Source organism: Littorina saxatilis, linkage group LG8, assembly GCF_037325665.1.
Source record: "Littorina saxatilis isolate snail1 linkage group LG8, US_GU_Lsax_2.0, whole genome shotgun sequence".
NCBI classification, from domain to species: domain Eukaryota; kingdom Metazoa; phylum Mollusca; class Gastropoda; order Littorinimorpha; family Littorinidae; genus Littorina; species Littorina saxatilis.
In genome coordinates, this window is record NC_090252.1 from 13,349,368 (window position 1) to 13,408,109 (window position 58,742).

Here is a 58,742-nt window from a genome sequence, read left to right on the forward strand (position 1 = left end):
GTCAAGGACAAACATAAATGTAACATGATACTGGTGGACTATCTAGTCCATCAGAAAAAGTAATTGTGATATTATATAATATGTACATTACAATGACGGCCATAGCCGGTTAAATAGTGTAGTTAAGTTGTCGCCTTTTCTGCTATTGTTCAGGATTTGCAATCAGCTCTCGTCTAAGTTTTAAACAATCAAAAATAAATGATGCCAGCATTTCCTGATTTTCAATATTCATTAAGTTGACAAAATTTCTAGCTCTCAAACAATTATTGAATAGAATGTTTAAAGAAAACTGTTGTCTTATATTTGAATAGGCTTGGCAGGCGAAGATGAAATGAATTTCATCCTCCTCCGCCAGACCACACAAGGGACATAATTCCAATCGTCTATTTACATTGTATCTGTGCCTGTTGCAATATAAGTCGTTTATGCCAACTCTAAATCGGACCAGAACGTCTCTATAACGTCTAATATGCAAACTTGATAAGTAATGTTCATACTGTAAAATAGTTTTGAAGCTTCGATAGGTCACAAATCGTTCACTATCAAATAACTTTGCATGCCAGTCTTGTTGATAGCAATCGAGCAAACGCTGCTTAAGCATCTTCAAAAAGCCAGTTTTATTACCGACCTGCTGCTCAATCCAAGAATAGCCAAAACCCAGGCGAAACACATGGTTTTTAATGTCACTAGCCCAAGTCTTAATCCCTCTTTCCTCTAAACGTTTAAGATGATCGTAAATTGCTCTTGGAATTCTATGGGAAGGCATTTCTAATAGTTTTAGCCAGTATTTAATTGCTTTCATAAGGGAATTAATAAAAAGTGGGTGTCTGCCCAATTCACCATATATCATGGTATTAGGCGTTTTCTGACTCACTGATAAGAGTTTCTTGCATGCATACATTTGGACCCGTTCAATTTCGGCAATTTCTTTTACACCCCATATTTCGGACGCATACAAAAGAGCAGGCTGAACTTGGAGGTCGAACAAACGCAAAAATACTTTTATATCATTACATTCTATTCTCCATAATGCCCGTAAAATATCCATCACTTTTTTCTTTGCTCGTGCAGCGATTTGCTCCATTGCTGTACATATTGAAAGTTTAGTTGTCAGTGTAAAGCCTAAGTAAGTGTAAGAGTTAACCACTTCTAGTAGATCACCGTTTAAATACCATTTCTCACGCGCTGCTAGGTAGCCTCCCTTGCGGAATACCATCACTTTAGTCTTACTAAGGTTGACTGACAGTCCCAGTCTACCGGAGGCCCTAGCAAGCACATTTAACTGGTTCTGCAGGCCAACAATCGTGTGTGAAACAAGGGCTAAATCATCTGCAAATAGTAAAGCGAAAATTTCTTCTATTAGGTTAGATAAAGTGATGCCATGTCTTCCGTCTCTTTTTAATTCTTCAGCAACCTCGTTAATAAATAGGGCAAAAAGTTTCGGTGACAATAAACAGCCTTGTTTCAGACCGATTGGTGATCCAAAGAACTCTGTATAGTCCTGACCAGCTCTGACGCAGCAGAGAACATTTTCATACATGCTCTTTAAAATTTTAAGCATTTTTCTAGACAATCCTTTCCGGCATAAGCATGCCCATAGCTTGTTTCTATTAATAGAATCGAATGCCCGACGGTAATCTATGAAAGCAACAAAAACCTTTTTATTTTGCGCTAAACTTTTCTGGATTATAGTGTAAAGTGAGAAAATGTGATCAACAGTCGAGTATCCGGCTCTAAAGCCTGCTTGTTCTTCTACAATTTGTTCAGTTTCTTCCATCCACTGCGTCAGCCGCTTGTTCAAAATGTGCGTGAATATTTTACTGACAACACTAACAAGAGAAACACCTCTATAATTTCCCGGATCGTCTGTGTCCCCTTTTTTGAAAATAGGCACAATGATGGACTTGGACCAGAATTCCGGGAAATACCCCGTTTCAAGAAGAGCATTGAGGTAGTCATGTAAAAAAGGCATTACATTAATAGTCTTTATTACTTCAGCAGGTATTCCGTCCCAACCACTAGCTTTGTTTCGTTTGAGGTGTCCTATAGCATCCTTAATTTCTTCAGAAACAATAGGTCTGTCTGTTATGTGACAATAGTCTGTCGGCTCTGCATTTATAATGATATCTTCTTGGTCGCTTTGGTTTTCATCATTCGCGTTTAACAGAGTTTCAAAATGTTCCTGCCATTGGTCTAAACTAATGTTAGCTTTAGGTTGGGATTTTCTCAACATTGTGCGTACAGTACTCCAGAATTGGAGACCATCACCAGAAGAATCGACTAAAGCATTAACTTGTCTTTTTTTGAAGCACTCCTTTTTTTCCTTCAGTAATTCTTTATATTCTTTCCTATAATGACAATATACTAACCTATTCAAATCCGTTTTCGCTTTTCTATACTCTCTCAAAGCTCCTCTTGCTCCAGTTTTTTTCAACCTACAATCATTATCAAACCAAGATGGGTCTTTATAAGAATCAAATGGCCTAATGACCCTTGTCATACACTGGGACACGCGAGACAAATAGCAGGTAAACGCTTCAATTGCATTATTCAAATTAGCAGAATTAAGTGATGTCCTCGCTTGGTTAAGTAGGGATACAGCCTCGTCAGATTCCGCTGCCTTCATCAGCAAGGTTCTCTTGTCTTCCTGCCAGACGATTTTCGTTGTCTGCTTTTGTCGCGCCTGCCCCGGTGTCTGCACTGGCCCCGGCTTGCTCGATATGTTGAGTTCCACCGGTAAGTGCTGTGACAAGATTTCTTGGCCAACGGTCAGGTGGAGACTCAACTGTAACAATTCATGAGAACACAGAAAATAATCAATTACACTGCTTCCAGTAGGGGAAATGTATGTAAATTCACGGGGCGGACGCCTTACCACTAGAGAGAGAGAGAGAGAGAGAGAGAGAGAGAGAGAGAGAGAGAGAGAGAGAGAGAGAGAGAGAGAGAGAGAGAGAGAGAGAGAGAGAGAGAGAGAGAGAGAGAGAGAGAGAGAGAGAGAGAGAGAGAGAGAGAGAGAGAGAGAGAGAGAGAGAGAGAGAGAGAGAGAGAGAGAGAGAGAGAGAGAGAGAGAGAGAGAGAGAGAGAGAGAGAGAGAGAGAGGTTTGTCTTTCGCTGGGGTATGCAGTTCCTTGGCGTTGCACATCTACCTAATTGGTAGACTTTATTGGATGTCGTTATTCAAATGCAATCCGTCTGAGACAGACAGCTTAGAAAGGAATTACGTAATTGGTAGACTTTATTGGATGTCGTTGTTCAAATACAATCCGTCAGAGACAGAGAGCTTAGAAAAGAATTACGTAAGTAGTATACTTTATTGGATGTCGTTATTCAAATGCAATCCGTCAGAGACAGAGAGCTTGGAAAGGAATTACATAATTGGCATGGTAGACTTTATTGGATGTCGTTATTCAAATTCAAACCACCAAAGACAGAAAGCTTAGAATTTTTGTATTTATTTATTTATTTTTATTTTTTTTTTGCGCATGAACAGACTTTAGGCCAGACTGTCGTTACAAAACCGGGGAGGTAGGGTAGGGGAAGAATATATTTTAATTTTTTTTGAGCATGAAAAGACTTTACGCCAGATTGTTGTGAAGCTACTCTTACACTGTGCCGAATAGAATTTTCCAATAATTCACAATGGTCGGGACATGGTCGCAAGCCATTCGTAAATGTTCTTAACCATTCGCCACCATTCCTCTTTTGTTTTGAACATAGCAACATGTTCCTAATATTCGCAAAAAAAATCATATTCTTAACTTTTTTGCAACGTACTTGTAAGATTTCGCAAGACATTCGTAATCATCGCAATGTATTCGTAACGCTCGCAAGGCAATCCCAACCATTCGTTATGCCTGTCTCACACTGTGCCGAATATCCTTGCGAACATTCGTAATCATCGCAATGCAGTCACTTTAGTGTATACGTGTAAAGAAAGAGGAGAGGGCAAGTCACAATGTCACTTTAGTGTATACGTGTAAAGAAAGAGGAGAGGGCAAGTCACAATGTCACTTTAGTGTATACGTGTAAAGAAAGAGGAAAGGAGAAGTCACAATGTCACTTTAGTGTATACGTGTAAAGAAAGAGGAGAGGGCAATTCAAGTCACAATGTCACTTTAGTGTATACGTGTAAAGAAAGAGGAGAGGACAAGTCACAATGTCACTTTAGTGTATACGTGTAAAGAAAGAGGAGAGGGCAAGTCACAATGTCACTTTAGTGTATACGTGTAAAGAAAGAGGAGAGGGCAAGTCACAATGTCACTTTAGTGTATACGTGTAAAGAAAGAGGAGAGGGCAAGTCACAATGTCACTTTAGTGTATACGTGTAAAGGAGTAGGAGCGGGACAGTCAAAATGTCACTTTAGTGTATATGTGTAAAGAAAGAGGGGAGGACAAGTCACAATGTCACTTTAGTGTATACGTGTAAAGATAGAGGAGAGGACAAGTCACAATGTCACTTTAGTGTATACGTGTAAAGATAGAGGAGAGGACAAGTCACAATGTCACTTTAGTGTATAAGTGTAAAGATAGAGGAGAGGACAAGTCACAATGTCACTTTAGTGTATACATGTAAAGATAGAGGAGAGGACAAGTCACAATGTCACTTTAGTGTATACGTGTAAAGATAGAGGAGAGGACAAGTCACAATGTCACTTTAGTGTATACGTGTAAAGAGATAGGAGAGGGCAAGTCACAATGTCACTTTAGTGTATACGTGTAAAGAAGTAGGAGAGGGCAAGTCACAATGTCACTTTAGTGTATACGTGTAAAGAAAGAGGAGAGGGCAAGTCACAATGTCACTTTAGTGTATACGTGTAAAGAAAGAGGAGAGGACATGTCACAATGTCACTTTAGTGTATACGTGTAAAGAAAGAGGAGAGGGCAAGTCACAATGTCACTTTAGTGTATACGTGTAAAGAAGTAGGAGAGGGCAAGTCACAATGTCACTTTAGTGTATACGTGTAAAGAAAGAGAAGAGGACAAGTCACAATGTCACTTTAGTGTATACGTGTAAAGAAAGAGGAGAGGGCAAGTCACAATGTCACTTTAGTGTATATGTGTAAAGAAAGAGGAAAGGAAAAGTCACAATGTCACTTTAGTGTATACGTGTAAAGAAAGAGAAGAGGACAAGTCGCAATGTCACTTTAGTGTATACGTGTAAAGAAAGAGAAGAGGACAAGTCACAATGTCACTTTAGTGTATACGTGTAAAGAAAGAGGAAAGGAAAAGTCACAATGTCACTTTTGTGTATACGTGTAAAGAAGTAGGAGAGGGCAAGTCACAATGTCACTTTAGTGTATACGTGTAAAGAAAGAGAAGAGGGCAAGTCACAATGTCACTTTAGTGTATACGTGTAAAGAAAGAGGAGAGGACATGTCACAATGTCACTTTAGTGTATACGTGTAAAGAAGTAGGAGAGGACAAGGCACAATGTCACTTTAGTGTATACGTGTAAAGAAGTAGGAGAGGGCAAGTCACAATGTCACTTTTGTGTATACGTGTAAAGAAGTAGGAGAGGGCAAGTCACAATGTCACTTTAGTGTATACGTGTAAAGAAAGAGAAGAGGGCAAGTCGCAATGTCACTTTAGTGTATACGTGTAAAGAAAGAGGAGAGGACAAGTCACAATGTCACTTTAGTGTATACGTGTAAAGAAAGATGAGAGGGCAAGTCACAATGTCACTTTAGTGTATACGTGTAAAGAAAGAGGAGAGGGCAAGTCACAATGTCACTTTAGTGTATACGTGTAAAGAAGTAGGAGAGGGCAAGTCACAATGTCACTTTAGTGTATACGTGTGAAGAAAGAGGAGTGGGAAAGTCACAATGTCACTTTAGTGTATACGTGTAAAGAAAGAGATGAGGGCAAGTCACAATGTCACTTTAGTGTATACGTGTAAAGAAGTAGGAGAGGGCAAGTCACAAGGTCACTTTAGTGTATACGTGTAAAGAAAGAGGAGAGGGCAAGTCACAATGTCACTTTAGTGTATACGTGTAAAGAAAGAGGAGAGGACAAGGCACACTGTCACTTTAGTGTATACGTGTAAAGGAGTAGGAGAGGGCAAGTCACAAGGTCACTTTAGTGTATACGTGTAAAGAAGTAGGAGAGGGCAAGTCACAATGTCGCTTTAGTGTATACGTGTAAAGAAAGAGGAGAGGGCAAGTCACAATGTCACTTTAGTGTATACGTGTAAAGAAAGAGGAGAGGACAAGTCAAAATGTAACTTTAGTGTATACGTGTAAAGAAAGATGAGAGGGCAAGTCACAATGTCACTTTAGTGTATACGTGTAAAGAAAGAGGACAGGGCAAGTCACAATGTTACTTCAGTGTATACGTGTAAAGAGATAGGAGAGGACAAGTCACATTGTCACTTTAGTGTATACGTGTAAAGAAAGAGGAGAGGGCAAGTCACAATGTCACTTTAGTGTATACTTGTAAAGAAAGAGGAGAGGGCAAGTCACAATGTCACTTTAGTGTATACGTGTAAAGAAAGAGGAGTGGGCAAGTCAAAATGTCACTTTAGTGTATACGTGTAAAGAAGTAGGAGAGGACAAGGCACAATGTCACTTTAGTGTATACGTGTAAAGAAGTAAGAGAGGGCAAGTCACAATGTCACTTTAGTGTATACGTGTAAAGAAGTAGGAGAGGGCAAGTCACAATGTCACTTTAGTGTATACGTGTAAAGAAAGAGGAGTGGGAAAGTCACAATGTCACGTTAGTGTATACGTGTAAAGAAGTAGGAGAGGGCAAGTCACAATGTCACTTTAGTGTATACGTGTAAAGAAAGAGGAGAGGGCAAGTCACAATGTCACTTTAGTGTATACGTGTAAAGAAAGAGAAGAGGACAAGTCACAATGTCACTTTAGTGTGTACGTGTAAAGAAGTAGGAGAGGGCAAGTCACAATGTCACTTTAGTGTATACGTGTAAAAAAAGAGGAGTGGGAAAGTCACAATGTCACTTTAGTGTATACGTGTAAAGAGAGAGATGAGGGCAAGTCACAATGTCACTTTAGTGTATACGTGTAAAGAAGTAGGAGAGGGCAAGTCACAATGTCACTTTAGTGTATACGTGTAAAGAAAGAGAAGAGGGCAAGTCACAATGTCACTTTAGTGTATACGTGTAAAGAAGTAGGAGAGGGCAAGTCACAATGTCACTTTAGTGTATACGTGTAAAGAAAGATGAGAGGACAAGTCACAATGTCACTTCAGTGTATACGTGTAAAGGAGTAGGAGAGGGCAAGTTACAATGCCACTTTCGTCTATACGTGTTATGAAGTAGGAGAGGGCAAGTCACAATGTCACTTTAGTGTATACGTGTAAAGAAAGAGGAGAGGGCAAGTCACAATGTCACTTTAGTGTATACGTGTAAAGAAAGAGGAGAGGACAATGCACAATGTCACTTTAGTGTATACGTGTAAAGAAAGAGGAGAGGGCAAGTCACAATGTCACTTTAGTGTATACGTGTAAAGAAAGAGGAGAGGACAAGTCACAATGTCACTTTAGTGTATACGTGTAAAGAAAGATGAGAGGGCAAGTCACAATTTCACTTTAGTGTATACGTGTAAAAAAAGAGGACAGGGCAAGTCACAATGTTACTTCAGTGTATACGTGTAAAGAGGTAGGAGAGGACAAGTCACATTGTCACTTTAGTGTATACGTGTAAAGAAAGAGGAGAGGGCAAGTCGCAATGTCACTTTAGTGTTTACGTGTAAAGAAAGAAAAGAGGGCAAGTCACAATGTCACTTTAGTGTTTACGTGTAAAGAAAGAGGAGAGGGCAAGTCACAATAATAATAATAATAATAATAATAATAATAATTGTCAGTAAGTACTGGTGTCACATGACTGATGTGAACCAGTTGATTGGCTAATGGCGATGCGCTTAAATCTGTTAGCGCACTCTTGGAGTGCGCTAACTTTTCCACAGAGCGTATTCTTACGCCCTTTGCCAAAGCGAGACTGTACTCTCATCCTCAGAATTAATTAATGACATGTAGCTTATATTCTCCACAATACCAAATGACCATAAATTCCCTGCTTCTCAATTAAAGCAGAAGTGGGTTTTTTTCTGACAGATTGCATGTGCCTGTGCCAGTGCCAGTGATCTAAAACTAGAAGCCGCTGTGTTTCATCTCATTTTCGCCGACTTGCATAGATTCTTCTCATAATATGCCGTGTTAGTGGCATGTAGCTTATCATCCACATTTCCAAATGATGAGTTAGTATACAATTCCCAGCGGCTAACAGAAAACACAAGTGTTATTCCGATAACGTACACAGCATTTGGAAGACTGATTCGATCGACTCTAGCAGACTACACTGAAATACGACTGCATCAGTTCAGTAAATGAATGGTTTCCGAATTATTATTTCAAGGCAAGAACAATCGTAATCGAAAACGTGTAGGGTTCAGAACGTTCTTACCATATAGACTAATTATAAGACTTATTACCAGGCTGCCTTATTCGTGCAGACTCAGTGACAGTGCAGACTGCAGTGGTTCGATTGTTCTAGCCTAGCAGTAGCAGACGACATAAACCCCGCTCAGCAAATTAACATGTTGGGCAAATGTGAACGAAAAAACGATGGGGATATAATACGTGTAGGGTTCAGAGCATTCTTACCGTTCATATTTAGTATCAGACTCCCCGATGAGTGAAGATACAACACGAGATATATGCCACATTTATTTTGAAAATGTGCGAACAGTCGAGTCCTTCGTGTCGTGGGGTAGTCAATTCAAGGGGAGTCACTCCGCACAGTCAATCCATCGACGCTCGACTGAAGGTTTCGAATCGCAAATAATGAAGAGCAGAGTCCTTTCTCAGAGTTCAAATGAGGTCTCTCTGAAAGATCATCACTGTTCAGCTTTAACACTACACTGGAATTTACCAACAGAAATTAAAATGCGTGTGACGAAAGCACGACACACTTGAGACACCGGCCCACACAAAAGTAGATCTTACTGTACACGACCTGACCACACAGTTATACCTATTCAAATGCGCGTAGCAAAGTGTGCGTTTGGAATCTTCTTTTTTCTATGGCGGTACTGACAATATCGTTATTGAAACAATCCCAGTGCACTAAGGGATTTATAGAGCAAATCTCGAAAATAATTATTGAACTCAGCGCTATGCGCTTCGTTCAATAATGAATTTTCTCGATTTGCTCTATAAATCCCTTAGTGCACTGGGATGTCTCAATAACTTAAATAATAATAATAATAATAATAATAATAATAATAATAATAATAATAATAATAATAATAATGGACAAGTATTAATCGCCCTTTCTCACAAGAGCTCACGGCGATTTACATATTAATTTCTGCCGTGTGAGATGGAATTTTTTTACACAATACATCACGCATTCACATCGGCCAGTAAATCTCAAGCCATTACGGCGAATATTTACTTTTTACGGCCTGTTATTCCAAGTCACACGGGTATTTGGTGGACAATTTTTATCTGTGCCTATACAATTTTGCCAGGAAAGACCCTTTTGTCAATCGTGGGATCTTTAACGTGCACACCCCAATGTAGTGTACACGAAGGGACCTCGGTTTTTCGTCTCATCCGAAAGACTAGCACTTGAACCCACCACCTAGGTTAGGAAAGGAGGGAGAAAATAGCGGCCTGACCCAGGGTCGAACACGCAACCTCTCGATTCCGAGCGCAAGTGCGTTACCACACGGCCACCCAGTCCCGATGTTACTTCAGTGTATACGTGTAAAGAAAGAGGAAAGGACATGTCACAATGTCACTTTAGTGTATACGTGTAAAGAAAGAGGAAAGGACAAGTCACAATGTCACTTTAGTGTATACGTGTAAAGAAAGAGGAGAGGGCAAGTCACAATGTCACTTTAGTGTATACGTGTAAAGAAAGAGGAAAGGACAAGTCACAATGTCACTTTAGTGTATACGTGTAAAGAAAGATGAGAGGGCAAGTCACAATGTCACTTTAGTGTATACGTGTAAAGAAAGATGAGAGGGCAAGTCACAATGTCACTTTAGTGTATACGTGTAAAGAAAGAGAAGAGGGCAAGTCACAATGTCACTTCAGTGTATACGTGTAAAGAAAGAGAAGAGGGCAAGTCACACTATCACTTCAGTGTATACGTGTAAAGAAAGAGAAGAGGGCAAGTCACAATGCCACTTTAGTGTATACTTGTAAAGAAGTAGGAGAGGACATGTCACAATGTCACTTTAGTGTATACGTGTAAAGAAAGAGGAGAGGACAAGTCACAATGTCACTTCAGTGTATACGTGTAAAGAAAGAGGAGAGGACAAGTCACAATGTCACTTTAGTGTATACGTGTAAAGAAAGAGGAGAGGGCAATTCAAGTCACAATGTCACTTTAGTGTATACGTGTAAAGAAAGAGGAGAGGACAAGTCACAATGTCACTTTAGTGTATACGTGTAAAGAGGTAGCAGAGGGCAAGTCACACTATCACTTTAGTGTATACGTGTAAAGAAAGATGAGAGGGCAAGTCACAATGTCACTGCAAAGCCTGTCTTTTTAGTGTATACGTGTAAAGAAAGATGAGAGGGCAAGTCGTAATGTCACTTTAGTGTATACGTGTAAAGAAAGAGGAGAGGACAATGCACAATGTCACTTTAGTGTATACGTGTAAAGAAAGAGGAGAGGGCAAGTCACAATGTCACTTTAGTGTATACGTGTAAAGAGGTAGCAGAGGGCAAGTCACACTATCACTTTAGTGTATACGTGTAAAGAAAGATGAGAGGGCAAGTCACAATGTCACTGCAAAGCCTGTCTTTTTAGTGTATACGTGTAAAGAAAGATGAGAGGGCAAGTCGTAATGTCACTTTAGTGTATACGTGTAAAGAAAGAGGAGAGGGCAAGTCACAATGTCACTTTAGTGTTTACGTGTAAAGAAAGAGGAGAGGATAAGTCACAATGCCACTTTAGTGTATACGTGTAAAGAAGTAGCAGAGGGCAAGTCACAATGTCGTTATAGTGTACATGTACTCAGTCCAGGGACGAAATGGAATTAACAAATATTCACCTGACGCGCCTCATTGCATACAACTCCGCCCATGTCACACTGTGCTGTTGAATCGCTCAGCTAAGGGACACATTCCAATCGATAGATATTCGTTGCCGTAGTGTGATACATCCACGTCGCAATATACATGTCTCATTTCATCAAGCCCCGCCCATACTCTGTTCATGCAAGCCCCGCCCATACTCTGTTCATGCAAGGCACGCCCATACTCTGTTCATGCAAGGCACGCCCATACTCTGTTCATGCAAGCCCCGCCCATACTCTGTTCATGCAAGGCACGCCCATACTCTGTTCATGCAAGGCACGCCCATACTCTGTTCATGCAAGCCCCGCCCATACTCTGTTCATGCAAGCCCCGCCCATACTCTGTTCATGCAAGGCACGCCCATACTCTGTTCATGCAAGCCCCGCCCATACTCTGTTCATGCAAGGCACGCCCATACTCTGTTCATGCAAGGCACGCCCATACTCTGTTCATGCAAGCCCCGCCCATACTCTGTTCATGCAAGCCCCGCCCATACTCTGTTCATGCAAGGCACGCCCATACTCTGTTCATGCAAGCCCCGCCCATACTCTGTTCATGCAAGGCACGCCCATACTCTGTTCATGCAAGCCCCGCCCATACTCTGTTCATGCAAGGCACGCCCATACTCTGTTCATGCAAGCCCCGCCCATACTCTGTTCATGCAAGGCACGCCCATACTCTGTTCATGCAAGCCCCGCCCATACTTTGTTCATGCAAGGCACGCCCAGGCTCGACAAACGTTATATAACGACTACTGCCTGAGCCGGGACGGACAAGCCAGGCCATCGGAACAAGGCTGAAGTTTGAATCTCATCAGACAAGCCAGGCCATCGGAACAAGGCTGAAGTTTGAATCTCATCAGACAAGCCAGGCCATCGGAACAAGGCTGAAGTTTGAATCTCATCAGACAAGCCAGGCCATCGGAACAAGGCTGAAGTTTGAATCCAATCAGACAAGCCAGGCCATCGGAACAAGGCTGAAGTTTGAATCCAATCAGACAAGCCAGGCCATCGGAACAAGGCTGAAGTTTGAATCTCATCAGACAAGCCAGGCCATCGGAACAAGGCTGAAGTTTGAATCTCATCAGACAAGCCAGGCCATCGGAACAAGGCTGAAGTTTGAATCCAATCAGACAAGCCAGGCCATCGGAACAAGGCTGAAGTTTGAATCTCATCAGACAAGCCAGGCCATCGGAACAAGGCTGAAGTTTGAATCTCATCAGACAAGCCAGGCCATCGGAACAAGGCTGAAGTTTGAATCCAATCAGACAAGCCAGGCCATCGGAACAAGGCTGAAGTTTGAATCCAATCAGACAAGCCAGGCCATCGGAACAAGGCTGAAGTTTGAATCTCATCAGACAAGCCAGGCCATCGGAACAAGGCTGAAGTTTGAATCTCATCAGACAAGCCAGGCCATCGGAACAAGGCTGAAGTTTGAATCCAATCAGACAAGCCAGGCCATCGGAACAAGGCTGAAGTTTGAATCTCATCAGACAAGCCAGGCCATCGGAACAAGGCTGAAGTTTGAATCTCATCAGACAAGCCAGGCCATCGGAACAAGGCTGAAGTTTGAATCTCATCAGACAAGCCAGGCCATCGGAACAAGGCTGAAGTTTGAATCTCATCAGACAAGCCAGGCCATCGGAACAAGGCTGAAGTTTGAATCTCATCAGACAAGCCAAGCCATCGGAACAAGACGGAAGTTTCAACCTATTCGGACAAATCAAATCATCGGCCGTACAGGTGAGTATCAACTCTAACTGGTACCTTGGTCATATGACTGTATTAACACATTTTCGGTAGACATGTAAAGTCATGAATGCTTGTTTAACACAAGTGACGAATCAATCATTTGTCTGGAGAAATGTGAAGTCAATAATGCATTTGTTAACACAAGTGACGAATCAATCGTTTTTCTGTAGACATGTGAAGTCATTTATGCTTGTTTAACACAAGTGACGAATTCTATGACGAGTTTAAACAGGTTTTTTCAGAATCATTGCACAACATCGGAACAAAATACTATCTGTAACATTCTACAAACTTACTCGCAGTACGTCTTGAAAGTAAGGAAAATATTGTGAAAGCTATAAAGCAGTCCGCCAAATCATTGCTAAAATATTGTGAAAGTTATAAAGCAGTCCAGGGACCACAAAGTCATTGCACAAAATAGTGTGAAAGGTATAAAGCAGTCCAGGGACCACCAAGTCATTTCACAAAGCATTGTGAAAGTATAAAGCAGTCCAGGGACCACCAAGTCATTGCTAAAATATTGTGAAAGTTATAAAGCAGTCCACTTAGTCATTGCTAAAATATTGTGAAAGTTATAAAGCCGTCTGCCAAGTCATTTCTAAAATATTGTGAAAGTTATAAAGCAGTCTGCCAAGTAATTGCTAAATTATTGTGAAAGTTATAAAGCAGTCCACCAGGTCATTGCTAAATTATTGTGAAAGTTATAAAGCAGTCTGCCAAGTCATTGCTAAAATATTGTGAAAGTTATAAAGCAGTCTGCCAAGTAATTGCTAAACTATTGTGAAAGTTATAAAGCAGTCCACCAGGTCATTCCTAAAATATTGTGAACGTTATAAAGCAGTCTGCCAAGTCATTGCTAAAATACTGAGACAGTTATAAAACAGTCCACCAGGTCATTCCTAAAATAGTGTGAAAGTTATAAAGCAGTCTGCCAAGTCATTGCTAAAATATTGTGAAAGCTATAAAGCAGTCCACCAGGTCATTCCTAAAATATTGCGAACGTTATAAAGCAGTCTGCCAAGTCATTGCTAAAATATTGTGAAAGTTATAACGCAGTCCACCAGGTCATTCCTAAAATATTGTGAAAGTTATAAAGCAGTCTGCCAAGTCATTGCTAAAATATTGTGAAAGTTATAAAGCAGTCCACCAGGTGATGTCTAAAATATTGTGAAAGTTATAAAGCAGTCTGCCAAGTAATTGCTAAACTATTGTGAACGTTATAAAGCAGTCTGCCAAGTCATTGCTAAAATATTGCGAAAGTTATAAAGCAGTCCACCAGGTCATTCCTAAAATATTGTGAAAGTTATAAAGCAGTCTACCAGGTCATTCCTAAAATATTGTGAAAGTTATAAAGCAGTCTGCCAAGTAATTGCTAAACTATTGTGAAAGTTATAAATCCGGCCTAAAGTCTTTTCATGCGCAAACAAACATACATAAATACATACATAAATAAATAAATACCTTTCCCCTACCCTACCTACCCGGTTTTGTATAAGTAATGCTAACAATTGGTTTAGGTAAAAAAAAACTAAAAAACTTTAAAGGCATATGTACTCGATGACTATACACGCTAATTGCTTTACCAACAGCTGGAGACATGCTAAATTAAGTTCCCTGCAAAATATTGTGGTCTAGGACCCCTTCAATGTTGAGATATGTTAATTTTCATTTTGATCTGGATCGTCCTATTTATAGATTTGGCAACACATGTAACGTTGATGCAAGGGAACTAACACCGCGGCTTTGTTGACATCCTCACTTTTTCAGAGGCTAGAACAAGCTGTAATGCATGTATTATGGTCCGCGCATGGTGACATATCGTCATTATATGGTCTTATGGTGCGTTTGACATCGATTATGGGCAACCTACACTTTGTAAACACGGGAGCGCGTACATATGCCTTTAAATTAAATTTATTTATTTTCTAAAAACTAAGCTTTGGTTTTGTAAGGCCTGTCTTACACTGTGCCGAATATCCTTGCGAATATGAACATGTTGTAGTCCGCAAAAAAAGAGACGAATGGACAGGAACAAATATTGAAAATTCGAAGCCTTACCGATCATTGTGAATGCATACACATCCATATACGAATGTCTTGCGGATGTATTACGAACGTTGCGAGTGACCTTGCGAGTGTTGCGAGTATTTTACGAATAAAGCGATTATGCAATTCGCATTGTTCGTAATACTGCTCTTACACTGTGCTGACTTTCCGTTGCGAATAGAATTCACCAATAATTCGTAATGATCGGGACATGGTCGCAAGACATTCGTAAATGTTCTTAGCCATTCGCCACCATTCGTCTCTTGTTGCGAATATTAGCAACATGCTCCTAATATTCGCAAGGAATGCATATTCTTCAGTATTCGCAAGCCATTCGTAATCATTCGTAGAGCTCGCAAAACGTTCGCAATGATCGGTACACATTCGCAAGCACTCGCAACTATTCGTAAGACATTCGCAAGAAATGAATATGTGAACATGTTGTATTTGGCAAAAAAATAGACTAATGGACAGGAAAAATACTGACCATTCGAAGCCTTACGAATCCTTGCGAATGTCTTACGAATGGCTGCGAGTGCTTGCGAATGTCTACTGATCATTGCGAATGCATACTAATCTATATTCGCAAGGATATTTGGCACAGTGAAAGACAGGCATAACGAATGTTTGCGAATGCCTTGCGAGCCTGACGAATATATTGCGATGATTACGAATGTCTTGCAAAATCTTACAAGTACGTTGCAAGAAAGTTAAGAATATGGCTTCTTTGCGAATATTAGGAACATGTTGCTATGTTCAAAACAAGAGACGAGTGGTGGCGAATGGTTAAGAACATTTACGAATGTCTTGCGACCATGTCCCGATCATTGTGATTTATTGGAAAATTATATTCGCAAGGACAATTCGGCACAGTGTAAGAGTAGCTTTACGAACATCTGGCCTTAAGTTTTTTCATGCTCAAAAAAAACAACAACGATTCCAAAAACATATACATATGTTATATTCGGATTAAGAACAAGCTTTCAAAATTAAAAATATAAAAATTGTGATCAAAATCAAATTTTCGAAATCGATTTAAAAACAATTTCATTGTATTCCTTGTCGGTTCATGATTCCAAAAACATATACAGTCAATTCCGGTTAATCGGCCATCCGGATAATCGACCAATTCCGGATAATCGGCCAATTTTCCCTGGGACCGAATCTTTTCTTCATAGGTATGTGTTAAAATGTTCGGTTAATCGGCCACCACGAAAACTTTGCACATCGGCTAAACGGCCACCTCACACTTTTCATGTTTTTTTGTGAGTGGTTCCATGATCATTACTCACATGACAGCACAAAGGTCTGCCAGTGAGTTTACTGAGTTTACACACTGTGATCGAAACAACTGACAGTCAAACACTGACTTGCTTGTGCCGAAAACCTCTTTGCACAAACCATGGCGACGAAAAGGAAAGACTACAGCGTCTTGGAAAAACTTTAATTCTTGGACAAAGTGAAAGGATATCCGCCTAACACATCAACATTGCAGCTTGCAAATCAGTTAGGGGTCCCAAGAAAAACCCTTTGTCGATGGATTAACGACGAGGATCATCTCAGGAGTGAAGCTGTAGGTGGACGCTTGTCTGTCTCAAAGAAAAGGAAAAGAGGAGGAAAAGACGATGAAGTGGACGAGGCATTGGTTGATTGGTTCAATATGCCCTGGAAAATGCCTTTGGGGAAGAAGAACTGCATTGCGTGGACGTTGTCTGTGCTGCAGTGAGGAAACGTGTCAGTGCCAAACAGAAGCTGACGACACTGGACACATTTGGAGACATGTAGAGCACGTATGCCAATGCACGAAATTTCCGCTTTCCGCTACCATTAGTAACTTCCAAGATCGAACATTTTTGTTCTGAGGAACTTCCCGATGCGATGTTCGGATAATCGGCCACTTCGGATAATCGGCCATAATTCAGTCAGTCCCAAAAGTGGCCGATTAACCGGAGTCGACTGTAGATATGATATGTTTGGATTAAAAACACGCTCAGAAAGTTAAAACGAAGAGAGGTACAGAAAAGCGTGATATGCAGCACAGCGAAACCACTACCGCGCTAAACAGTCTCGCCAGTTTCACTGCGTTTGGCACGAGCGGCGGACTACGGTCATTGTGAAAAAATGCAGTGCAGTTTATTCTGTGAGTTCCACAGCTTGACTAAATGTAGTAATGTCGCCTTACGCGACTTGTTCTTACTACATGAATTCGTGAGAAAGAAAGAAATGCAAATTAACCCTGTCATGAACATTTGCGGTTTATCAAATTATTCAATTTTTTTTTCTGAACTTGACAAAACCAAATTGGGTGTTATCTTTGCTCAATGCTATACAGGTATCTACAACATGGTTAGTCTGAAAACAACTCAAAACGACCAAGTCGTGAATAGAATCACTATTCATAATAGATGTACAACAGTAAGTCGCGATATAACCTTCGTGTTTGAAAACGACGTTAAACACCAAATAAAGTAAGAAAGAACAGTAAGTGGTGTTCCTTGTCACTTGTTTCTAATCACTATGAAGACGTAATAACTCCGTGATTGGGTTTAACCCCCCCACACCCCACCCCCCACACACACACACACACACACACACACACACACACACACGCACGCACGCACACACACACACACACATACACACACACACACACACACACACACACACACACACACACACACACACACACACACACACACACCACACGATTGTAACGTTGTACTTTCCACAGAAACATGTACAGGTGTTTGTGTACAGTGTGTGATCTTGGATTGTTTTACTGTGTTTCAGTTGACCAGAAGGCATACACTTCAGCAATGACAATGAACCGACCCTTGGTACTTTTGGCGGGGTTCTGTTTGGTACTTCTAATGGCACTTTATGGTAAGGTCATCTGCAAGAACAAACAAGTCGTGTATGGCGAAATGACTACATTTAGTCAAGCCGTCGAATTAACAGAATGAAACTGAACGCACAGCATTGTTTTACTAATGCAATACAGCTTCGTCAATTCCCGCGAGAAGGAAATTGCTGTTTTCACGTGTAAAACGAAGTATTGCGCTAAGCAAGAAAGAGCACTTTTCTCTATTCTTTTTAACCTGTTAAGCTTTGTTTTTGAAAACCACATTATCATATCTATCTGTTTTTGAAATCAGTAAATGATAAAGAATAAAATAAAGTAATATTTAAATCGATTTCTTAAATTTTAATTGTGGTACTATTCTATGTTCGTTAATTGTGATCACATTATGAGATTGAACATGACATATGTATATGTGTGATTGTGGTGACTGTTGCTGGTTTGTAAACAGGAGCACACGCTAGACCCGAGTCTGACCTGTCAAAGCGTGGTTCAGCCTTAAAAGCAAGACTTCAGACCAATCCCTTGAGCAGGTAAGATGTCTGTCTGTCTGTCTGTCTGTCTGTCTGTCTGTCTGTCTGTCTGTCTGTCTGTCTGTCTGTCTGTCTGTCTGATTTGTCTGTCTGTCTCTCTGTCTGTCTGTTTGTCTGATTTGTCTGTCTGTCTGCCTGTCTGTCTGTCTGTCTGTCTGTCTGTATCTCTCTCTCTCTGTCTCTCTCACTCTCTGTCTGTCTGTCTGTCTGTCTGTCTGTCTCTCTCTCTCTCTCTATCTATCTCTCTCTCTCTCTCTCTCTGTCTGTCTCTCTCCCTCTCACTCTCTCTCTCTCTCTCTCTCTCTCTCTAATTAATGATTTACCATTACACCTCAAACAAGAACATGCTGTACTTGATCTTTTTTGCGGATGACTCAACACTTCACAGCAGTAATACAGATATAAATCTCATAAGAAAAGTACTCCAAGAAAGTATAGCAAATATTAATGATTGGTGTAATTGTAACAGAATGGCACTGCATCCTAAGAAAACAAAAAGCATGTTAATAAGCACAAGACAAAAACACCAGCGACAGCCTCTGAGCCTTGATCTTATGCATGGTACAGTTAGCATTGCTCAAGTCTATCAACACCGTGTGTTTGGAGTTGTAATTGATGATGAACTTAACTGGCGCTCTCACATTGATACAGTTTATAAACGAGTTTCTAGGAACCTTTTCTTACTTAACAAGCTCTGGTGCGTTGTTTCTGTGGATGCCCTCAAAATGTTTTTTCCACGCACACTGTATCTCTCACATTTGCTATGCATCTACTGTCTGGTGCAATGCCAGTGGTGTTCATATAACGAAAATAAACACACTTCACAAGAGAGGTGTACAGTTATTAAACCGAGATCCTAATATGACTACTCAAGAAAAATACACTCAACTGAACATTCTTCCGCTACACCAGCAGTTATTTTTAAATGCTAGTGTCTTCATGTTCAAAATGTACAACCATGAAACACTTTCATACATCCAAGACCTGTTTGAGCGTCCTCCTGGTAGAGCGAGGCTTTTGAATTATACGCTACCGCTCCCACGCATTGATTTGTATAAATCTAGTTTATCCCCGAGTACGCAGTAGGAGGGTCCAGCAGACTTTAATTGTGTGTCTGTCTGTCTGTCTGTCTGTCTGTCTGTGTGTCTGTCTCGACTTAACAGCTTATTGCTGGGAAACTACTGGGCGCAGTTCGTTCAAAAGTTGATACACTAACTTGATAATAGGTCCAATTTATCGTATACAAACTTCATAATGTTACCTGGGACCTAAATGCCAAATAATCCACAAAAACGACTCTTAACGGCGGGCGCAATTCGCGGTGGGAGTAGAACTGCCGTGCAGCTAATGGAACAGCCAGCTAGCTGGTGCAAATCAAGTCCGCCTATGACCAAAGTGATCCGGGTTCGATTCCCGGCGTGGGCGGTCTTTTTTTTTTTTAATTCTTGTTTATTATTGTTTATTATGAACGTTTTAATGTTTTTATTTTACTCTAATATTTTTTTTAATTGTGTAAAATAAATAAATAATCATTGTTATTTTTTTTTTTTTAAATCCAAGTGATCCAAGTGATTCCCGGCATGGGCGGTCTATTTTTTTTTTTAAAATTCTTGTTTACTATTGTTTATTATGAACGTTTTAATGTTTTATTTTACTCTAATAATTTTTTAATTGTGTAAAATAAATAAATAATTTTTTTTTTAATCCACGTGCACAAGACAAACACTTTCATACTGTGCCAAAGTGATCCGGGTTCGATTCTCGGCATGGGCGGTCTATTTTTTTTAATTTTTTTTTTTAATTCTTGTTGACTATTGTTTATTATGAAAGTTTCAATGTTTTATTTTACTCTAATATTTTTTTTAATTGTGTAAAATAAATAAATATATATATTTTTTTTTAAATCCAAGTGATCCGGGTTCGATTCCCGGCATGGGCGGTCTATTTTTTTTTTTTTTTAATTCTTGTTTATTATGAACGTTTTAATGTTTTATTTTACTCCAATAATTGTTTTCATTGTGTAAAATAAATAAATATTTTTTTTTTAATCCACGTGCACAAGACAAACACTTTCATACTGTGCCAAAGTGATCCGGGTTCGATTCTCGGCATGGGCGGTCTATTTTATTTTTTTTTTTTTTTAATTCTTGTTGACTATTTTTTTTTTTTTTTTTTTTTTTACACTCAAAAATTGCTTTAATCACCCCTTGCATTTTTCAAAACTTAATAAAAGCCAATTGAAGGTTTAGCAATAGTCTAGGAGACGTAAACTGGCCTTCAAATTTGCAGTTTTCCTGAGAAAAAAATTAACATTTCGCAATCCACACATATAAACAAATTTGAACAAAATAAGGTCGTAAAATATGCCTATTTGCATTTGTGTCAGTCTTCAAACCACTCTGGTTGAAAACCGTGAACATCTATTTGAAATAAAGAAAATGTTTCTCTATTCCAAGGCCTCCAAACGAGTCTGAATAAAAAATATAGGTCAACGTTGTGTGTTCACCTGTGCCGTACTGCCTGTGTCGTGCAGTGATTCCCGGCATGGGCGGTCTAATTTTTTTTTTAATTCTTGTTTACTATTGTTTATTATGAACGTTTTAATGTTTTATTTTACTCTAATAATTTTTTAATTGTGTAAAATAAATAAAAAAATGTTTTTTTTTAATCCACGTGCACAAGACAAACACTTTCATACTGTGCCAAAGTGATCCGGGTTCGATTCTCGGCATGGGCGGTCTATTTTTTTTTTTTTTTTTTTTTAATTCTTGTTGACTATTGTTTATTATGAAAGTTTCAATGTTTTATTTTACTCTAATATTTTTTTTAATTGTGTAAAATAAATAAATATATATATATTTTTTTTTTAAATCCAAGTGATCCGGGTTCGATTCCCGGCATGGGCGGTCTATTTTTTTTTTTTTTTTTTTAATTCTTGTTTATTATGAACGTTTTAATGTTTTATTTTACTCTAATAATTTTTTTAATTGTGTAAAATAAATATATTTTTTTTTAATCCACGTGCACAAGACAAACACTTTCATACTGTGCCAAAGTGATCCGGGTTCGATTCTCGGCATGGGCGGTCTATTTTTTTTTAATTTTTTTTTTAAATTCTTGTTTACTATTGTTTATTATGAAAGTTTCAATGTTTTATTTTACTCTAATATTTTTTTAATTGTGTAAAATAAATAAATATATATATATTTTTTTTTAAATCCAAGTGATCCGGGTTCGATTCCCGGCATGGGCGGTCTATTTTCTTTTTTTTTAATTCTTGTTTATTATGAACGTTTTAATGTTTTATTTTACTCTAATAATTTTTTTAATTATGTAAAATAAATATATATATTTTTTTTTAAATCCACGTGCACAAGACACAAACTTTCATACTGGGGGAGCAAGCCAGTCTGAAGAGTACTCGGGTCCAGCGCCAGCGGTTTTTTTATCCTACTGGGGATCGCTTGTGTGGAATTTACTTCCAATGTACTGTAAAACATGTCAAACCCTTTCGTCTTTTAAAAAAAATGTTCGAAAATATCTTTGTCAAAAATAATTATCTCCCTACACTTTAAAATCATAACTGTTACTGCATCACATCTTAATCATCATTTTATTAATCTATGAACCACGTTATTATAACTGGTGCTTGTTAGATTTAACCTGATTACAAATTCTTAGTTAATTCGTTATTCGTTTGGCTGTTCAATACATGTTATATAAATATATAATTGAAATGTATAATGTCATGTATGTCTAAGGGACAGGTTGGAAGATTAGGCATTGCCTAAAACCTTTATCCCTTTGTATTAAAGTTTTGAATCTGAATCTGAATCTCTCTCTCTCTCTCTCTCTCTCTGTCTCTCTCTCTCTCTCTCTCTCTCTCTCTCTCTCTCTCTCTCTCTCTCTCTCTCTCTCTCTCTCTCTCTCTCTCTCTCTCTCTCTCTAGTTTACCCCATCTTCTCTATCAGTCTATTACACGTACACACACACGTACACAAACAAATACACACACACACACACACACACACACACACACAGGAACGCACTCACACATGCACACACACACACACACACACCCACACACACACACATATGGACACACACACATACACACACACACACACACGTACACACACACACACTTGCACACACACACACACACACACACACACACACACACACACACACACACACACATAATGACACACACATAAACGGTATGTCTTAATGCTGCATACTTTCAAACAACAGAATCACCGAAAGTACCAGTGAGCAATTTTGTATTGACATCTGCCAAAAAAACGAACTCCAGAAATAACTCTGTCGGGTCTGTGAACGAGTGATAACTCTTGCTTTCGTTGAGGCAAACTTTCCACACGTGCTCCTCGTCCATGAGTTTCAGAAACAACCCTTGCTAGTCATTTGCCATTGATGTCACGTGGCAAAGCTTGTCTCGATATAAGCAAGAGTATTCACTCTGTCACAACACACACAAACTCGACAGAGTTGTTTCCTAACATCGTCAATTCCTTCTCTTCCAGGACGCCCGACAGCGAGTCTATCCATATCGATAGGCGATCATGTCTTTCATATGGGTATAAATGCGAACAAGACGATGACTGCTGCTACAGAGCGTGCAGTCACAGATGCATACACTAATTCTTCTTTCGTCACAGCTGGGAACCCGCTTAATTGTAACCATAAAATTAGGTTCCTAAATTGTGTTGACTTATTTACGCTAGATGAGCAAAAGTTAACTACAATTGCAGCCAAGAAGCATTCACTAAAAAGGTTCTTTTATTTAGTTTGTGTTTGTAATTTAAACTCGCGTGTCACGTAAATATGTCGACCCCCAAAACGGGTGGTCATACCCGTGCTCATTGTACTGGAGGCTACTTTACAACATAAGTTTGTCTCCAACTGAAACTGGTTATTAAAAGCATTCAGATATTCAACCGCACCAGACAACATGTTAAAATCAGCTGAGGCAAACAACGGGAAGTGACCATAACACACGTTTCATGCGGTGTCACATTGTGAAACGTGCGTTTATTTTGTTCTTAATCAAATCAAATTTGTCAGATGGGGTACACGACTACTGCTATCAAGAGCTAATTACTGTATATATCGAAATCTCAACACCAAAGGAATCATTCAAATCTAAAATAAATCTAAACCACAATGAAAATTCCGTGTCACGCCCGAAACGTTCGTTATGGTAACATCATTTGACCAAGTGTGGAAGTTTAACAATTAATTAATGAGTTTGGTCAATAACAAATCTGAACATTCTAATTACAATCCAATTCTAGTACTCGATCCAAAAATGATCTCATCTTATTTGTTAGCATTTTCGTATTCCCATAACATAAAGATATGCTATTTTGGGGTCGAAAACAATTTCAGAAAGTTAAAACGAATTTCCCTCTTTAGCGCTAGTCCTGTTCAAAGCCATATCCTGCCTCGCGGTGAATGTCCAAACAGCTTTTGTTTTACCTTTGGATAAGCTGAAATATGCTTTTTACCTCTGATTTCCTCCTTCTGTGACCAGCAGCAAAGAAGAACCCGTGTACAAGAATCTACTAGCGTTCAGAAACAGTAAGGCATGAACACTGAGATGACCGATCATGACTTATATACTTCTAAAGAATACTACATGGCTTGCTGAGTCGTACCAGATTTACACGATTGTTATTATTATTTAATATTGAACTGCGAGCGAAAGCGAGTTGTTCACTATTAGAAAAAGCAACGAGTGTAAATCTGGTACGAAACAGCAAGCCATGTATTATTCTGGTTGTATCCTACATACGCAAGAGAGACACCAGTGAGATAATAATCGTTCAAATCACACGTGTGTATATCATGTAAATTAGGTCATGTCAAGCAAGTCTGGCAGGGACCTGTTTTTCTACTGCTAATGATGCCAAAGTCACCGAGACAAACGTCATTATAGAAACAAAAATTGTGCTCGCTAATTACCCTCGATGAATCTTTAGAACTAACACGTCACGCCACACTTTCAATGTGACATTTCTTTGCTTTGACGTAATATACCGAGCAACAGAAGAAACGCGAACAATTCTGCAATGTTTGATTGACAAAATCTCAAACAATTATAGAGTTAGGGTTATCAAATCACAAAAGTTTGATAAAGGCATGTTTGCCACAGCTCTTGTGTGATTATTTTGATGCTGCGACTGTTTCAACACACGGGATACATTGATCGGTACAGATTGCACGAGGCTTTAAAAGAGATCGAGGTTCCAAAACAGGCGTCTTCAATTTAGCTGCCTCGACTACAGGGCATGTTTAGTAAAATACACGTAAGTATTGTATGTAGGATAAACACAATACTAATGATATTATTAGCGAGCGCAATTTTTGTTTCTATAACGACGTTTGTCTCGGTGACTTTGGCATCATATAAGTAGAAAAACAGGTTCCTGCCAGACTTGCTTGACATGACCTCATTTACATGATTTACACACGTGTGATTTGAACAATTATTATCTCGCGGGTGTCTCTCTCACGTATGTAGGATGAATTGATATACAAAATGTGCAAGTGATCCTTGATAAGAAGGACCCTGTATTTATATATTATCCAACGCAAACGCCTGAACAGTTATAATATCATTTACAAGCTGTGCCTGTAAACCTTGATAAGGAACTTGTCAAAACTTGTCCAAACTTGTCAAAACGTGTCTAACTTGAAAATCAAAAATTGTTAGAGCATCGAATCCTAATTAATCTGTAGAATGTCTGCATCGCCATGTTTTGAACTGAAGACTGTTCTTCACACTATTTCCTGTTGTCTGGATTAATTGTGCTTGAGTCTCCGCTGATTATGGTTGCATTTAATAAACAAGCAAACATAATAAGAATGTTTTTGTTGTTTCGTTCTTGTGTTTGCTTAATGTTAACATTCAGTTCATGTGTGGGTGTGTGTGTATGTGTGTGTGTGAGTGTGTGTGTGTGTGTATATGTGTGTTATCAACACAAATTAAGTTCTTAAACGTGCACACCGTTGTAGTCACCCACTTGCCTATTTGCAATGGATGTTATTTATTTGTCGAATGTCTGTCTCATTATTTACCTAGAGTATTAATAAAGTAGATGTGTACTGCCGGGCAGTACATACCCCAAGCGAAGTCGTCCATCTGTGTGTACATGATTCTCTCTCTCTCTCTCTCTCTCTCTCTCTCTCTCTCTCTCTCTCTCTCTCTCTCTCTCTCTCTCTCTCTCTCTGTCTTAAAATGTGTCATCGATGACGTGTTTTCATACTTGCTAATGCGGCAGGCTAATCATGACGTCAAATTGAAACTTCTTGAAGTCTCTCAGAAAGGGACATGAAAACCATGTGGGGGTTACTGGTTTGGGCTGAAAAAAAACCCAACTCCACCTAAAATTCAAGCGCCTATGGGGCTGAATTATGCAGCATAAATTGTGAAACATCAGGATATCTCACACTTTCAATTCTGCCATCATGTCAAATCTGACAACAAACCTACCCACAAAATGTCATAAATATCGGTGTAGAATTGAGACTTAACGGTTTTTAACTGCCAAAAATAAGTTTTTTTGACTGGAATAGTTTGTCTTGAAATTCAGTTTGGGACAACGGACCCACCCACTAAATTTCATAAAGATAGGTGAAAATTTAAATGTAACGGTTTTTAACTGCCAAAATTATGTTTTTCTTCTGGAAAAGTATGGAGTGAAAATCAGTTGGGGACAACGAACCTACCTACAAAATTTCATAAATATCGATGAAGAATTGAGATATAACGGTTTTTAACTGCCAAAAATAAGGTTTTTTGTCTGGAAAAGTATGTCTTAAAATTCAGTTTGGGACAACGGACCCACCCACTAAATTTCATAAAGATAGGTGAAGAATTGAAATTTAACGTTTTTTAACTGCCAAAATTATGTCTTTCTTCTGGAAAAGTATAGAGTGAAAATCAGTTGGGGACAACGAACCTACCCACACAATTTCATAAATATCGGTGAAGAATTGAAATTTAACGGTTTTTAACTGCCAAAATTATGTTTTTCTTCTGGAAAAGTATGGAGTGAAAATAAGTTGGGGACAACAAACCTACCTTTAAAATTTCATAAGAATCAGTGAAGAAATAGGATTTAACGATTTTTTAACAGCCTTGACACTGAACATTTGATAAATCATTGGTGATGTCATCATAACCCAGTCGTTGTAGTTGTCGTCGTAGTTGTTGGTGTTGTTGTTGTCATGTTCGTTGTCGTGATTGTTGTTGTTCTCGTGTTGTTGTTTTTGTTGTTGTTGTTGTTGTTGTTGTCGTCGTCGTCGTCGATGTCATTTGTTGTTGTTGTTGTTATCGTCGTCGTCGTCGTCATCGTCGTCGTTGTCAGAGGTTATTTCTAAAGATTTCATTGAAATTTCAAACGAAATTGCAAATCTTGTCCCTTCCTCCACCCTGACACCTGCCTCCAAGGCCCTCGTGGCTCCTTCACGGTCAAGAGAACGTTTGACTGTCAAAGTCACAACGTTGTCTATGCGATCGTCTGCCTCTCTTGTCGCCAGATTTATATCGGAGAAACCGCGCGCACCCTTGAGGTGCGTTTCTCCGAGCATCTGGCTGACATCCGTCATTCCCGCAATAGGCCAGTATCCCTTCACTTCACCGCCGCTGGTCACTCACTTGATCATGTCAGAGTCATGGCTCTGTGGCAAGTACGTGGCGACTCCTTCGAGCGCAAACTCAGGGAGTCCCACATCATATCATCCCTTGGCACTACCTGCCCCGATGGAATTAACATTCGCCGTTAATTCATTCATCTCAACCTTCCCCCCGCTGTTCCACCTTGTGTGTATGTGTGTGTGTGTGTGTGTGTGTGTGTGTGTGTGTGTGTGTGTGTGTGTCCGCACGGGTACGCGAGTCTCCTCTTTCGTTCCCTTTCACGCACCCCCCCCCCCCCCCACATTTTGTTTGGTCTACAGACCTCAAAACTGCCGCTTTTCATTCTCCTCGAGTAGCTTCCCTTGCTTCTCTGTCTTTGTCATTTGTCGGTTTGTGCAGTGCAGTTGTTTTGTCAGTTGTTCTCCTCTTTATTTGTTCTATCGTCTTTCTTCTTCTTTTTTGTGTGTGTACTTTTGTGTTTTTGTGCCTGAAGAAGACCCTTAGGTCGAAACGTCGCCGTTACTCGTTCCGTGTTCGTCATTTTAACGTGAGTACATTGCTTTTTGGTCTCTTTATTATTTCATTGATAGTCTTTGTTCTCGTCACCAAGACTTGCTAAGAACAAGCTTGGAACAGGAAGAGTTCCAAGAACAAGATTAGAACAACTCATTACATCATTACCAGTACGTCATTTGTATTTAGAACACACTTTAGAAAAAAACTCTTCAGCTACAAACCAGTCACCCTCACATGTCGGAGGTGTTTGTCTAAACCACTTACTGAAATGTTTTGAGGTTTAATGACCATACACATGTTGAACCGGTGAGTGTCTTCCGCTGCTTAATTCGCAAATAACTGTTTTATTAAAGTCCGCTTGAAACGCTCAAAGATGAAATTCCATGTTAAAAAGTGACAAAAGTTTCACATTTTCCCGTTGTAACAGCTTCCGATGATATTATATGAAAATTCTGATCCTCTGAGAGGATTCCCCGAAACAAAATCAGTTTGTACGCCTAATTTTAATAGAATTGTCCAAACAGTGTCGCTAATATTGTGCTAAAAGATGAATTCTAGAACAATGTTCACAGACAGACACCACTTGGCAAAAAATTTTTCAGTGCTGGGAGATGAAAAAAAAAACTACCTCGCTACGCGCGGGCTCCGCCCGCGCTCCGCTTGGATGAAATCAGTTAAGAGAATATATTCTCGTTGTCATCTACTATAAATTATAATGATCTAAACAACTGACAATGCATGTCACAAAATGGTACCCATTTCTGGAAAATAGCCCACACGTGAACGTGCTTGCCTAAAAATGACTTGCCGCATGTGTGCACTAACATAAAAAATGAACTCAAGTAAAAACCAATTTCTTGCTGACAGATAAAAATAAATAATCAGTTGTTTGTTTGTTTGCTTAACGCCCAGCCGACCACAAAGGGCCATATCAGGGCGGTGCTGCTTTGACATTTAACGTGCGCCACACACAAGACAGAAGTCGCAGCACACGCTTCATGTCTCACCCAGTCACATTATTCTGACACCGGACCAACCAGTCCTAGCACTAACCCCATAATGCCAGACGCCCGGCGGAGCAGCCACTAGATTGCCAATTTTAAAGTCTTAGGTATGACCCGGTCGGGGTTCGAACCCACGACCTCCCAATCACGGGGCGGACGCTTTACCACTAGGCCAACCGTGCCGGTAGTTCGGTGGGTTATAGAAACACGAAAATACTTAGCGTGCCTCCGCCGAATCGCCGATAGCGCTTTCTACATTGCGGGGTAAAAACGGTCATACACGTAAAAATCCACTTGTGCTAAAAACATGAGTGAACGTGGGAGGCAAAGCCCACACACACGCACACACACACACACACACACACGCACGCACACACACACACACACACACACACACACACACACACACACACACACACACACACACACACACACACACACACACACACACACACACACACGTTATAGACATTCTAACATAAAACACTTTAAACATAGATTAAGCCAAAGGGTGAAGAAAAACATTACGAACACAAGTAATGATTAAAATTAACCACAATCATTCGTTATTGATACCAGACATATTAGACACAGCTGTGCTATATTGCGTCGTCACTCATGGGATTTGCTTGTTCATCTTCCTGCTGGTCCAGCTTCTCCAGCTCTGCTGCTTGCTTTTTGACCTTCTTCTTTTTAGATCTGAAATAAAGAAGCAGCACAATAGTATTCACCTGCTTGTTCACGCGTTTGCATTTTAAATAGAGCTGTTTAGGAGAAACAAAATTACAAAATAGAAAGAACAGTAACTCTTGGACCCTGCCTTTGCTATAATTATGGGCATAAGCAGTATCATCTATGTCTGTCTAGATGTCTGTCGGTCCATATGGCTCTATATCTGTCTGCCTGTTTAGATATCCCTTCTCTTCTCTCTCTCACACTTACCCCCCCCACACACACACACACATACACGCGCACATACACACACACATATACACACAGACACAGACACAGACACACACACACACACACACACACACACACACGCACACACATACATACACACACACACACACACATATACGCACACACAGGCACACACACACAGGCATACACACACACACACACACACACACATACACACACACACACACACACACGCGCGCACACACACACACATGAACATATACTCACCGACACCGGTTTCTACCAGTGTGAATAACTCCACAAATCATGATGATGACAAAGAACAGAACGAGAAAGGCAACTAGGACCGGAACAATGGCTTTAGCTACAGAGCTGTTGCTTGAATCACGTTTTAGAATTTCTGAAGAAAGACAGAAAAAACAATCAAGTTTTATTGCGTGGATTTATTTAACCATTTCGTGTTGTCCTCTTCAGATACTTATGATTCTGTCCGGATGGCTAGCGGATGATGTTTTAATTATTTAAACCAAAATCAAAGCAACTTTTACACAATGCGTTAGAAGAAAAGTTGTTCAGGGCGATTAGTACTATCTTGTGTTAAAAGAACTCGTTTTTATCCTTCGCAGTGTCAGCCCTGGGCACGTACACATTTACAAATCAAGAGGAAACACGCTCACATTTAAACCTGAAAGAGCCCCACGCTCAATGTCGCATTTTAATATATTCGATTGAACTATCGTGCTATTCAAAACTGTCACGCTCATAGGATAGAGACTGACCAAGGAATGCAGTGAAACTGAACTTGACAAGTGTGGGGGAAAAAAACATGCATGTGGCACAGTACAGAGGTCAGGGGGGGGGGGGGGGAGGGGGGGCGCGTTACTGAGGCTCGTTCGGTGTTGACATTTTTGGTTCTACCACTTAAATATGTTCGAGGGTAGAGCAACAACGATTAGGGATAGCACTTAACATTTTTAACACAGGCTAGTACTAATCACCCTGAACAACTTTTCTTCTTAAGCACAATGTAAACGTTTGATTGTTTTTAAATAAATAAAAACGCCCTCCGCTAGCCACCCGGACAGACTATACCCGGCAGTCAAGTTATTTGACATAATATTCCCCTTAAAAGACCTCGAAAACCTGGGCCATTCAGGTAGGAACAAGGAAAGTGTCTTGCAGTGGAGATACGTTTACAGATAATATGACTAGATTATCTGAGGAAAACCCTACAATAAAACAAGTCGCGTAAGGCGAAAATACAATATTTAGTCAAGTAGCTGTCGAACTCACAGAATGAAACTGAACGCAATGCAACGCAGCAAGACCGTATACTCGTAGCATCGTCAGTCCACCGCTCACGGCATAGGCAGTGAAATTGACAAGAAGAGCGGGGTAGTAGTTGCGCTGGGAAGGTTAGCACGCTTTTCTGAACCTCTCTTCGTTTTAACTTTCTGAGCGTGTTTTTAATCCAAACATATCATATATATATATATGTTTTTGGAATCAGGAACCGACAAGGAATAAGATGAAAGTGTTTTTAAATTGATTTGAAAAATTTAGTTTTGATAATAATTTTTATATATTTAATTTTCAGAGCTTGTTTTTAATCCGAATATAACATATTTATATGTTTGTGGAATCAGAAAATGATGGAGAATAAGATAAACGTAACTTTGGATCGTTTTATAAAAAAAATATTTTTTTTACAATTTTCAGATTTTTAATGACCAAAGTCATAAATTAATTTTTAAGCCACCAAGCTGAAATGCAATACCGAAGTCCGGGCTTTGTCGAAGATTACTTGACCAAAATTTCAACCAATTTTGTTGAAAAATGAGAGCGTGACAGTGCCGCCTCAACTTTCACGAAAAGCCGGATATGACGTCATAAAAGACATTTATCAAAAAAATGAAAAAACCGTCTGGGGATTTCATACCCAGGAACTCTCATGTTAAATTTCATAAAGATCGGTCCAGTAGTTTAGTCTGAATCGCTCTACACACACACAGACAGACAGACACACACACACACACGCACATACACCACGACCCTCGTCTCGATTCCCCCCTCTACGTTAAAACATTAGTCAAAACGTGACTAAATGTAAAAAGAGAGCACACAACTGAGCTAGACCAACGGTGATTAATGTTCAAACTCCAAAATAGGTACTTTTTATATTTAGTCAAGTTTTGACTAAATATTTTAACATCGAGGGGGAATCGAAACGAGGGTCGTGGTGTATGTGCGTGCGTGTGTGCGTGCGTGTGTGTGTGTGTGTGTGTAGAGCGATTCAGACTAAACTACTGGACCGATCTTTATGAAATTTGACATGAGAGTTTCTGGGTATGAAATCCCCGAACGTGTTTTTTCATTTTTTTGATAAATGTCTTTGATGACGTCATATCCGGCTTTTCGTGAAAGTTGAGGCGGCACTGTCACGCCCTCATTTTTCAACCAAATTGAAATTGGTTGAAATTTTGGTCAAGTAATCTTCGACAAAGCCCGGGGTTCGGTATTGCATTTCAGCTTGGTGGCTTAAAAATTAATTAATGACTTTGGTCATTAAAAATCTGAAAATTGTAAAAAAAAATAAAAATTTATAAAACGATCCAAATTTACGTTTATCTTATTCTCCATCATTTGCTGATTCCAAAAACATATAAATATGTTATATTCGGATTAAAAACAAGCTCTGAAATATAAATATATGAAAATTATTATCAAAATTAAATTGTCCAAATCAATTTAAAAAAACTTTCCTCTTATTCCTTGTCGGTTCCTGATTCCAAAAACATATAGATATGATATGTTTGGATTAAAAACACGCTCAGAAAGTTAAAACAAAGAGAGGTACAGAAAAGCGTGCTATCCTTCTTAGCGCAACTACTACCCCGCTCTTCTTGTCAATTTCACTGCCTTTGCCATGAGCGGTGGACTGACGATGCTACGAGTATACGGTCTTGCTCAAAAATGGCAGCTACTTGACTAAATATTGTATTTTCGCCTTACGCGACTTGTCTGTTTTTACTGTTACGTGTTAGCCATTTTACCTCCCCTTGACCATCAGCCACTCGTACACTCCGTAAAACACAGTTAAACGTTAACACGTAAGGACCAAGTGAGTATGTCAACAAACTGAAACTAAAAGTAAAGGAAATGTGTAGTCCTGATTAGATGCCAATCTTCCGTAATAGACCAACTCCACAAAGAAATATGTCTGATGTGCAGGGGTTGGGAAAATGTGACTACTCCAGCGTTTAGTGAGACAAGCTTTCCACACGTGCCCCTTGTTCACATCCCTCGCTAGTGACTGGCCTTTAATGGTGCACGAGAACATCTGCCTCAATTAAAGCAAGATAATGCACTTTTTCACAACCAATACAAACCCCACAGAGTTATTTACCGTCTTTTCCCGACATACACCACAACGTGACGAGCATGCTGAACTCTTAGCTAACTGCGGAGGGTAGCCTATGTTAGCTCAGCCCAAAACAGATTGAGTTATTCACAGACAAAGCGGGACAACTTCGACATAACTGTCATTATGCAAGGTTCAGAGAGTTATTAAGGATGCTGAAGATGATGTGAGTTATTTCCAGACAAAGCCTGACAGCTTCAACACATTATGCAAGGTTCTGAGAGTTATTAAGGATGCTGATGATGATGTCAGTTATTTCCAGACAAAGCCTGACAGCTTCAACACATTATACACGGTTCAGAGAGTTATTAATGATGCTGATGATGATGTTAGTTATTTTCAGATAAAGCCTGACAGCTTCAAAAACAATATGCAAGGTTCAGAGAGTTATCTAAGAGCAGGAACTACCATAAAATACGCCGTTTTTCAATTCAAGTCATTTGACCACAACATTCATGAAACTGAACTGTGTGTGTTACATTTGGTGTGCATGTGTTTGAATGTATGTAGAATAATACTATATGATAAAAAAAATCAACTTTAAGATTGACATATTAAAAGTTATTAAATGAAAAATAAACAAAGCGATGAATCAAAACATGTTAGTTCATGGATGACAAGATAATCTCAAGAAGGATTTGAACTTTTGCAGAAATGCTTTAGATGTTCTGATACGGATAAGCTCTAGGAAAAACAGTTAAAGTGATACAAATGTTGACTTTGTGGGTACATAATTTATGCAACTGGAAAATGTGTATATCTTTACATTTGTTCCCTAGAGCTTATCATTTCGAACAAATCATTGATCAGCATGTCTTAAACATTTCTTAGCCCAAACCAAATTGAGTTATTTTCAGACAAAGCCTGACAACTTCGGCAAATCATCCAAGGTTCAGAGAGTAAGGATGATGATGATAATGTGAGTTATTCCCAGAGAAAGCCTGACTGTTTCGGCAAAGTATTCAAGGTTTAGTGAGTAAGGATGCTGATGATGATATGTGAATGAAGCAAGACAAGAAAACCACGTCCGTCTTTTGTTTTCCTCCAAACATTGCTAACACTAATAGTTTAAATTATGCCAGAAATAAAAGAACTGTTTTCTCTCCAAATGGGCAATATCAGTATAATTTAAATGAGAACAGTAAGTGTCAAACGAATATCTTCCAGATGCCAAGTGTACATAAATAACACAAGTTGTACGATCCTCACCGAACACTGTTAACTTGCAGCTCGTTGGTAACACAAGTTGTACGATCCTCACCGAACACTGTTAACTTGCAGCTCGTTGGTAACACAAGTTGTACGATCCTCACCGAACACTGTTAACTTGCAGCTCGTTGGTAACACAAGGTGTACGATCCTCACCGAACACTGTTAAATTGCAGCTCGTTGGTAACACAAGGTGTACGATCCTCACCGAAAACTGTTAAATTGCAGCTCGTTGGTAACACAAGGTGTACGATCCTCACCGAACACTGTTAAATTGCAGCTCGTTGGTAACACAAGTTGTACGATCCTCACCGAAAACTGTTAAATTGCAGCTCGTTGGTAACACAAGCTGTACGATCCTCACCGAAAACTGTTAAATTGCAGCTCGTTGGTAACACAAGTTGTACGATCCTCACCGAACACTGTTAAATTGCAGCTCGTTGGTGGATACGGTTTGCCGTCCACAACAACATGCAGTATGTAGACACCCTCGAGGTCAGTTGTAGCGTTTGGGGCGACCAAGACGATCTCGTTTCCACCAATTCCCTTTGAACTGAAGTGACTATCTGGGTAATCGCACACTATCGTTGAATTTGGTTTCTGTCGCTCACAACGAAGAACATCAGCTGGAAAAAAAAGAAAGACACAAATGATGTCACAGTTATGCCAAAATTAATGAACTGAACAACATATCAAAGTAATGCCCATACATTGGCATCTGTCACCTACACCCAGCTAATGTCCTCCGTTTAGCGATTAGGCAAAAACAAGGCACAAGGAACGTCGGCCAATCATGTACGTGTGAGTTTACTTATACTCATTAACCTTGACTGACTACCACAGTCTTTGTTGATGTCATTAATGATGCACTTCTTAATTATCTGTGTTCGGTTTGAATGCATTGATTGACATAATAATGCCTTGATTGATAAGATAAATGATCAAATGACGTATTAAATGGTGTGTGGACTGTGTTGAGTGACTTAGTATTGCCTTGATTGATTAGACACATGATCAAATGACGTATTGAATGGTGTGTGGACTGTGTTGATTGACTTAGTATTGTCTTGATTGATTAGACAAATGATCAAATGACGTATTAAATGGTGTGTGGACTGTGTTGATTGACTTAGTATTGCTTTGATTGATTATACAAATGATCAAATGACGTATTGAATGGTGTATCGACTGCGTTGATTGCTGAATGTAAACAGCCCATTAGCAGAGTTCGCAATTATCTGCAATGATGTGCCCTGTGTGACAGCGCCTTGTTATTATTAAGTCATCCCTGGAACAAAGGGTTTGAATCTAATGCTATTTACCGTGCCCCTCCTCTCGTTTTATGTTGATGACAAACACATCTCTTGTCGCATTCATCTGATTCGTAAGGTTGAAGGCTATGCGTCCTGTCATGCCTTCCACGATTGGTACAGAGCTGCATGTTGTCACTGTTGCTTGAAACAAACAAAACACTGAAATAAAATGTCAATCCAGTTTTACGCAGAAATCCCGTTTCTGTTTCAGCGATGAAAAATACGGTCCGAGCGTGTTACCACTGAAACTGTATTGTGCGTTTACCGTTGAATAGTGGAATGGAATTCAACCATCTAAGCCCGACATACCTCTCTTATAACGAAGAACAACAATCCACATTTGCGTACAGCAACGCCAGTTCAAATCGTATGCACACATTCAAACAATGGTAAAACGATGTTGGCATATTGGTTGCAGGAGCTCCATATACAAACATAATGTGCTACTTTATGCATTTGAACTCGATAGGATAAAGCGAACACACACACACACACACACACACACACACACACACACACACACACACACACTCACACGCACACACACACAAACACACACATACACACACACACACACACAAACACACACACACACACACACACACATACACACACACATACACACACACACACAAACACACACATACACACACACACACACACACACACACACAAACACACACATACATACACACACACACACACACACACAAACACACACACACACACACACACACATACACACACACACACAAACACATACGCACACACATGTACGCACGCACACACACACACACACACACACACACACACACTAACACACACACACACACACACGCGCACGCACACGCACACACATACACACACACACACACACACACGCACGCACACACACACACACACACACACACACACACACACACACACACACACACACACACACACACACACACACACACCTTCATTGTCTGCCAAAGCTGTTTGCAGTTCCTGCAGATTCAAGAGAACACAGAGGCTTATCACGATTTTGACGACCATGGCAACCTGCAAAAATAGAGATTAATCACAACCGTGGGTCAGTATTGCACAGAAAATATATCGAGTTTCTGTTTACACTCCTAATTTTGTTTTAACATGTGTGTCTGTGTCTGTCCGTGTTGACTGTGTGCCTGTGTGTCTGTCTCTCTGCATGTATGTCTGTTTATCTGTCTGTCTGTATGTATGTATTTATGTATGCCTGTCGGTCTATCTGCCTGCCTGCCTATCTGCCATTGTACCGCTATGTCTGTTACCATGACTTCTCAAGAAATACAATGCTAGATACTGTGAAAGGCTCACGCAGACTTCTCAGTCCAGCCGTCTCACACTTTGACTTAACTGTTTTGCTGAAACCAGTACGATATATGCACGATTTGCCTACGTTTTCTAAGTTTAGTATCTGTCCTGCTGTAGCATCTATATACGACTTGTGTCTGTGTGTGTATCTGTCTGTCTGTGTCTTCGCGATGCACGGCCAAAGTTCTCGATGGATCTGCTTCAAATTTGGTGGGCTTATTCACAGAGACCCCGGACACAACCTGATCGATGAGATATTTCAACACGTGCTCTCAGCGCGCAGCGCTGAACCGATTTTGTGCGCGCTGAACCGATTTCGGTTCCACCTCAGCTACTCGGGGCCGCCATACCGACACACCAAAGCCAAAGTTCTCGGTGGATCTTTTTCAAATTTGGACACCGTATTCGGCTACACCCCGGACACAATACCATCGATGAGATATTTCAACACGTGCTCTCAGCGCGCAGCGCTGAACCGATTTTGGTTTTTGTGTTCATTTCACCATTCCCAGTAACTCTTCCTTATCTTCTCATCTTCTCCATGTTTTCAGCGCTTACCTCCCTTCCTTCGTATGGTGCACTATAGTATGAGGGGGGCATCTTCGGATATTCCCGGCGTTCTGTTACTATTTTTAGAAGGTCACCGCAGTGTCCAGAACGTAAATTGGACCCGTAAATTATCCTCACTGTAAAAGTGCAAAGGTCGAATCAATTTATAGCCACGCGAAAAATACACTGTCATCTATCTCTCTATAGATACGGCTTCTCTGTGTTTGTGTGTGTGTGTGTGTGTGTGTGTGTGTGTGTGTGTGTGTGTGTGTGTGTGTGTGTGTGTGTGTGTGTGTGTGTCTCTATGTGAGCAACACCTGGGGATTGTTCAGTTCTGTTTGTGATGTGGTCTGGCGGCTTTTGTGTAATTGTATGTACTGGCTTTCCTTTGAAAAGCCATAACAGTCCAAAAGGGCTTACAGATAAGCTCTAAATTGCTCAATCCTGTTTGAGTGGAGTTCGCCTCCAAAGGTGATTAACACGGTTACATTCGTCGACAAGGATGGGACTCGATATGGTCAGGAATGGCATTATGGCCACTGAATCATGTTCGTGCTGTTCCCATTCCACGAATCTGGGAGGGACCTAAGCTTGGCGGGTTCATTGTTCGGACCCGGCGAAGCCGGCGTACGGCTCTAAGTACTTCTTCCCGGCGAAGCCGGTTACCCGGCGAAGCGGGTATTCATCTAGTATATTTATATATGTATCACTTACCTTTTGCATAGGACACAACAGGGACCACTTGAGGCATGTATTACGAGCCTTGCTAGTTTTGTTCAGCCAAAATCAAGGAACATCCTTGAATACACCGCACATTGGATACATGTCCTGCAGAAGAAAAGACAATTGTCAATCGTTTTAAACACATGCGGGGACAGTCAATTCACAGCAAAGGAGAGGAAAAGAGCGTGCGAGCGTGACCGGGCTATGTCACAACACTTAAGGTACTAGTCACCCGGTTAAAATCCGGCCTAACCTGTATTCTGGCTTTGATTGACGGTTCTTGGTGAATCACACTCCTTCTGGGGGATACGGTTCGGCTCACCATCTCATATATGTCCTGGCTTGAACATAGAATGATATCATCTCACCACTTGGACACATACCAACTGTTAACAGGCCGGGAGCTGAGCCCAAAGAGGTTTTTGCGGGTGTGTTTTTGTGTGATAATAAAGTGTTATGTGCATGTGTGTGTGTGTATGTGTGTGTGTGTGTATGTATGTATGTATGTGTGTGTGTGTGTGTGTGTGTGTGTGTACATGTGCGTGTGTGTGTGTGTGTGCGTGTGTGTGTGTGTTTTGTTTGTTAGTGTTTTTGTGTAAATACTACTGGTGGCTTTTAACAAAACAAATCAACTTGTCAACATCGTCTTACTCACCACGGCAAGCAGTCAGGGTGTTGATTAATGGTATGTGTCTTTGCAGAGCAATATAATTGTGACATTGTCCCAAGTAAGCGTCTGGCCAGTTCCAAAATGGTGAGCATTTTAATAAACTGCACCAGTTCACACGACGTCGTAAATCAAGTTTAACGCAATGTTGTTCGCGCACTTTGATGCCATACTTGACAAGGATCATTACTGGAGATGCCTAAACAGACGTGCATTATGCCTAATGCATTGAGTGTGTTTCCTTATCAAGAGGAAAACGCCATTGTTAGTCTGAACAGGTGTCCTCATTGACTTTGGTATGTCAAAAGAATTGAACCCGTTGGCACATTCACACGGTTCTGACATTATCGACATCTCTTGTAACGTCGAAAACAATTCAAATAGATCAATGTTTGAGCGTCACCAGTCCTACATATATATTCGCGCTTGCTATCAGTGTTAAATAAAAAGCTGTGAGCCTGTTGAACGCAGTGGAACAAACATGGTTCCAAAACAAACATGGCATGGCATAATTAGAGAACATAGCACAACATATCATGATGACACAGTTAATGATAACATCAACAACAACAAAACAAACTACATAACACAGCATACCATAGCATGCCATAACATAAAATATCGTCACATATTACACAGCATAACATAACATCAGAACAACCTAACAAAACATAACATTATAATTCATGATAAAACATAACATGCCACTCTGTTCAGAAACACGTTTATTTTTCATGTTGGTGAAATTTTAACCAGGCCACTAGTGTCTTTGGTTCGCCAAGAGGACAGCCATACCACAACACGGGCCTTGGTGTAATGCAAAGTGGGTATCGCAACAAAGCGACGCTTCAAGTTATTGGCTTGCTTCGTGTGTGCAGGTGCCCTTAAAACATATTCGGGTATGCTTATACACCGATTGTGAGGTGTATAGCTTGTGCCACAAAAGGCGTGTGTGAATCTAATAGTATAAAGCGAACACACACACACACACACACACACACACACACACTCACACACATACGCACACACATACGCAGGCACACGCGCACACACACACACACACACACACACACACACACACACACACACACACACACACACACACACACTCACACACACACGCGCACACATACACACACACACACACACACACACACACACACACACACACACACACACACACACACACACACACACACACACACACACATTAGACAATGAAAACGGCATTCTGTGGAGCAGTAAATACGTCAATTACCTTAAAATTCGAAGCTATACATGGATTTTTCTAAATGCACGTTCAGTAAAGTAATTGTTAAACATGCTACACACACAATACATGTTAAATTGATAACGGCATAAGCCTATTTTGTAATAAAGAGCTTAATTCCCAGGAATGTAACACGTTCTATGAGGTACGGGTGTATTCTTTTTCTTCTTTTCCCCGGTGATAGAAAAAATCAATAATATGACAAGGGAAACAACCGCTGTGTATCGCCTTTGGAATTGCAACAAACGTATTGCCTCCCATTGAAACCAGTTTGCATGCTATGATTTAAGAAAATAAATATGGTCACACACACACACACACACACACACACACACACACACCCACACTTTAAGCAAACACACACGCACGTACACACACACACACACACACGCACGCACGCACGCACACACAAACACACACACACACACACACACACACACACACACACACGCGCACACACACACACACACACACACTAAGCACACACATACACACACTAAGCACACTCACATTAAGCACACATACTAAGCACATGCACTAAGCACACCCACTAAGCACGATAAGCACACTAAGCACACTGAGCACACTAAGCACACACACACACACACTAAGCACATACACACACGCACACACACTAAGCACACTAAGCACATACACTAAGCACACGCATTAAGCTCACTAAGCACACTACGCACACTAAGCACACACACTAAGCACACACTAAGCACACACTAAGCACACAAGCACATTCTATCACTATAAGCCTAGCTGATGAGTCCAGTTTACAAGTCACCCCCGTTGTTTCTCACTGTCTCGGATACTTGATGATGTGTGTGCAGAGGGAGGGGGGGGAGCAAAGGAGAACCTGTTTAATAAGAGATAGGCTGGCACCCGAGGGTCACGGAACGCAGAATAGCCAATGAAACGGAAGAATACGGACATACATAAACATAATATATACGATTAAAATTAAAATATTTGCTCTCTTTGCGCTCTGACCTGACCACTGAATAAGAAGGACGCCCGCCTAGTGGCCGGACAACGCATAGCCAAGGTAGGATGACTTTAATTCTAATAGGATAGGGAAATAAGACGTGCATGTAGTCCGAACCCCCCCCCCCCCCCCGTGTACACTACATTGGGTGTGCACGTTAAAGATCCCACGATTGACAAAAGGGTCTTTCCTGGCAAAATTGCTTAGGCACAGTTAATAATTGTCTACCTATACCCGTGTGACTTGGAATAATAGGCCGCGAAAGGTAAATATGCGCCGAAATGGCTGCAATCTACTGGCCGTATAACATGTCATCTCCCACGGCATCACTGCAGAGCGCCTAGAACTGTACCCACGGAATATGCGCGATATAAGCCTCATTGATTGATTGATTGATTATGTTGTGATTATTCTTAAAGTAAATTCTTAAATTATTTTCCTGAATTGTGTGTGGTATGCTTCAAGATTCTTTCTTGTCTGCAGGTTTTGCATGTGAAATGTTATTTTCTCTCTGGTCTAAACCGGTGTGATGTCGGTACTGTCATCAAAGAGCGTGTCCGCGGTTCAACCGCACGTTTGTTTGTAAATTGCTCGTCATCATTGTACGTATGTGTGTACGCCCGCTGTTATACGTTCTAAGTGTTTCTGTGGTGGATCGCCAAGACTGGCACACCTAGCAACCCATGGCAACTAAACATGACGCACCCTTAGCAACGGCACTTAGCCACCACACGTAGCAACCATGCGCCATACATTTATTGTTAAGAACACATTAACCCAACACATTGAAACAAATAACTATAGCAGGAAGAAAAGCGTAGTGTAGCTAACGAAACATCTCCAGACACCGTGACCACGCCACACACCCAGAACAACACGCACACCATACGGACACACAACACGCGACTCCCCGTGCGATACAACTACCAGTAAAGACCCAACCAGTAAAGACACAACCAGTAAAGACACAACCACCAACCAGTAAAGGTCCAACCAGTAAATACCCAACCAGTAAAGACACAACCAGTAAAGACCCCTGCGAACACTAACTATCCCGCCCCAACCCCACCCCCCACCCCCTCCCCCCTCATCCCCCTCATCCCCCTCTCAGACCAAACCCGGGTTCACTCCTTGTCACACACAACGCGTCGTGAAACACAATCACTGTCAGCCAACTTGAGGTGACCTCACGGCGCCCTGGGTTGGTGTTTTGATTAACACACTATTGACCGCCACATCAATCCACACGTCGTCGTCGTCGTCGTCGTCGTCATCATCATCATCATCATCATCGTTGTCACGTTTCAATATATCACTTAAGGTGATTATGAACCGGTTAATTACTACTAATTAACTAACCACACCACGATCCACTCTCGCAGTCATACAATTAAATAGAGTCAACAAAAGTATAAGTTTCAGACGCCTGTTTATGTATAAACTCGCCACCTCCCTCGAGCCTTCACTCAAAATATGTTCCTTTTACGTTCTCAACACGTAAAAAACCCGTGATCACTGACAAAATGCCAGTAGTATAAAGAAAATTATAGTTAACACGCTGATCCCGTGTAAATACAGTCAAATGAGAATGTTCTGTTCAAAAAGCTCTAGTTCATGCAGGGGTCAACACCCCCACGTTGTCACTACTCCAATGAAATCACAGATAAGAAAAGACAACGGTGGTCAACGGGGTGCGTAAGACACGGTGCACTTAGCTTTCTTTCTGTATGCTGGTTAGCCGGTATGCTGGTTAGCCGGGTTGCTGGTTAGCCGGTTCGCTGGTTAGCCGGTCTGCTGGTTAGCCGGTTTGCTGGTTAGCCGGTTAGCGTAGCTTCCTCAGGTCCCAGTTCCAACGTCTGCGGCTAGCAGTGTCCCGCCAAAGGCAGCCGTGCAGCAGTTACAGGAACACGAAACGAAACGAAGGCTGCAAACAGAAAGCATCGGTGCACTAAACATGTCAGCTACCCCTCACCCACCACCTTAAAACATGTCATCTTTAAATATCTCATCGAGCACGTGGGCCTGCACAAAACGGACTTTTTACAACAACAAAACAGTCATTTTCCGTCCTTCTCTCCCTATCTGCAAAAACCATATACAGATTAGTATTTTAGCGTCACAGAGAGTAAATTATGCGCTAACCTGGAAAGAACAACAGAGAGTATTTCATTCCACAACACAGACTCATCAACAGCGTTAAATAATGATTTATTACCTCAAAAGCCTATGATTGTACTCTCAATGGAAGCAAAGTCCGCCTCCTCCCTGGAACAGCCTCTGTTCGTCAACAGTGACCAAAAACCTCCAGAACCCCTTGTCGAATCCTTATGCGAAAGCCATCGCCGACGAAGGAATGTTGACGACTTGTCCTCAGCAAAGTACTGGCAGTGAGACAGGAATAACTAGTGGAAGCTCCCCTAGAGTGCCGAATACAATATTCGGTGAAAAACCATCATACTCTAGAAACTGTGTATTAGATCCTTCCCCTTCTGCCGCTGGGTGTCAAGTGCGCCGCCCTTGTGTCTCTCTCAGACAACCTAGCCAATCACACGTGACTGACCTTGTCACAAAAACCAGTCCAGCTATACACAATTCTGCCTCCCAAGCAGAAAAAAGACACGAGAAACTCAATCCGTGAAAATCCCGTGCGCGCTGTCAGCGAAAAACCGTCAGCCCTATGACAGCAAAAAAAACCACTGTGAAACTCGTGCGCTACAAAACATCCGTGCTGATTGAGCACTGTCAGCAAACTCTGCTGTAGCCCAATATCACGTACAGGCGCTTTCTATCATAATCGACCAAGAACAGGCACTCCACTGAGTGACACTTTCTTGGTCTCTGTCACCCGATCGTGACAATCGTCGTCGTCATCATCATCATCATCATCATCATCATCATCATCATCATCATCATCATCATCATCATCATCATCATCATCATCATCATCGTCGTCGTCGTCGTCGTCGTCATCATCATCATCATCATCATCATCATCATCATCATCATCATCATCATCATCATCATCATCATCATCATCATCATCATCATCGTCTTCGTCGTCATCGTCAGCATCGTCGGCATCGTCGGCATCGTCGGCATCGGCATCGGCATCGGCATCGGCATCGGCACCTACATATGTCTTTTCCTGTGTTTTTGTTGTCGGTGTTTCAGTCTCTGTGTCTGTCAATCTGTCTGTCTGTCTGTCTGTCTGTCTGTCTGTCTGTCACGGGCTTGGGGTTACAGTAGGTCTCTGTTTAATTACACCCCCAGTATAGTTACATCCCCGGTATAGGGGTGTGTATAGGTTTCACTGGATGTGTTTGTTTACACCCCCGGTATAGGGGTGTGTATAGGTTTCACTGGATGTGTTTGTTTGTTTGTTTGTTTGTGTGTTTGTGTGTTTGTGTGTTTGTGTGTTTGTGTTCGCATATAGATCTCAAGAATGAACGGACCGATCGTCACCAAACTTGGTGAACAGGTTCTATACATTCCTGAGACGGTCCTTACAAAAATTGGGACCAGTCAAACACACGGTTAGGGAGTTATTGGTGGATTAAGATTAAAAGTGACATATTAATGGTCAAAGGGAAATAACCTTCTCAGTTGGTGGCAGTGAGAATGGTTATTTCCCTTTGACCAACGGGGGTGTTTTTTCCTACCTCGACGTACCCTTTCGCAATGGACCCTGTCTTTACATTCTGACTTCTGACTTTTGACTTTTGACTTTTGACTTTTGACTTTTGACTTTTGACTTTTGACTTTTGACTTTTGACTTTTGACTTTTGACTTCTGACTTCTGACTTTCTCTCTTCTGACTTCTGACTTCTCACTTCTGACTTCTGACTTCTGACTTTCTCTCTTCTGACTTCTGACTTCTGACTTCTGACTTCTGACTTCTGACTTTTGACTTTTGACTTCTGACTTCTGACTTCTGACTTCTGACTTCGGGGGTGTTTTTCCTACCTCGGAGGAATTTCTTGTTTTGTCTGTTTTCCGTTGTTGCATCTTATTCGCATAACCATCTTTGATAATCATTTGGTCGAAGTTAGCCAGTAATAAACCATCATTTGTAATATGCTGACTGTAAGGACATGAAAAACCGAAGAATGACTAAATAAATAAAATAAATAAAAAAGGGGCAACCACCATTTTACTAATGTGTTATGGTTTGAACAACCCGCTAAGTTCTCACAGATGGATGCGTGTACACATTTCCCCCGATCTCAATGACCCATACTCCCGCTTTGCCAATGCAAATAGTTACAAGCGGTAACTTTATGATTTCATAGTGACAAAATAAAGACTGCACGCGTTAAGCCCGCTACTAACTACAGCCGAACTACGCCGAACTAGGTCGCCGAACGTTCGGCGAATGTTACACCGTGCCTGGTTCGGTGTGCTAACTAACGGCGATATGTTTCGGCGATACCTGTCATTTGATCAAGAAATATCACGTGAGAAGACTCGTGATCTGTTGACAAGTCACGTCAAGTCAATATTTATAGCCGCCAGTAGTGTCACTCTTCAAGGATGAAGATACACAAAATACTATTCAACCAATGAAAAGTCAGTTCGCCGATGACGCGCAGAATGTTTGCAGGATTGTATCGGCGAACCGCGAACCTTCAGCTGCAACCAAAAAATAGGGAAATCCGCTGATTTGATGACGTCGCCGAACGTTCGACGAACTATTTCGGCGTGGTTCGGCTGTAGTTAGTAGCGGGCTTTACACACACAAACACACAGCGAGCATTCCGTGTAACTCAATACACTGTAGAAGGCAAACAACAAATATACCTGTTCTAAATTCCGCCCCCCCCCCCCTTCTCATCCTTTAGTTCTTACGTTCTGTCCCTTCCCCGCCCAAATTGGCATCATGCCCCTGTTAATTAACGCAAAAACTCCCGTTTTTAACCGCACGTGTGATCGACACCTGCATCAGAAGGAATAGCATAAAACACAAAATATGCGAGCGTGTTAACCCGTGATGCCAACAGCTGACATGAATGCCAACAGCTTGTGTTTTAATTACAGAATGTATAAAAAGGATTTTTGTCTGGAAATGTATTTGCTTTGGTTGCCTACGAAATTCCGAGTTAAATTAGCAAAATTTAGAACAAGCAATCATAAGTTGCCAATACATCAGCACAGATTTAGTAATCCCCCTAGAAATGAAAGATTGTGTGATATGTGCGATAAAAATGAATTAGGTGATGAGTTTCACTAATTGTTCATTTGTACTGACGAAAGTATAGTGTCCGAAAGAAGAAAATTAATTAGTCCCGTTTTTGACCGCACGTGAAATCGACACCTGCATCAGAAGGATTAGCATAAAACACAAAATATGCGAGCGTGTTAACCCGTGATGCCAACAGCTGACATGAATGCCAACAGCTTGTGTTTTAATTACAGAATGTATAAAAAGGATTTTTGTCTGGAAATGTATTTGCTTTGGTTGCCTACGAAATTCCGAGTTAAATTAGCAAAATTTAGAACAAGCAATCATACGTTGCCAATACATCAGCACAGATTTTGTAATCCCCCTAGAAATGAAAGATTGTGTGATATGTGCGATAAAAATGAATTAGGTGATGAGTTTCACTAACTGTTCATTTGTACCGACGAAAGTATAGTGTCTGAAAGAAGAAAATTAATTAGTCCCTATTACCGATCTCACCCAAATTGTTTAAAATATGAACAGTTAATGAACTGTAAATCTAAGATAAAACTAATGAAGCTAGCAAGATTTGGTTTAAACAGTTGTTTTTATTCAGTCGCATAAATACAAAGCTGTAATTGAAAGTTGTAATTAAGGGAGCACAACAAGATAAACTTATAAATGTGCTCTTAGAAACAAACGAGTAATGTGGCGGACAATATTGTAAATGCATGATATTTAAACAAATGAAAACAAGTACAACAACAACGATAATTATCGCATTTTTACTGATCACATGACAAAACATGCTGTTGTCATTGGTCAATTTGGAACTGTATATCAATTGACATCGCGCAGGAAGTTCCCAGCAAATTTGATATCGCGCAGGAAGTAGTTTATCAATTTTAATTTTGAAGAATAAAATCTCACCTGAAGGAAACAGATGTCTCCCTTTTTTTAAATCACAAATGTATAAAAGAAAAGTAATTGAATCAGAAAGATTAAGCTGTGCAATGAATAAAATCATTGTTCCCACCCAGCTTTAACAGAGAAGTAGTAGAAAAGAATGTTACAATCTTACCGACTGAGGTAGTTGCAACAGCCATAAACAAAGCTGACCTTGAAAGTACCAGTAGTGGCAGTACTTAGAAAACTGTGAGATCCCTTGCAGTGTTTCAGCGCACATCACTCACAAAAAGGCAGGAAATGAGCAGATTTAAACAGTTTGCACCTGCATGAACCATTGTCCACTTTTCTTAGTCGTAGCCATACAACATCAACCGAACAACTTTCAGAATCTTTCACAGTCACAGCGCCGTCGGAGGACGCCATTTTGAATGTGTCGTAAGCGAGACTGAGCTTCGACAACATTATTATGCAGTCCGCCGATACCGACACATACCTGGAAGCTTTCTTGGGCACAGACAATGAGCCAGAGGACTTCGCTGATACTGCCTGGCGCACTTCAGTTCCTGCCATCGTTCAGAATTGCCAAATCGAACAGTCAAAAAGAGTACGACTGAGGAAGTAACTGCCCAGACATTCTTCGCTGTTCCTTCGAACTGGCAACTCCACTGAACTTGTTAGCCTTTGTTGGTGATCTGTTTCGACCGTATATTTTTGTTCTTTTTTCATTATAAATGCCTTATTTTGTCTGAGAAAAAGAACCAGTTAGTGAACAATAAAAGTACGATCAGCAAAGTTTACGAAAGCAGGAAAAGACAACCCAACATTTCCAACTTTAAATACAAGGCAGTCGCCTCCCTTGCGTTTGTCTGACTTCGTAGGTAGGTTTATGATTCTTACTGTTCCGAAATCGAATGCGATAAAATCGTTATCGTTAGATTTGACCGTGATATCAACATGTATCAGTCTGAATGTCTCGAAAGGCTGAATCATATCAGATCTCGGCTTACGCCTCGATCTGATATGATTTCAGCTTTCTCGACATTCAGACTGATAAACGCCGAGATCTGATATAATTCAGCCTTTCGAGACATTCAGACTGATAAATGTTGATATCACAGTCAAATCTAACGATAATCTATAGCAACAGTGGTACGGAAATACACACACACATACACACACACACACACACACACACACACACACACACACACACATACACACATACACACAAACACACACACACATATATACACACACACACACACACACACACACACACACACACACTCAAGGAGGCTCGCGCGCGCACAAACGCACACACACAGACACAATGTTCTCCACCTCTCTCAAACACTAACACAAACATGTACACACAGACAAATACACACACACGCGCACACACACGGGAGAAAGATTACAGACATGACACGTACGTACACACTCAAAACGCGTAAAGAATGCAAGACCCAAGAGAGGACCCAAGAGAGGGGATGACGTCACGGCGCATTAATGTCAAAACATATTGACGTCGTCTACTTTCGCAATCATTATGTTGTAGACTCGGAATTCGGGTTATTCCACCCTTGGGCGGCGTTTGATCAAAACACGAAGAGTTGTACAGCAGCTACTGTATTAAAGTTAACCCTTATATTAGGTCGCGCTACGTTACGTATACTGTCACCTGGTTGTCACGACATATGTCGCACTACTGGCTCAGTCTGTTTGGTCGGTTCCGATTACCTCCCATGGATGCGAAAACATTATGACCGTTTTTTTCTTTTTATATTTAGTCAAGTTTTGACTAAATATTTTAACATCGAGGGGGAATCGAAACGAGGGTCGTGGTGTATGTGCGTGCGTGTGTGCGTGTGTGCGTGCGTGTGTGTGTGTGTGTGTGTGTGTGTGTGTAGAGCGATTCAGACTAAACTACTGGACCGATCTTTATGAAATTTGACATGAGAGTTCCTGGGTATGAAATCCCCGAACATTTTTTTCATTTTTTTGATAAATGTCTTTGATGACGTCATATCCGGCTTTTCGTGAAAGTTGAGGCGGCACTGTCACGCCCTCATTTTTCAACCAAATTGGTTGAAATTTTGGTCAAGTAATCTTCGACAAAGCCCGGGGTTCGGTATTGCATTTCAGCTTGGTGGCTTAAAAATTAATTAATGACTTTAGTCATTAAAAATCGGAAAATTGTAAAAAAAAATAAAAATTTATAAAACGATCCAAATTTACGTTTATCTTATTCTCCATCATTTGCTGATTCCAAAAACATATAAATATGTTATATTCGGATTAAAAACAAGCTCTGAAAATTAAATATATAAAAATTATTATCAAAATTAAATTGTCCAAATCAATTTAAAAACACTTTCATCTTATTTCTTGTCGGTTCCTGATTCCAAAAACATATAGATATGATATGTTTGGATTAAAAACACGCTCAGAAAGTTAAAACAAAGAGAGGTACAGAAAAGCGTGCTATCCTTCTTAGCGCAACTACTACCCCGCTCTTCTTGTCAATTTCACTGCCTTTGCCATGAGCGGTGGCCTGACGATGCTACGAGTAAAATGGCATTGCGTTTCATTCTGTGAGTTCGACAGCTACTTGACTAAATATTGTATTTTCGCCTTACGCGACTTGTTTTTTCTCTGTTAATTCACCAGTGGCTATGTAACATGTGTTGCAGAATTGCACCAATGTTTTTATATTTAGTCAAGTTTTGACTAAATATTTTAACATCGAGGGGGAATCGAAACGAGGGTCGTGGTCACACCTTCCCAGCACTGAGAATTCGGTTATCTAGAGCAGCCATCTATAAATAGCCCAGCCAGCTGCACACAGCGAGCCAGCCAGTCAGCTGAGGGTGCCAGCAACAAACTGGCCTGTCTGGCCGTAGCTGTAATACTCTTACTTACAACTTTATTTAAACATATAGTGTCCACGCCGCCATTTTGGAGTTTTTTTTGTCGAATTCGGCCGATTTGAAGAATGTGGGGAATTTAGTGTACCTTAATTAAGACGCACCTGGCCCGGTTTGCTCAATAAAGCACCACAAGTATGCTAAATAATTAATTAAACATGATTAAATTGGCGACTGCTCTCCACCATTTGAAGATTAAAATTGGCCGTCATAGACTGGTTTTCGTCGGGAGCGTGCCGTTTTCATGACGACTCAAAACAATGGCGGATGGGATGGCCGCTTTGTGACAACAAGCCCACACGTTTCAGTAAGAAATCGACTCAAGGTGGTTCAGAAACCAGCAGACTGACTGGGAAACGACACAGAATTACGAGAAATTCATGCTCGGCGCACAAAATGCAAAGTTATCAATTCAGCAAGCAGTGGGAAAGTTGGATTCAACTGCATGAGTGTTACCGTTGTGTGCACTGACTACCCACGACGCAGAGCTCTCACCTGCTGCCCGGATTTGTAAGTAAAGCAAGTGTTGTGTAGACTTTGGACAGACCTAGACAAATGTTGCTGCCGTTTTTGTCTGTGTGTCTGCTGGTGTGTTGAGCGAATGAAGCATCCATCAAGCGAGTGCACGAACGTGTAGTGTGCAGGGTCGATTGAGTCCAGTTTTGGTTTGAACACGGACACGCCACGGTGTGTGTGTGTGTGTGTGTCTGTGCACTGCACAGGAGCTTGTATCAAAGTGCCGGTCGATCATTATTTACTCCTTCATCCCTACAGTCTTCTTACAACTACATACTACGCATTCGCTAGCCTAGTAAGGGCGTACATGCAGGAGTAAATAATGATCAACTGGCAGCTGGGTACAAGCTCCTGTGGTGCACTGTATAGGAGACTGAGCCCTGACACTGTGACAGACAGACAGAGTAGGTAATCCCCCTAAAAATTGTTTTGAGATGGAAAAAGTAAGGTCAGTCAGCACAGTCTTTGGAAGTAGTGCAACAGAAAATGTTATTTATAAATATAACTGACATTTTATATTGTCAGCGGTATGAGTTTTTCTGTGCCTAAAGTTTTTAATGTTGTGATTTTGCAGGAAAAACTATGATTGAAGCTTATTGTAAGGCTTTGTGAAAGGGTAACTTTTTAACGAATATCACATTCTTCCTCGGACGGCGTTCATTGAAGCAAACACTAAATGCGGCAGAATCTCATTCATCCTTTCTTTTTTAACTGCCATTTTTAAGTGTCGCTGTGCATGTTGAAAGCTTCATGTTCAGAACTGATGTTGCTGTAGAACTGTATGTAATTGGCCAGCCTTTGGTTTTCACTTAGTGGTTTATATGTTGCTATAATTACTAAAACTATTTTTTTTAATTTTCAGGGGAAAAGCACCCGGACATCAAACATTCTTGCAATGTGTGGCAATAATGGTTTAAAATATTTTGGACAAAGCTCAAGGTGAGTTTAAATGTTCATAATTCTGATGTAAGTCAAGCTTATCTTTTATCTTGAGTAACTATCTCTGTCATGTTTCTCTCAGGCTGCGCGACCGACAGAAAAGTTGCCAGGAACCGATTCCTTGAGTGTGGCCAATTGTTCCCCATTTCTGGTTCACTTGAGCTGCAGGCAATTTTCAATCAATCAATCAATCAATCAATCAATCAATGACGCTTATATCGCGCATATTCCGTGGGTACAGTTCTAGGCGCTCTGCAGTGATGCCGTGTGAGATGAAATTTTATACGGCCAGTAAATTGCAGCCATTTTGGCGCATATTTACCTTTCACGGCCTATTATTCCAAGTCACACGGGTATAGGTAGACAATTATTAACTCTGCCTAAGCAATTTTGCCAGGAAAGACCCTTTTGTCAATCGTGGGATCTTTAACGTGCACACCCAATGTAGTGTACACGGGGGGAGGGTTCGGACACCGAAGAGAGTCTGCACACAAAGTTGACTCTGAAATAAATTTCCGCCGAACCTGGGATCGAACTCACGCTGACAGCGGCCAACTGAATACAAATCCAGCGCGCTACCAACTGAGCTATATCCCCGCCCACTGTTGAGTGATTAAAAGTTATGGATTCTTTAAAAAGGTGTACGTTTGAGGATAAGACACTGTCAAAGTTTTGAAACAGTATTTTTCTTCTTCATGGTTATAAAAAAACTGCAGCACCTGTGTTCAATTTCTGAAGATGCATTATTACTACAGTGGCACCCCCCTTTTACGACCTCAAACAATCTGAGAAAATCGAGTCTAAAAAAGGAACGAGTCTTAAAATGGGGGTAATTTTACAGAGGTTATGAACAGAAAATGTGAGAAAACAAGGTCTTAAAAAGAAGGGAGTTTTAAATTGGGGGGGTCATAGAAGGGAGGTTCCACTGCATTAATCATGCCATGGAAATCATGATCAGTTTACAGATAAATACAATGACAATTAAAAGCAATTTGCAGCCCAGTGTCTTATTATTTGATCATATTCTGTCTATTTTTATCATTGCATCTTTGCTACAGAAATTCATGGTTACATCTTGACCAAAAGTCAATTATTATCAATAAACCAAACAACATGCGCACACAAAAACATACTCAATTGTCAAGAACAGTGTCTATTTTATTCCATGTAGATCTCAAATCCACAGGCACACATTCTCTCTGCACAGTTCAAAGGTGCTACACATGAAACTATTCTTGGAATTCGAGCACTTTTCAACACCTGTATATATTTGTTTTGCACAAGTTTTACTAGACCTGTGAATTCAACGCATTAATCAATACACTTTCACGACCCTTCCCCAGACTGTATTGCTCATGTCAGCTGTTTCCATGCACAAATAGTCACCCTGTATGTATCTTTCGCTTGATATGCAAGTGTCTAAACAGAAAGAAAAAACACTAAAAACCAAACACAAAAATTCATTCAGTGAGAGTGAATGTACACACATCCTAAAAAACACGAAATGAATAGTCATTCTGTCAGTCTTTGATACTGATCCAAGACATTGATGTGACGAAGAAAGGGGTAAGTTTATTTTAGAAAGCTAAAATCTTTCAGAGGGAAGTGGTGTTATCAAACACTGGTCGTTTCACATGCTCCCTGGAAATCACTGAAAGCAGACCTCTTCAACTTCAGAAGACCCTCCCTCGTCTTATTTTTGAGGGGCTATCTAGAGATACTCCAGTGCCGAGAGTATGAAATAAATAAATATATAGCTGTCTGTCAGCGTTCTCTAGAATGAAAATGTCTCTACAAGGTGCAGAACTGTGCACATAATAAAAAAACACCACACACACAACATATGTTCAAACACTGATCCAAATGTTGGGGGTGGGCGTTTACTAGGTACTAACGGGGCTTACAAGGTAGATTACAGTACATTAAAAAAGCAAAAAACTATATACATTATTTGTATTTTTGACCAAATTATGACATTTTACACTGATTGAGACAGTCAGTGTTCCTCAAGGTGAACAAGGACTGTCAAGGCAGGGGCGGACGAGGGGGGGTTCTGGGGTTTCCGGAAAACTCCCCCCCAGCCAAAAAAAAAAAAAAAAATTGTGTTTTTTTTGTGTTGTTTCAATTTTTGGGGTATTAATCAGTGACAAAATCTGCTGCCTGAAACTGGTAATGATCATCCTCAGAATGCACCAGATTGCACCATTTGCATCCTTTTTTTCAGAATTTTCCGGGGGGGCATGCCCCCAGACCCCCCTAGCAAGCTAGGCGCTTTGCACCGTCGGCCCGGCGCTTCGCGCCTTCACACCCATAAAATGAACTGATCCCCCCCTGCAAGGTGTGTATAAAATGTCATATTGTTGTCAAAAATACAAATAACATTTATGTATCGATTGGTTCTGGTTAGAATTCCTTTTAATTGTTTTTTTAATGTACAAACATGCACTATTTTGTAGTCTCAGCTGGCCGTCTAATATGGAATGTGACAGAGCATGTGTAAACCAACCCACACAGAAACGCACTTTGTTTAACACCACAATGTACTCCAATGCAGGCAACAAGGAAGAAAGTCAGTTTACTGGCCAGTTGGATGTATAATGTCATTCCTATGACCCATACACAGCAACTGCACATGGCAACTCTTACACCTTCACCCGAATAGCCAATATCTTTCCTCAATATAACTGAATGATGCGTATCGTTTGGCTTTATTGATCTTTCCCTCTTCTTCTTCCAGGACCAGGGCATCTTCAATCTCTTCTTTGTGTGTGGGCCAGTAGGAGCCTGCTGTCATCAAGCACCAGTGCCTTGAAGTCCTGGAGCATAAACAGAAAATCACCCATCAGTGAAGACACTTAATTCAAACTTCGAAAAGGGTTGAAAAAATTAACCAAATGCAAGAAAAAGTGTGAAAATAAAGAGTTACAGAAGAGTGTTTGTAATCTATTCATGTACGTAATGGATTGCAAGTGTGAGTAAAAGGTGGTGGTGGGTGGGAGAGGGGGGATGGGATATACCTGTGGGCATTGGCTTTCCAGATTTTTAGCATTCTGACACACTTAGCATTCTCACACTGACAAGTGTGAAAATGTGACGTGTTCTAGTGCTCCTGACGAGCAAAAGTGTCAGTTACACATCTTTGGCTACTTGAAATGAATGCCCAGTTTACCATTGCATTGTACAGTGAAACCCTAACTTTGCCCTCCCCCCCCCCCCTTTTAAAAAAACACAACATTTGTCTTAAAAGACACTACTTTCTCAGATTCCTGTTTATAACCTCTATTCTAAGACATTCTGCTTTTCTTTGATTGAGTTTGCTGTATATAAATATATATCTTAGAAGGGCTCCACTGTATCTCTAAAACATTTCTCTACAAGAGGTATTGTAGCAGCATCTGTCAAGTGCTCAACTGCAAAAAGGTCAATTTGATATAATTATTCAATACTTATGTTTCAAGCTAAGCAGACCTGCTGTTTGACATGTGGTTGGAAAATGTGCTTCAGGGATTGTCTTATTTGAAAAAAAAATGAACAGGAAGGCAGATATCTATTTGAACTGCAAAGCAGACACAATTCAAAAACCTACACATCATTATTATGACTTCCTACATAACAGCATGATCATGGAATCTGTTAGCCAATGTGTCAGATCATAACGATCATTATGGAGGCAGAAATGATCCCCTCAATCTGTAAAATATCCATCTTTACAAACAGCATACAGGTGTAGCTAAAACAGAATTCATATTACAGTGGAACCCCCTTTTACGATCTCCCAAAATCTGATAAAATCAGGTATTTAAAAATAGGAAGTCTTAAAATGAAGGTGAATTTGCATAGGTTATGACCAGAAAATCTTAAAAGCAAGGTCTAAATATAGGGGAGATCTTGAATTGTAAAGGTTTTTAAAAGGGGGGGTTCACGGTACAGCACCCCAATTGTGAGGACTGTTCATTTATTTCCCTTTATGAGACACTAAAAGGTTGTGGGTACTGAAATATAACTGCACAAAATATCTTGACAAAATCTGGATGCTGAAGCTGAATTTTCATTCTTTTTCAATATTTTTTGAAACCAGGAAATACACACATTCCCTAGAATGAAAAAAAAGCACCGGTAATGTAATTTGTGACTGAGACCTAAAAACCTCACCGTTAGTCATTATTTAGTATACCCTGTAACAAAGTCTTCGACCTCACAAATCTTGCAGAATAAAAAGGTACTTACTTGAATGATTGAGTTTGGAGGAGGCGTGGGGTTTGAGGGGGCGAAGCAGTGAGAGAAAGTACTTATAACTATAGTCCTGATTCACCTTCAAATAGTTTTTTGGGCCACCCAGACCACTATTTACACCCCCACTTACACACAATTTTACTTATTTTCTGCACACATTACATTCTTAAAACACACACACATCCACACATAACAAGTACACAACACGCACTGATTTTCTTGACATTGTTCAGTTGGATGAATGTGATAGCACTCTATTGGAATTCACAAAATTACCCTTGGCTCTAACATCATAAGTCTTTTTCTTTTAACTCCTGCACACAGAGAAAGTATCTATTAATATTATAAGTATAACTAGTCCTCACTTACCTTCAAATTGTTATTCGGATCAGCCTTCCCCTTGCCCAGCAAACCAATTTCAGTTTGAGAAGACTTGGACCAGTCCTTGCCTCTGCATTAGCTCACACCTCTGCTAATTCCTCTCCCTATCCTGCCTCGATGTGCACTTTTCTCTTGAACTTGAAGTTGAACGAGCAGCCTGGCCGCTTGTTGTTTTGAATGTAAAACTTCCATAGCCTGAAAATAAAGACAAATGCTTGAAAAGAATACACTATATATTAATCAATCTCCCTTACAGTTAATGAGTTATTTGTAGCAAACTTCAATCATAATCAGGAAAAGCTCACTTGAGTTTTGACAGCTGACACACAACGTTCACACACACAACAGTGTAGTTTGTACTCTTTTTTTCACGTGTATACAAAAATACAATTTATATATATGTGATTATATCACAAGCATAATACACACACACACACACACACACACACACACACACACACACACACACACACACACATAATCACACTCATGCACAAAGTGACACACACACACAGTCACATTCATGCACACACACACAGTGATACAAGTCTCTCTCTCACACACACACACACACACACACACACACACACACACACACACACACACACACACACACACACACAACAAATGCACAAGACACTGATATCCTCGACATTGTTCAGAGGGATAAGTATAATTTCTTCTCTTTTGGGTTACTATTATGAGAAAAGACATAATTTTCAGAGCTCTCTATTTCAGTATTTGTCTGAAACATGAATGCGCTTTGCTTCGAACTCTCGCACGTTTACTGTTCCCTGTGTTCGATCAGTGACATGAATGGAATTTGAAACAAATGCATAAGCTTATAGGTAAAAGCGCAACTTTAGAGACATATATTTGAAATGATCACCAACAGGCAACACATATGTCCAAGATAATCTGAGTACTGGTTCTAAACAAAGTACGAGCATGATCTTCGAATCATTTTGAGTGCTACAGGGCTTTTTGACTCGCATCGATCGATTCATTTGCAGTCCTGCTGAGAGCAACTTGTACACTGATACTGACTTGTCCTATTGAAAGCTTTATTTCCTGTCAGACAACGTTAACACTTACCTTTTCACTTTCAGACTACAATGATCGCAGGGAGACGCCATTGTTGACACATTTGACAAGGGAAATCACCCAACCATTACAAGAGTGCTCTTTCCTTGGATTCTGTTACGACAATTAATTTGCTATCAAAACTGTTGAATTTGCAAAGTTAAGTTATTCCTCATGGATGGTAGCATTATTTGTAACGTAGAATCTTACGGTGATGCTTTGAAAGCGATCTGAAGGCCTTTTCCCGGCGGAGAGTATCCCTTTAATGATAGCTGAGCCGTTTGTTGCATTTCTTTTTTGAAATTTGACACATGACTAGATCGATTTCTGCAGATACCACTCAATGCAATTGTAATCCCATTTCAATTTGGTAAGAAGTATTTATTAGTACTAACTGATTGAGGTGCTTTGGTGTGTTTTGAAAGTGTTAGCACACTTTTACTACAGACATAATACAGTTTTGTTTTAGAGGCAACAAGCATGCTAAACACAGAACAGCAAGCAGAATGAATGAAGCAAGCCTTACCTTTGCACCAGAAAGTAGAATGAATAACTGCTAATCCAATACACTGCACTCCATTGTATTGTATACAACTTTCACAATTCATTTTGACGGCATGAAAATGAGCACAGTCCACACAAAAACAACAAAATAAAACAGCACAGATACCAACACATTCACTTTCCTTTAGATAAGGCACATATTCATTCCAGTAGTGCTTGCTTTCCACAGAACAGAGAGCACAGTGAGTGGGAGTAGACACTCGTCCCAAAGTACAGACCAAACCCATGGCGCCCCCCCCCACCCTTTTTCCCCCCAGACAAGTCTTGCTTCCCTAGAACTGTTTATTACAACCTGCAGCATAGCATCTCTCCCAACAGGTCTAGGTACCAGCAAAGCTACAGGATTAGAGGGAACTGAGATAAGGGGGCATTTGTTTTAACATCTGGAATCCATTTCCTGCTCAGTGCCAAGGGGCCTGTTTCACTTAAAGCTGCCTACTATCAATTACAGTGGGGATAAACATCCCTGGCTCGACACACAGCAAGCTAATTGCCTGGCTGACAGACTGGTGCAAGATAGTGGGGCATTAGAATGAAGGGAATGTGTTGTAAATCTCCTAGAAACAGCACTCGCCAGAGATAGTGAGACTCTGCTGGCCGCCATTTTGGATTTCCATTGCCCTGGTAACCAGCCAGTGCGGGCGCACTGGCGGGAACAACTGGGTCGGCTAGGCCGCGAACCGAATTCTGACCTGCACAGCGCGGCTGAGAAGGTGTGTGGTGTATGTGCGTGTGTGTGTGTGTGTGTCTGTGTGTGTGTGTGTGTGTGTGTGTGTGTGTAGAGCGATTTAGACTAAACTACTGGACCGATCTTTATGAAATTTGACATGATAGTTCCTGGGTATGAAATCCCCGAACGTTTTTTTCATTTTTTTGATAAATGTCTTTGATGACGTCATATCCGGCTTTTCGTGAAAGTTGAGGCGGCACTGTCACGCCCTCATTTTTTAACCAAATTGGTTAAAATTTTGGTCAAGTAATCTTCGACAAAGCCCGGACTTCGGTATTGCATTTCAGCTTGGTGGCTTAAAAATTAATTAATGACTTTGGTCATTAAAAATCTGAAAATTGTAAAAAAAAATAAAAATTTATAAAACGATCCAAATTTACGTTTATCTTATTCTCCATCATTTGCTGATTCAAAAAACATATAAATATGTTATATTCGGATTAAAAACAAGCTCTGAAAATTAAATATATAAAAA

The 58,742-nt window shown here is 40.5% G+C and overlaps 1 protein-coding gene and 3 long non-coding RNA genes across 5 annotated transcripts; 2 read left to right on the forward strand and 2 right to left on the reverse strand.

The window, feature by feature from the left end:
• Nucleotides 1-12,673: 12,673 nt before the first annotated feature.
• On the forward strand, nt 12,674-25,129 carry LOC138972828 (uncharacterized). Its single transcript, XR_011457772.1, has 4 exons — nt 12,674-12,792; nt 17,638-17,730; nt 18,159-18,240; nt 22,785-25,129. It is a non-coding gene; the product is annotated as an uncharacterized lncRNA (long non-coding RNA).
• Nucleotides 25,130-29,609: 4,480 nt separating this feature from the next.
• Nucleotides 29,610-38,435, reverse strand: LOC138972833 (uncharacterized). Its single transcript, XM_070345500.1, has 6 exons — nt 38,150-38,435; nt 37,888-38,001; nt 36,249-36,333; nt 35,299-35,430; nt 34,393-34,602; nt 29,610-29,746 (listed from the first exon to the last, which is right to left on the reverse strand). Exons 2-6 carry the CDS (start codon nt 37,894-37,896, stop codon nt 29,610-29,612), a joined length of 573 nt encoding a protein of 190 aa, XP_070201601.1. The 5' UTR covers nt 37,897-38,001; nt 38,150-38,435.
• An 11,643-nt stretch (nt 38,436-50,078) lies between these two features.
• LOC138972830 (uncharacterized) lies at nt 50,079-54,211 on the forward strand. The gene is made up of 3 exons (XR_011457775.1): nt 50,079-50,331; nt 51,200-51,276; nt 54,014-54,211. It is a non-coding gene; the product is annotated as an uncharacterized lncRNA (long non-coding RNA).
• On the reverse strand, nt 52,309-58,706 carry LOC138972829 (uncharacterized). 2 transcript variants are annotated; one of them, XR_011457774.1, is made up of 3 exons: nt 56,986-57,024; nt 55,879-56,085; nt 52,309-54,092 (listed from the first exon to the last, which is right to left on the reverse strand). It is a non-coding gene; the product is annotated as an uncharacterized lncRNA (long non-coding RNA). The 2 variants fall into 2 exon arrangements; XR_011457773.1 differs by having other exon boundaries at nt 55,879-58,706.
• Between the last annotated feature and the right edge of the window lie 36 nt (nt 58,707-58,742).

What these genes read in the sequence shown, in the direction of transcription:
- LOC138972833 (XM_070345500.1), bottom strand. An exon ending in AGCTTTGGCAGACAATGAAG is followed by an intron (nt 35,431 to 36,248) that starts GTGTGTGTGTGT and finishes GTTTGTTTCAAG; the next exon opens with CAACAGTGACAACATGCAGC. An exon ending in CTGCAATTTAACAGTGTTCG is followed by an intron (nt 29,747 to 34,392) that starts GTGAGGATCGTA and finishes GTCTTTCTTCAG; the next exon opens with AAATTCTAAAACGTGATTCA.